Below are 71,468 nucleotides of genomic sequence, written 5' to 3'. Positions count from 1 at the left end.
CTCCCACATTTGTAAATGTTAGTAAGCTAGTTATTCACACGTGTGAATACAGTACCAGTCAAAAGTTTTGACATACCTACTCATTCCAGGGTTTTTATTTTTTATGATTTTCTACATTGTAGAATAATAGTGAAGACATCAAGCTATGAAATAACACATATGGAATCATGTAGTAACCAAAAAAGTGTTTAAAAAAATCTAAATATATTTTATATTTGAGATTCTTCAAAGTAGCCATCCTTTGCCTTGATGACAGCTTTGCACAATCTTGGCCTTCTCTCAACCAGCTTCATGTGGTAGTCACCTCGAATGTATTTAAATTAACATGTGTGCATTAAAGGTTGAATTTCTTAATGTGTTTGAGCAAATCAGTTGTGTTGTGACAAGGTAGGGGTGGTATACAGAAGATAGCCCAATTTGGTTAAAGACCACTTCCATATTATGGCAAGGACAGCTAAAATAAGGAAAAAGACAGCCCATCATTACTTTAAGACATGAAGGTCAGTCAATGCGGAACATTTCAAGAACTTTGAAAGTTTCTTCAAGTGCAGTCGCAAAAACCATCAAGTGCTATGATGAAACTGGCACATGAGGACCGCCAGAGGAAAGGAAGACACACAGTTACATCTGCTGCACAAAATCTAATTGTAAGGAAGTTTCAAGGTTTTGCCTGAGGTAGAGTATCTCATGATAAGCTCTAGATCACACTATATACCAAGAGAGTTTTCATCTATATTCTTCATAGCTGTCTATTTACCACCACAAACCGATGCTGGCACTAAGACCGCACTCAATGAGCTGTATACGGACATAAGTAAACAGGAAAATGCTCATCCAGAGGCGGCGCTCCTAGTGGCCAGGGACTTTAATGTAGGGAAACTTAAATCTGTTTTACCTAATTTCTACCAGCATGTTAAATGTTAAATGTGCAACCAGAGGTAAAAAAAACTCGAGACCACATTAACTCCACACACAGAGAGCTCAATACTAAGCTAAGGACCCTGGGACTAAACACCTTCCTCTGCAACTTGATCCTGGACTTCCTTACGAGCTGCCCCCAGGTGGTAAGGGTAGGTAACAACACACTGATCCTCAACACAGAGGCCCCTCAGTGGTGCGTGCTCAGTCCCCTACTGTACTACTCCCTGTTCACTCATGACTACATGGCCAGGCACGATTTCAACACCATCATTAAGTTTGCCAATAACTCAACAGTGATAGGCCTGATCACCAACATTGATGAGAGCCTACACGTGTGGTGCCAGGATAACAACCGCTCCCTCAACGTGATCAAGACAAAGGAGATGATTGTGGACTACAGGAAAAGGAGGACCGAGCACGCCCCCATTCTAATCGACGAGGCTGTAGTGGAGCAGGTTAAGAGCTTCAAGTTCCTTGGTGTCCACATCACCAACAAACTATCATGGTCCAAACACACCAAGACCCGGGGAGTACAACGAAACCTATTCTCCCTCAGGAGACTGCAAAGATTTGGCATGGGTCCTCAGATCCTCAAAAATCTCTACAGCTGCACGACCGAGAGCATCCTGACTGGTTGCATCACTACTTGGTATGGAAACTGCTTGGCCTCCGACCGCAAGGCACTACAGAGGGTAGTGCGTACGGCCCAGTACATCACTGGGGCCAAGTTTCTGCCATCCAGGACCTCTACACCAGGCGGTGTCAGAGGAACGCCCTAAAAGTTGTCAAAGACTCCAGCCACCCTAGCCATAGACTTTTCTCTCTGCTACCACACAGCAAGCAGTAATGGAGCGCCAAGTCTAGGTCAAAAAGGCTTCTTAACAGCTTCTACCCCCAAACCATAAGACTCCTGATCAGCTAATCAAATGGCTACCCAGACTATTTGCATTGTCGCCCCCTTCTTTTATGCTGCTGCTACTCTGTTTATTATCTATGCATAGTCACTTTAATAACTCTACCTAAATGTACATATTACCTCTGTTACCTTGACTAACCGGTGCCCCCGCAAATTGACTCTGTGCTGGTACCCCCAGTATATAGCCTTGTCACTTATTTTACTGCTGCTCTTTAATAATTTGTTATTCTATTTTATATTGATCTATTTTTCACTTAACACTTATTTTTCTTAACTGCATTGTTGATTAAGGGCTTGAAAGTAAGCATTTCACAGAAAGGTCTACACCTGTTGTATTCAGTGCATGTGACAAATCAAATTGGATTTAATTAGCAGAGGATGAATTCATAAGAGTTACCAGCCTCAGAAATTGCAGCCCAAATAAATGCTTCACAGAGTTCAAGTAACAGACACATCTCAACATCAACTGTTCAGAAGAGACGTGAATCAGGCCATCATTTTATATTTATTTTTTATTTAACCTTTATTTAACTAGGCAGTCCGTTAAGAACAAATTCTTATTTACATTGACGGCCTACCAAAATGCAAAAGGCCTCCTGCGGGGACGGGAGCCTGGGATAAAATAAATAAATAAAATACAATATAAATATAGGATAAAGCACACATCACAACAAGAGAGACACAACACAACATAAAGAGAGACCTAAGACAACAACATAACAGCAAAACATGACAACACAGCATGGTAGTAACACAACATCACAACAACATGGCAGCAACACAACATGGTTGCAGCACAAAAACATGGTACAAACATTATTGGGCAAAGTCAACAGCACAAAGGTCAAGAAGGTAGAGACAACAATACATCATGCAAAGCAGCCACAACTGTCAGTAAGAATGTCCATGATTGAGTCTTTGAATGAAGAGATTGATATAAAACTGTCCAGTTTGAGTGTTTGTTGCAGCTCGTTTCAGTTGCTAGCTGCAGTCAACCGAAAAGAGGAGCGACCCAGGGATGTGTGCGCTTTGGGGACCTTTAACAGAAGATGACTGGCAGAACGGGTGTTGTATGTGGAGAATACGGGCTGCAGTAGATATCTCAGATATTGGGGAGTGAGGCCTAAGTGGGTTTATTAAATAAGCATCAACCAGTGGGTCTTGCGACAGGTATACAGAGATGACAAGTTTACAGATGAGTATAGAGTGCAGTGATGTGTCCTATAAGGAACATTGGTAGCAAATCTGATGGCTCGAGAGCACCCTTACCTGCCGATCTATAAATTACGTCTCCGTAATCTAGCATGGGTAGGATGGTCATCTGAATCAGGGTTAGTTTGGCAGCTGGGGTGAAACAGGAGTGATTACGATAGAGGAAACCAAGTCTAGATTTAACTTTAGCCTGCAGCTTTTATATGTGCTGAGTCAAATAGGAATCCTGACTTAATGAAGTGGTGATTAAAGAGCTCAGACTCAGTGCTTCTTATCAGTAACAACCACATCATCAACATTAAGGGATATGGGCAGCTGTGAGGAGGAGGGTTTATTGTCCAGGTCTTTAACAGTTTTCCAGAACGTCTTGGGATTAGACCTACAGAGAGAGAACTGCTCCTTAAAGTAACTAACTTTGGCCTTCCGGATAGCCTGAATGCACTTATTTCTCATTTGCCTGAACAATAGCCAGTCAGTCTGAGTATGCATGTACCGAGCCTTTCGCCAAATGCAATTCTTGAGGTGGAGTAACTCTGTAAGATCATGGCCGAACCAGGGGCTGAACCTGTTTTTAATTCTCATTTTCTTTATGGGTGCGTTTGTTAACAATACCACTGAAAATATCAAAAAGGAAGATCCAAGAGTCTTCAACAGAGGGGATCAAGCTGATTCTATACCAATTTACAGAGGCCAGTCCATGAAGGAAGGCTTGCTCAATAAAGTTTTTTAGCAAGCGTCTATGACAAATCAGGACAGGTCGTTTCACTGAGCAGCCATTAAGAACACAGGCTGTAAAACAGTGGTCACTAAGGTCATTACAGAAAACACCAGACTGAAACCTATCAAGATTATTTGTGAGGATAACATCAAGGAGAGTAGCCTTTTCTGGGTGTTTGGAGTCATACCTTGTGGGATTGGTGATAAACTGAGAACGATTTAGGAATCACGTTTTTTTAGGACTTGGTCAGGTAGATTTAAGCATGTACCAGTTTAGGTCACCTAGTAGGACCAATTCAGAGCTAGTGTAAGGGGCCAGGAGAGAGCTTAGGGCAGGTAGGGTACAGGCCGGTGCTGATGGAGGACGATAGCACCCAGAAACAGTCAACAAAGAGCTATTTGAAAGTTTAATGCTTAAAACTAGCAAATCAAATTGTTTGGGGACAGACTTGGTAGAGACAATCGAACACTGAAGGTGATCCTTGGAAAAGATTGCCACTCCCCCACCTTTGGAAAATCTGTCTTGCCGAAAAAGGTTATAACCGGGAATGTTAACATTATTATTCAAAACACTCTTCCTTAACCACATCTCAGTAATGACCAACACATCTGGATTGGAGCTGTGAACCCACACTTTCAATTGATCCATTTTAGGTAATAAGCTTCTAGTGTTAACATGCAGAAAACCCAGGCTTTTACGAGAGCAGAAATCAGTGAAGCAGAAATCAGAGCACAAGTCAGAATTGGGGCAAGCAACATTAGTTGGGCCAGGGTGTACATGCACATTTCCAGATATCATCAACAGTAATACCATCAAGGCACAGCATAGGACAGGGAGAGCTCTGCAGTGTTGATTTATGACATCTGAATGTGCATCGATGGCAACAAGATCATATTGTACAGCAATTTCATCAGGTAACACGAATACAAAGCCGGCGAGAGGTGGTTAGAATAGGATGGGAGGCCAAAAGTCTGTGTAACCAATAGAGAGTCAGAGTTCCGAGTGTGGGAACAAACATAGTCTGTCCTACGGTTGGGTAAAGAAAGTTTGTAGTCAACAAAGTATGTAGGAGTCATGAGGCAAATAGCAAAATGCACAAGAAAAAAATTATATATTTAATGACTTGGGGCTAGCCATTGTAAGTTCAGAGTCACTCGCCCCAGCAGTGCGTGTGTGCTCGAAGGCGAGCAAAAGCTCGGGAGTGAGGGGTGAGTGTGGTGGAGGTACCTGATTCATGATGGAATTGCTGCAAAGAAACCACTACTAAAGGACACCGATAAGAAGAGACTTGCATGGGCCAAGAAACATGAGCAATGGACATTAGGCCGGTGGAAATCTGTCCTTTGGTCTGATGAGTACAAATTTTAGATTTTTGGTTCCAACCGCCGTGTCTTTGTGAATTTTTTATGTTGTCCACATTAAGGTCCAGCCTACTGTTTTGCAATGTATTGCATTCATCAATGTACATGTTATCTTCAGCTAATGCCAACTTCCTTGGCCCATTGATGACACTGGTTATGTCCCAAAGTGTGCACTTGGTTCACTTCCCTTCTCTATTTTGAAAGGAAATTGCTGATAAAACAAATGTGGTGGAAACCCATGTATCCAGCAGTCCAATGTGTTTAGATTTGTGGGAGATGGTGTACGAGTGCACATTTCAGGTCACAGGAGATTTTCACATCTCAAAATGTGAAAATGTATTTGGTAAAAAAGCTCATGTACGTTCATACCTTAATATCAATAATATAATATGCTAAGCCTTCTCTAAGCTGCAGGAGGGTCTACTACAATTTTTATGACAATTTTCTTCATTTTATGCTCAAAAGAAGCCCGTCGTCCTCTTACATTTTGTCAACTTTATAGTCTGCTGTGTTTTGTATTTCATACCCATAATGCTCATTGACTTGACATTCCAAATTACATAAAGCCCTGAGTGATTATTTCTACCATGGTTCACGCTATATTGTGTCATGTCAATGCCATTATGATGTAATTTTGCTCCCAAGGCAAAGCCTATAAAAGCATGGGTCCCAGATGCTGAGTGGGTATAACTATAATCATGCCCAGACACAGACTATCCACTTCTCGCCCAGTCCGCAGGAGGCTTTAGAGCCACTCGGACCGTGAGACGCAGCAAGAGAGTTGGCAGGAGGAGACATTAGGTCCCTTACTAGCCATTGGTAAATGCCACTGGCATTTATATTCCTCTGTGTTTTGTATTTCTTTTTTTTCCTGGGTTTTTGTGTTTTGGAATGGCACGGTTACTACAGAAGATTCACCTGTCATAATGCAAATTATGTAAGTGTTTGTAGGCCAATTTGTTTAAACTGTGAAATGACTACATTACCCATAATGCTATTCGACTGGACATTCCAAATTTCCATGGCGATTATGGATCACAATAGTAATATGAATTTATGCAACACTGTATCCAGGGTATCCTGTCAACTGCACTTATACCGGATGGGCCCTGCGTAAAATCTTCAACTGCATATCTCATGAGTGATGCCTGATGCCGTTTTCCAACTCTTAAACTAACCATACATCCTTTTAAATAATGTGGTCAAACAAGGCCAGGTACATAATGAGTCAAATAAGCACTAGGTCTAAAACATACGCTTCCCTATTGCCTTTCACCTTGACCAATCAACTTACTGCGATGGGATCAGAATACATGGTAAAATTCATAGATCCATCAAATCCTTTGTTTAAGACACAATGTTGTCGTGTCCTTGGCTAGACAATGTTCTCTTAACATGTCTGAGGGAGGGACACGCTATGGGGCCTACAAGCTATGCCAGTTCCACCTCAGAATTAACTGTAGCTGTTTAAATTAGATGAGAACATGAGAGATTGCCCCCCTTGTATTGCAATCAACAGGAGCGAACATAAAACAATATGTGAAGCATCAATACTGCCCAGATGAATAGTGTAATAACACCATCTAGTGTTGAATTATTGTGTAAGAATCAATAGTACATGTTAATGATTTTATATGATGATCATAGGCTGTGCTGCCTCAGGTTTCTGCACGAGAAAGAAACAGCTCAACGAAACGAAAAACAGATCATATCATCACGTCCATCTATTAACTTTAGTGGTCATTTCCCAATAGACATTTCATCAAACTAAACAGCTGTCTATCACCAAACACAGATGAAGGTATTGTTACATTAAACCTGATCATTGTGAGCTGGTTTCCTGGACCTAGATTAAACCTACCGCTGGACTAAAAAGCTTGCTAAATGGATCTCCACTGAAAATGCATCTTACACAGGAATTTTTCACTTTATTTTTCTTAATGCCTACAATGTGACCGATGGAATAACTCAAATAGACAGATACATTCCTTGCTACGGCTTTATTTGCACAATGTACACAGGACAAATTAATTTTCTAGAAAATGTGAGATTCTGTTGGACAGTGAAAAGGCTGTGTTAAGTGTGTGTTAGCGGTTGTGACTGATATCGCTTGGCCTCTGCCATTTACACCCAAAAAGATATTTGTTATTCCATGATGGACGATGACCTAAAACAGCTTTCATACAAACACACTATTACTGTACTGCACACATACAACACAGTTTGCATACAGGGTATAAAACCGTGATAAGGCAAGTAAATCACTCTGGATAAGAGAATCTGTTAAATTGTCTGTCTGGGTGTCATTCAGGGCTAATTCCTCATTTAAGGTCGACATGTAAAAGTCTGATTTTCACAATAATCTCCAGTTTAGATTACTTAAATCTCATCTAAGCCAACATCAGTCATGAGTCAAGATATCAAGTCAGGACACAGCCTTCAGGAACCCTTGGATCGGAGATTCACATCCTGGTCTGTTGGGTTTTGTGTTTGCTCCTCTTACTGGTCCTTGAAATTGGCCTTTCTCTTTTCCACAAATGCGGTCATGCCCTCCTTACGATCCTCCTGTTGTAGGAAACACAATGTCAGTGAGTACACACAGAACACACCTGAGAAATCGTGGCATGTATGCCAAAAGGCGCTTCCTAAGAAAACAGTTGATCTGAATAAGAGAACATCAGTAGATTGACTGACCGTGGCAAAGGTAGAGTGAAATAATCTCTTTTCCAGACGATTCCCTTCAGCCAGCGTCAGCTCGTAGGCTACACACCAACACACATGTTAGATCTTGCATTAATTAATACAACTGAAGCAATAAAAGACTAGGGAAGGAGAAAAATAAAAAAAAGAACAAACATGTAAATGTATGAATTAAATCAAGTTCACAAAACATGAAATATCTAAACATCTCACATCATTGTAGGGTCAGAGAAGGGTTTATTAAATATGTAAAAATCAGACCAGCTCTCTAACCTGCGTTGACGGCCTCTTTAGCCATGGCAGACACGATCTTGGAGTTGGCAGCGATCTTCTCCCCACATTTAATAGCTTCTGACACCAATTGGTCTACTGGACAGATCTTACTCACCAGACCTAAGAGAGCATGGTAATTGTGTGTATAATGTGAGGATTGTGTGTGTTATCTGACTGTTTAGCCTCCTGTGTGTGTGTGTGTCTGCGAGTTACCTGACTGTGTACTCTCCTTTGCATGTATAATGTGAGGTTTGTGTGTGTGATACCTGACTGCTTAGCCTCCTGTGCTGTGATCCTTTCTCCAGTCAGTACCATCTCCATGGCGAGAGATTTCCCCACTGCCCTTGTCAGTCTCTGAGTACCACCAGCACCTACACACAGAGTACAGTTAATCTACAGACCAACAGACAGACTTAACTATTTTCAATCCACATAGATCAGGGATTAGTGGTACCTGGGATTGTTCCCAAAAGGATCTCAGGCTGTCCAAACTGAGCCTTCTCTCCAGCAAAGATGATGTCACACATCATAGCAAGCTCACAGCCTCCCCCCAACTAGAGAAAAATACATAGAGCGAGAGAGAGGCACACACAGAAATAATGTTAACCCACACACCGTTAACACACACACACACACACACACAAAACCAAACTTTTCCTTGTGGTCTCGCTATACAGACTACCTCCACAATGTGCCAATGTTTCAGCATACATGTCTGCCTGTATAAAGTAAGTTTGGCAAAGAGGAAAGGGCGGAGTTGGGACGTGCGCCGAAAATCCGTCCAGAGCTCTATCCATTGAAGTCCTGCCGTAAATATTTCTGGTAGCTACTGTAGCTAGATGGAGCTCGCAGGGGATATTTTCAATTAGTGTATTTTGCAAAGTAAGTAGTTTGTTCGCACCATTGACGTTTGCGTTTCAAGCTTACGCTTGTGTCTACCTCCGTCATGTTTCCGAGGGGATTATTTTTAACCCCCTCCTACCCAAAATTGTGATTGTTTCGGAGTTCTCTGTCTGAAGAGCAACCACCCCCCCATAAAATATCCCCATTAGAAGTGGCCAAGAAATTCCGACAGTGGTGTTGCCCTAGGTCTGAGATTTCTGAGACGATTGTGGTACTGACAGTAAAAGCAAGGACAGGGTAACCGAAGGCTGGGACTAAAAACAAAAAAAATGATTATGAAATGTAAAATATACTGTCCGTGAAATGTATGCAGTATGTGAAACCTGGAAATGGAAGTATTGTTTGTTGTCCATTAGTTTATTCCAATTAGGGGAGGGGTGGTAGGGTTAGGGGAAAATGATAAAGAAGTTAAATATGTTATATAATGTCATTGTATGTCGTAGTGTTAAGATTTCCCTTCGCTGGATCTAAGGGGCCTAGCTTGACCTATGAAAAACAGCCCCAGACCATTATTCCTCCTCCACCAAACTTTACAGTTGGCACTATGCTTTGGGACAGGGAGCATTCTCCCAGCATCCGCCAAACCCAGCTTCGCCCGTCGGGCTGCCAGTTGGTGAAACATCACTCCAGAGAACGTGTTTCCACAGATCCAGTCCAATAGCGGCGAGCTTAACACCACTCCAGCCGATGCTTGGCATTGCGCTGGAATTTTTATTTATTTATCAATGAATCCACCAATAAGAACATTGCTGAAAGACATCCAATGGCTCTATCAAACAAGGAGAACCATATCTACATGCACAATAACGTATAGTGTGATCAGTATAACATGGAGCCTTCGGGAAATGCCACAAAGCAGGGCTAAATGCATATTTAGATCTCACCCCCATCAATACACTGGAAGCAGTCATAGGGTGTATCATTCAGCGCACGAAGCCCAGACCTGCCTTCCTCCTGGGCAATTATGTGCGCAACATCTTACAGTCTTAGAAATGCCTTGGACATGATGAAAACAAGCCCAGATTCCCCCAGGGTGAAGTTCCCCTTTAAGTTCCAACTGTAATGAGTTTGCCACAATATAATAAATGGGCATCGAATATTTTCCTTAAACAATGGCTTTACTTACTTTTGATATTAGAAGAATATGCTTCGTCACATACATCGAATAGGTGCAGTGAAATGTCTAGTTTTACAGGGTCACCCATAGCAGTAAGAGCATAGACAGATTTTTCACCTCGTTGACTCGGGCATTCGAATTACTGACCATTCGGATACTAGCCCAAAGAACCGCTGGGTTAGTTTAGAAACTTTTATGAAGGTTTGGTGTGGTGTGGAGAAGGGAGTCCGTCTCCCTCGGACCCCTGACAGTTGAACTTGAGGAGAGGAAGAATGTTTTAGGCCTACCAGTACTTCTATAATCTAACAATATGTTTGTTTATCTTTCAAAAGAGATTATCTGATCGAAAATGTACGAATTAGCCTCCTGTAAGCCTACAGTATATCTAAACAGCAGTAGTAGCCTATCTGGCAAAGATAAAGAAATGCATGACAGTATGGGGAACATGCCGCTGGAATCCCTCTTTCGCTTCTCTTCCTTTATATTCATTTTTTAAAAATAGGCCAATTAATATCATGCAATGCCCTGATTCATTCTGCTCTCAAATCTCTGACAGCTGAACCTGGAAGTGGACAATCACTGTTTAGGAATGTAAAAACCAATAAAACAATAAAACAATAGGCTATAACGTTTTGAATATGCAACACATCAAATGTTTTTTTATAGGCTGTTTTTAAGGACACTTAGGCCTTACTGTGGCTAATTTGGTCAATATCGCTCGTTTATTAATAATAATAATAATAATAAATGCCATTTAGCAGACGCTTTTATCCAAAGCGACTTACAGTCATGTGTGCATACATTCTACGTATGGGTGGTCCCGGGGATCGAACCCACTACCCTGGCGTTACAAGCGCCATGCTCTACCAACTGAGCTACAGAAGGACCATTATTGATGGTGCCAGGTCAGAGGTTTCTTTTTCACTTTCATCTCTCGGATCTGAACTTGTCTCTTGGATCCGAACGGCCACAGGCCTGTTTGGGTCCGTTTTTCCACTGGACTTTTTGAAATGGGTATGAATGCCCTCTAGTCCATTCTGAACGGGACTCCACTTCAAATTAATGTATTTATGCATATCGGGTCCGGGTGGCGAAGCCACCGGTCCATTCCAAATGTCTGGACCCGTGAAGACCTCTAGTGTATACTATTATAACAGACTACCTGTTGACTGAGGTGTGTGTACTCACAGCGAACCCGTTGACAGCAGCGATGACTGGTTTCCTAGTGGTAGAGACTCTGTTCCAGTGAGCTAGGAAGTTCCCGGCATAACACTCCTGGAAGGTACGATTCTGCATCTCCTTAATGTCAGCCCCAGCTGAGACACACACAGTTTTCAGGTGTAAGACACAAGATGCGTGTGCACACACTTATCTCCCGCTCTCTCTCGTTCACACACACATCCCTCACCTGCGAAGGCCCTGTCGCTGCCAGTAAGGACGATGGCGCCCACTGTTCCATCAGCCTCGAATGCATCCAGCGCTTTTCCCAACTCCAGCATCAGACCGTCACACAGAGCGTTCAGAGCCTTGGGGCGGTTCAACTGGATGTAGCCTACATCCTGATTCTCTCCACGCTTCTCCACCAGGATGTACTCATACTGACCACCTAACACACACACACACACAATAAAATAAGAGGATTATTCATTCAACGTGACCAAGGTGGTGTTCCAGGCTGACTACAATCAAGTATGTCTGAAATTATCAGTACATCTGGGACCGGATGGGTAGCCCTCAGATTGAGTCTCTAAAGGGCTCACATTAAACGAGCATTAGTGACGGCTGGGGCTCCATCACTCATTTAGTCTTTGATCTAAAAAAAAACTTGTCTGGGACAGCTAAATCAATGCCAAAATTGTGTAGTGTAGACAGTTCAAGGGCATGCAAAGACTGGAAGTAGTTACGACATATCCATAACCAAGACTACCGAATAGATCGAGATGAACTAAAACTGGGGGTAAACAAACAGTGACGGAAATATAATGCGGCAGCTTTACAGACAGTGTTAGCTGATCGTGAAACAAATTAGTGGCAGAATAAGTATCATGCAAATCATTTGTTGTTGTGACAGCGAAGTATGCTTACAGCGACACGTGAGGCTGCCGAAAACGTTTAATGAAACGACAAAATGTATCAGTAGTTTGTTTAGGACGACGCCACAATTAGGCTAATTACATGGGAATAACTGGAGTACCCGACTTGGGGTGTGCTTACATTAAGCCACTCCTCGACGTGTGCATCTATCCGCAAGACTCTCAGTCAGATTTGGTAGGCAGTTAGATCGGAGACAGGAAAGCCAAGTGCATCCACTTAGATCAGTACATTACGACATTTCTATTCGATCAAATGAACATCACCTAATTCGACACTCTCTCGTAGACACCTATATATAAAAGAGGATTTATCTCACGCTGGCAGATTTTAGGGCGCCTCTTCCTCTGCCAATATGCAAAGGGATGTCCCTACCCTAAACCGTAAACTCAAAAAGGTATACATCGGGATTTTGGCAAGGATGCCCTTTATCTACTTCCCCGAAGGCAGAAGAACCCGTGGATGCCATTTGTATGTCTCTGTGTGCAGTATGAAGGAAGTTAGAGGTCGTTTTGCAAGACAATGCTAACGACCATTTGCGTAGTCATTGAGCTAACGCTATTTAGCAGTAGTGCTTGCACTAAATAGCAACTTCCTTCAAATTGCACGCAGAGGCATAAACCAGGTATCCACGAGTGCATATGACTCGGGGAAGTATATCGTGAAATATCCCTTTAACCTCAACCAGGGACGTCTCTCGGATCCATCGGCAAAACATCAAGCGTCGCACATGTAATGACGTAACGTTAACTAGCTCCATGACATTGTCCATGACATCCATGACAAAAAAAGCACTGCTTTTCTAAAAATGACATTAACAGTAACCTTTTACCTGCACTGTACTGACGAGCGATAGAGAGAGTTGAGGAGAGAGCTCCTGGCTTCAATAGCAGTGCTGCGGTTCTGCAGAACAGGGCCATTTCAAACACGAAGTTGCTGTCACAACACGAGCACTCACTGCAATCAACCTCACTCGTGACCCGGAAACGGATAAGTGGCCGAGGATTGTCAACACAGATTAGCCATTAATAACGGCTCTAAAAATGAAAATAAATGTCTTAACAAATGGAAGGCAACATCAGACGGGACCATTCTAGCCAATGCGGGCAGATACGTGTGTAAACAGGCACAACAGTTTTCACTAGTTACCGCAGCCACAAATTCTAAATTGCCTATTGAATTTTCATGCATTTTTATTGAGCTTTTTGGACTCAATTTAAGGTTAGGGGTAGGCATAAAGTTAGCAGTGTGGTTAAGGTTAGATTTAAAATAACATATTAAGAAAATAAATTGTAGAAATGAGCGGGGTTTAAACTTTGTGGCTGTGGTAACTATAGACGACCAGGCACAATTCCGCTATAGTGTTTTTAATAAAGGTTGCCGGCATGTCACGTGTCCTACTAATATCAGAACACATGTAACAGCCGAATCATTACGAAACTTATATTCGATCAAATAAGCTACACGTAGCAAATAAGCCATTATATTTTTTGTTAACCAAATTCGACACTCATTGACCTCCATACAAAAACGTTTCGCTTGGTGAGCAGAAAAAATGGCACCTGCTGGAGAAATGTAATTCCCCCCCAGATTTATTTAACAAGGTAGGCCAGTTGAGAACAAGTTCTCATTTACAACTGCGACCTGGTCAAGATAAAGCAAAGTAGTGTGACAAAAACAACACAGTTACACATAAACAAACTTAGTCAATAACACAATAGTATATATATCATCTATGTACAGTGTGTGCAAATGTAGAAGAGTAGGGAGGTAAAGGCAATAAATAGTCCATAGAGGCGAAATAATTCCAATTTAACATTAAAACTAGAGTGATAGATGTGCAGATGATGATGTGCAAGTAGAGACACCAGGGTGCAAAAGAGCCAGAGGATACATAACAATATGGGTATGAGGTAGTAGGGTGTGCCATTTACAGATTGGCTGTGTACAGGTACAGTGATCAGTAAGCTGCTCTGACAGCTGATGCTTAAAGTTAGAGAGGTAGATATAAGACTTCAGCTTCCGTGATTTTTGCAATTCGTTCCAGTCATTGGCAGCAGAGAACTGTAAGGAAAGATGGGCAAATTAAGTGTTGGCTTTAGGGATGACCAGTAAAATATACCTGCTGGAGCGCGTGCTACGGGTGGGTGCTGCTATGGTGACCAGTGAGCTGAGATAAGATGGGGCTTTACCTATCAAAGACTTATAGATGACCTGGAGCCAGTGGGTTTGGCAACGAATATGTAGTGAGTGCCAGCCAACGAGAGCATACAGGTCGCAGTGGTGGGTAGTATATGGGGCTTTGGTGACAAAACAGATGGCACTGTGATAGACTACATCCAGTTTTCTGAGTAGAGTGTTGGAGGCTATTTTGTAAATGACATCGCAGAAGTCAAGGATCGGTAGGATAGTCAGTTTTACGAGGGTAAGTTTGGCAGCATAAGTGAAGGATGCTTTGTTGCAAAATAGGAAGCCGATTCTAGATTTCATTTTGGATTGGAGATGCTTAATGTGAGTCTGGAAGGAGAGTTTACAGTCTAACCAGACACCTAGGTATTTGTAATTGTCCACATATTCTAAGTCATAACCGTCCAGAATAGTGATGCTAGTTGGGTGGGAGGATGCGGGCAGCAATTGGTTGAAGAGCATGCATTTAGTTTTTACTAGCATTTAAAACCAGTTGTAGGCCACGGAAGGAGTGTTGTATGGCATTGAAGCTTGTTTGGAGGTTTTAACATAGTGTCCAAGAAGGGCCAGATGTATACAGAATGGTGTCGTCTGCGTAGAGGTGGATCAGAGAATCACCGGCAGCAAGAGCGACATCATTGATATATACAGAGAAAAGAGTCGGCCCGAAAATTAAACCCTGTGGCACCCCCATAGAGACTGCCAGAGGTCCGGACAACAGGCCCTCCGATTTGACACACTGAACTCTATCTGAGAAGTAGTTGGGTTCTCAAATGTCTGCCTCGCCTGGTTCATCAAGGCCATTGAGTCTGCCGATAAAAATGCGATGATTGACAGAGTCGAAAGCCTTGGCCAGGTCGATGAAGACGGCTGCGCAGTACTGTCTTTTATCGATGGTGGTTATGATATCATTTAGGACCTTGAGCATGGCTGAGGTGCACCCATGACCAGCTCAGAAACCAGATTGCATAGTGGAGAAGGTACGGTGGGATTCAAAATGGTCAGTGATCTGTTTGTTAACTTGGCTTTAGAAGATTTTAGAAAGGCAGGGCAGGATGGATATAGGTCAATAACAGGTTGGGTCTAGAGTGTCTCCCCCTTTGAAGATGGGGATGAATGCGGCAGATTTCCAATCTTTGGGGATCTCAGCTGATATTGAGATTGAGGGCATCTAGCTTAGATTGTAGGACGTCAGGGGTGTTAAGCATGTCCCAGGTTAGGTCACCTAACAGTACGAACTCTGAAGATAGATGGGGGCAATCAATACACATATGGTGTCCAGGGCACAGCTGGGGGCTTAAGGGTCTATAACAAGTGGCAATGGTGAGAGACTTGTTCCTGGAAAGGTGGATTTTGGGCCCAGTTATGCATATATGGAGGTTCAGGACAACCGTGTGCTTTGAAGTGGTCCATGGGTGGTAGTCAAGGCTGACTAGAGGAAGAGAAGATAGAAATGTCGAATGATCTCCATAGGGTCACAATAGTGTCTCATGCAATAACACTATACTCTGAGGACACATATGGACACACATACAAATCAAATTTAATTGTATTTGTCACAGGCAGTGACGACCCTTCATTCATTTTTTGAGACCCACCTCAACTTGCCTACCTGGTTAAATATAGGTGAAATATATTTTTTTAAGAGTGTAGAGCTCAAATGTACATAGTGTGTACAGCTCATAGTGTGTACAGCTACTATTGACATTTGACATTTTGATGGCATCGGACCGAGGCTCTGCATCTGTCCTCGTGCTCCTAGACCTTAGTGCTGCTTTTGATACCATCGATCACCACATTCTTTTGGAGAGATTGGAAACCCAAATTGGTCTACACGGACATGTTCTGGCCTGGTTTAGGTCTTATCTGTCGGAAAGATATCAGTTTGTCTCTGTGACTGGTTTGTCCTCTGACAAATCAACTGTACATTTCGGTGTTCCTCAAGGTTCTGTTTTAGGACCACTATTGTTTTCACTATATATTTTACCTCTTGGGGATGTTATTCGAAAACATAATGTAAACTTTCACTGCTATGCGGATGACACACAGCTGTACATTTCAATGAAACATGGTGAAGCACCAAAATTGCCCTCGCTAGAAGCATGTGTTTCAGACATAAGGAAGTGGATGGCTGCAAACTTTCTACTATTAAACTCGGACAAAACAGAGATGCTTGTTCTAGGTCCCAAGAAACAAAGAGATCTTCTGTTGAATCTGACAATTAATCTTAATGGTTGTACAGTCGTCTCAAATAAAACTGTGAAGGACCTCGGCGTTACTCTGGACCCTGATCTCTCTTTTGAAGAACATATCAAGACCATTTCGAGGACAGCTTTTTTCCATCTACGTAACATTGCAAAAATCAGAAACTTTCTGTCCAAAAATGATGCAGAAAAATTAATCCATGCTTTTGTCACTTCTAGGTTAGACTACTGCAATGCTCTATTTTCCGGCTACCCGGATAAAGCACTAAATAAACTTCAGTTAGTGCTAAATACGGCTGCTAGAATCCTGACTAGAACCAAAAAATTTGATCATATTACTCCAGTGCTAGCCTCTCTACACTGGCTTCCTGTCAAAGCAAGGGCTGATTTCAAGGTTTTACTGCTAACCTACAAAGCATTACATGGGCTTGCTCCTACCTACCTCTCTGATTTGGTCCTGCCGTACATACCTATACGTACGCTACGGTCACAAGACGCAGGCCTCCTAATTGTCCCTAGAATTTCTAAGCAAACAGCTGGAGGCAGGGCTTTCTCCTATAGAGCTCCATTTTTATGGAACGGTCTGCCTACCCATGTCAGAGACGCAAACTCGGTCTCAACCTTTAAGTCTTTACTGAAGACTCATCTCTTCAGTGGGTCATATGATTGAGTGTAGTCTGGCCCAGGAGTGGGAAGGTGAACGGAAAGGCTCTGGAGCAACGAACCGCCCTTGCTGTCTCTGCCTGGCCGGTTCCCCTTTTTCCACTGGGATTCTCTGCCTCTAACCCTGTTACGGGGCTGAGTCACTGGCTTGCTGGGGCTCTCTCGTGCCGTCCCTGGGGGATGCGTCACCTGGGGGGGTTGATTCACTGTTGTGGTCGGCCTGTCTGGGTTCCCCCCTTGGGTTGTACCGTGTCGGAGATCTTTGTGGGCTATACTCGGCCTTGTCTCAGGATGGTAAGTTGGTGGTTGAAGATTTCCCTCTAGTGGTGTGGGGGCTGTGCTTTGGCAAAGTGGGTGGGGTTATATCCTTCCTGTTTGGCCCTGTCCGGGGGTGTCCTCGGATGGGGCCACAGTGTCTCCTGACCCCTCCTGTCTCAGCCTCCAGTATTTATGCTGCAGTAGTTTATGTGTCGGGGGCTAGGGTCAGTTTGTTTATCTGGAGTACTTCTCCTGTCCTATTCGGTGTCCTGTGTAAATCTAAGTGTGCGTTCTCTAATTCTCTCCTTCTCTCTTTCTTTCTCTCTCTCGGAGGACCTGAGCCCTAGAACCATGCCCCAGGACTACCTGACATGATGACTCCTTGCTGTCCCCAGTCCACCTGGCCATGCTGCTGCTCCAGTTTCAACTGGCCTGGGCCCTAGGACCATGTCCCAGGACTACCTGACATGAGGACTCCTTGCTGTCCCCAGTCCACCTGGCCATGCTCCTGCTCCAGTTTCAACTGTTCTGCCTTACTATTATTCAACCATGCTGGTCATTTATGAACATTTGAACATCTTGGCCACGTTCTGTTATAATCTCCACCCGGCACAGCCAGAAGAGGACTGGCCACCCCACATATGCTCTCTCTAATTCTCTCTTTCTTTCTCTCTCTCGGAGGACCTGAGCCCTAGGACCGTGCCCCAGGACTACCTGACATGATGGCTCCTTGCTGTCCCCAGTCCACCTGACTGTGCTGCTGCTCCAGTTTCAACTGTTCTGCCTTATTATTATTTGACCATGCTGGTCATTTATGAACATTTGAACATCTTGGTCATGTTCTGTTATAATCTCTACCCGGCACAGCCAGAAGAGGACTGGCCACCCCACATAGCCCGGTTCCTCTCTAGGTTTCTTCCTAGGTTTTGGCCTTTCTAGGGAGTTTTTCCTAGCCACCGTGCTTTTACACCTGCATTGTTTGCTGTTTGGGGTTTTAGGCTGGGTTTCTGTACAGCACTTTGAGATATCAGCTGATGTACGAAGGGCTATATAAATAAATTTGATTTGATTTGATTTGATTTGATTTGATTTGAAGTAGAATGCAGTTCTTATCGAGTTCTTGTCAGTAGAAACCATAATTATTTAAACAAGTCAGCCGTACCAGCTATGGGTTTTTTAAAAGGCTGAATGTTTTTTAATGAGGCTGAATGAACTGTTTCACTGCCAGATGAGGCCCTGTTGATAGCCAGGTGTAGCGGTGGTAAGGATTCACTCCATGGCGCTGAAAGGAAAGCTCCGATGTCTGGACAGCTTTATGTAGGCCCTAACAGTTCAGCTCCGCTGTCAAGACAGCTTTACGTAGGCCCTAACAGTTCAGCTCCGCTGTCAAGACAGCTTTACGTAGGCCCTAACAGTTCAGCTCCGCTGTCAAGACAGCTTTATGTAGGCCCTAACAGTTCAGCTCCGCTGTCAAGACAGCTTTATGTAGGCCCTAACAGTTCAGCTCCGCTGTCAAGACAGCTTTACGTAGGCCCTAACAGTTCAGCTCCGCTGTCAAGACAGCTTTATTACGTAGGCCCTAACAGTTCAGCTCCGCTGTCAAGACAGCTTTACGTAGGCCCTAACAGTTCAGCTCCGCTGTCAAGACAGCTTTATTACGTAGGCCCTAACAGTTCAGCTCCGCTGTCAAGACAGCTTTACGTAGGCCCTAACAGTTCAGCTCCGCTGTCAAGACAGCTTTACGTAGGCCCTAACAGTTCAGCTCCGCTGTCAAGACAGCTTTACGTAGGCCCTAACAGTTCAGCTCCGCTGTCAAGACAGCTTTACGTAGGCCCTAACAGTTCAGCTCCGCTGTCAAGACAGCTTTACGTAGGCCCTAACAGTTCAGCTCCGCTGTCAAGACAGCTTTACGTAGGCCCTAACAGGCCCTAACAGTTCAGCTCCGCTGTCAAGACAGCTTTACGTAGGCCCTAACAGTTCAGCTCCGCTGTCAAGACAGCTTTACGTAGGCCCTAACAGTTCAGCTCCGCTGTCAAGACAGCTTTACGTAGGCCCTAACAGTTCAGCTCCGCTGTCAAGACAGCTTTACGTAGGCCCTAACAGTTCAGCTCCGCTGTCAAGACAGCTTTACGTAGGCCCTAACAGTTCAGCTCCGCTGTCAAGACAGCTTTACGTAGGCCCTAACAGTTCAGCTCCGCTGTCAAGACAGCTTTACGTAGGCCCTAACAGTTCAGCTCCGCTGTCAAGACAGCTTTACGTAGGCCCTAACAGTTCAGCTCCGCTGTCAAGACAGCTTTACGTAGGCCCTAACAGTTCAGCTCCGCTGTAAAGACAGCTTTACGTAGGCCCTAACAGTTCAGCTCCGCTGTCAAGACAGCTTTACGTAGGCCCTAACAGTTCAGCTCCGCTGTCAAGACAGCTTTACGTAGGCCCTAACAGTTCAGCTCCGCTGTCAAGACAGCTTTACGTAGGCCCTAACAGTTCAGCTCCGCTGTCAAGACAGCTTTACGTAGGCCCTAACAGTTCAGCTCCGCTGTCAAGACAGCTTTACGTAGGCCCTAACAGTTCAGCTCCGCTGTCAAGACAGCTTTATGTAGGCCCTAACAGTTCAGCTCCGCTGTCAAGACAGCTTTATGTAGGCCCTAACAGTTCAGCTCCGCTGTCAAGACAGCTTTATGTAGGCCCTAACAGCGTGTGGGCACTGTTTGTCACCGTTATAGTGCAGTTAATGTATGGTTTAGTGTTTTGTGGCTTTTCTGCCATGCATCTAAAAAAATGGTTGAGTTTGCCCCCCACCAAGATTTACATGCTAAAATCGCCACTGATCACAGCCATACAACATGTTTAGACGTTACAGTCAAATGCTTACTTTTACAAGCCCTTTGCCATGTTCTCAGAACATATTAATGGAACATATCTGTGTATCAGTTGTCAGGACGTCTCCTGAAAAATTCTCCATTAAAAAAATCATTACACATCATGCCTTATAACCAAGACAAAGGAACAAAAATTCTAGATCACCTTCAGCTCCGCTGTCAAGACAGCTTTACGTAGGCCCTAACAGTTCAGCTCCGCTGTCAAGACAGCTTTACGTAGGCCCTAACAGTTCAGCTCCGCTGTCAAGACAGCTTTATTAGGCCCTAACAGGCCCTGTCAAACAGTTCAGCTCCGCTGTCAAGACAGCTTTACGCCCTAACAGGCCCTAACAGTTCAGCAGTTCCGCTGTCAAGACAGCTTTACGCCCTAACAGTTCAGCCCTAACAGTAGGACCTAACAGTTCAGCTCCGCTGTCAAGACAGCTTTACGTAGGCCCTAACAGTTCAGCTCCGCTGTCAAGACAGCTTTACGTAGGCCCTAACAGTTCAGCCCTCAAACAGTTCAGCAGTTCCGCTGTCAAGACAGCTTTATGTAGGCCCTAACAGTTCAGCTCCGCTGTCAAGACAGCTTTATGTAGGCCCTAACAGCGTGTGGGCACTGTTTGTCACCGTTATAGTGCAGTTAATGTATGGTTTAGTGTTTTGTGGCTTTTCTGCCATGCATCTAAAAAAATGGTTGAGTTTGCCCCCCACCAAGATTTACATGCTAAAATCGCCACTGATCACAGCCATACAACATGTTTAGACGTTACAGTCAAATGCTTACTTTTACAAGCCCTTTGCCATGTTCTCAGAAAATATTAATGGAACATATCTGTGTATCAGTTGTCAGGACGTCTCCTGAAAAATTCTCCATTAAAAAAATCATTACACATCATGCCTTCTAACCAAGACAAAGGAACAAAAATTCTAGATCACCTGTACTCCACACACAGAGATGCATAATAAGCTCTCCCTCCATTTGGTAAATCTGACCACAACTCCATCCTCCTGATTCCTGCTTACAAGAAAAAATGAAAGCAGGAAGTACTCTAGTGACTCGGTCTACAAAAAAGGGGTCAGATGAAGCAGATGCTAAACTCCAGGACTGTTTTACTATCAGACTGGAACATGTTCCGGGATTCTTCCGATGACATTTAGTACACCACATCAGTCACTGGAGTTATCAATAAGTGCATAGAGGACGTCGTCCCCACAGTGACTGTACGTACATACCCCAACCAGAAGCCATGGATTACAAGCAACATTCGCACTGAACTGAAGGGTAGAGCTGCTGCTTTCAAGGTGCGGGACTCTAACCCGGAAGCTTACAAGAAATCAATCAAACAGTCAAAGCGTCAATACGGGGCTAAGATTTAATCATACGACACCGGCTCCGATGCTCGTCTTATGTGGCAGGGCTTGCAAACTATTACAGACTACAAAGGGAAGCACAGCCGCGAGCTGCCCAGTGATACGAGCCTACCAGACGAGCTAAATCACTTCTATGCTTGCTTCGAGGCAAGCAACACTGAGGCATGCATGAGACCATCAGCTGTTCTAGATGACTGTGTGATCATGCGTAGCCAACATGAGTAAGACCTTTAAACAGGTCAACATACACAAGGCTGCGGGGCCAGACGGATTACCAGGATGTTTGCTCCGGGCATGTGCTGACCAACTGGCAGGTGTCTTCACTGACATTTTCAACATGTCCCCGAGTCTGTAATACTAACATGTTTCAAGCAGACCACCATAGTCCCTGTGCCCGAGAACACAAAGGCAACCTGCCAAAATGACTACAGACCCGTAGCACTCACATCTGTAGCCATGAAGTGCTTTGAAAGGCTGGTAATGGCTCACATTAACACCATCATCCCAGAAACCCACTCCAATTTGCATACCGCCTAAACAGATCCACAGATGATGCAATCTCTATTGCACTCCACACTGCCCTTTCCCACCTGGACAAAAGGAACACTTAAAGTGGGGAGAACAAGTATTTGATACCCTGCCGATTTTGCAGGTTTTCCTACTCTGTAATTTTTATCATAGGTACACTTCAACTGTGAGAGACGGAATCTAAAACAAAAATCCAGAAAAACACATTGTATGATTTTTAAGTAATCATTTTATTGCATGACATACAGTGGGGCAAAAAAGTGGTGGAAAATATGGTGGAAAATAAGTATTTGGTCAATAACAAAAGTTTATTTCAAAACTTAATATAATAATCTTCTCCTTTCCCCCTTCTGATGACCAGGTGGCGAATCGCATCTCTGCATGTCTGGCAGACATATCAGTGTGGATGACGGATCACCACCTCAAGCTGAACTTCGGCAAGACGGAGCTGCTCTTCCTCCCGGGGAAGGACTGCCCGTTCCATGATCTCGGCATCACGGTTGACAACTCCATTGTGTCCTCCTCCCAGAGCGCTAAGAACCTTGGCGTGATCCTGGACAACACCCTGTCGTTCTCAACTAACATCAAGGCGGTGGCCCGTTCCTGTAGGTTCATGCTCTACAACATCCGCAGAGTACGACCCTGCCTCACACAGGAAGCGGCGCAGGTCCTAATCCAGGCACTTGTCATCTCCCGTCTGGATTACTGCAACTCGCTGTTGGCTGGACTCCCTGCCTGTGCCATTAAACCCCTACAACTCATCCAGAACGCTGCAGCCCGTCTAGTGTTCAACCTTCCCAAGTTCTCTCACGTCACCCCGCTCCTCCGCTCTCTCCACTGGCTTCCAGTTGAAGCTCGCATCCGCTACAAGACCATGGTGCTTGCCTACGGAGCTGTGAGGGGAACGGCACCTCAGTACCTCCAGGCTCTGATCAGGCCCTACACCCAAATAAGGGCACTGCGTTCATCCACCTCTGGCCTGCTCGCCTCCCTACCACTGAGGAAGTACAGTTCCCGCTCAGCCCAGTCAAAACTGTTCGCTGCTCTGGCTCCCCAATGGTGGAACAAACTCCCTCACGACGCCAGGACAGCGGAGTCAATCACCACCTTCCGGAGACACCTGAAACCCCACCTCTTTAAGGAATACTTAGGATAGGATAAAGTAATCCTTCTCACCCCCCCCCCTTAAAATATTTAGATGCACTATTGTAAAGTGGCTGTTCCACTGGATGTCATAAGGTGAATGCACCAATTTGTAAGTCGCTCTGGATAAGAGCGTCTGCTAAATGACTTAAATGTAAATGTACCCGTTGTTGGCAATGACAGAGGTCAAACGTTTTCTGTAAGTCTTCACAAGGTTTTCACACATGGTTGCTGGTATTTTGGCCCATTCCTCCATGCAGATCTCCTCTAGCGCAGTGATATTTTGGGGCTGTTGCTGGGCAACACGGACTTTCAACTCCCTCCAAAGATTTTCTATGGGGTTGAGATCTGGAGACTGGCTAGGCCATTCCAGGACCTTGAAATGCTTCTTACGAAGCCACTCCTTTGTTGCCCGGGCGGTGTGTTTGGGATCATTGTCATGCTGAAAGACCCAGCCACGTTTCATCTTCAATGCCCTTGCTGATGGAAGGTTTTCACTCAAAATCTCACGATACATGGCCCCATTCATTTTTTCCTTTACACGGATCAGTCGTCCTGGTCCCTTTGCAGAAAAACAGCCCCAAAGCATGATGCTTCCACCCCCATGCTTCACAGTAGGTATGGTGTTCCTTGGATGCAACTCAGCATTCTTTGTCCTCCAAACACGACGAGTTGAGTTTTTACCACAAAGTTATATTTTGGTTTCATCTTACCATATGACATTCTCCCAATCTTCTTCTGGATCATCCAAATGCTCTCTAGCAAACTTCAGATGGGCCTGGACATGTACTGGCTTAAGCAGGGGGACACGTCTGGCACTGCAGGATTTGAGTCCCTGGCGGCGTAGTGTGTTACTGATGGTAGGCTTTGTTACTTTGGTCCCAGCTCTCTGCAGGTCATTCACTAGGTCCCCCCGTGTGGTTCTGGGATTTTTGCTCACCGGTCTTATCATTTTGACCCCACGGGGTGAGATCTTGCATGGAGCCCCAGAGCGAGGGAGATTATCAGTGGTCTTGTATGTCTTCCATTTCCTAATAATTGCTCCCACAGTTGATTTCTTCAAACCAAGCTGCTTACCTATTGCAGATTCAGTCCTCCCAGCCTGGCGCAGGTCTACAATTTTGTTTCTGGTGTCCTTTGACAGCTCTTTGGTCTTGGCCATAGTAGAGTTTGAAGTGTGACTGTTTGAGGTTGTGGACAGGTGTCTTTTATACTGATAACAAGTTCAAACAGGTGCCATTAATACAGGTAACGAGTGGAGGACAGAGGAGCCTCTTAAAGAAGAAGTAACAGGTCTGTGAGAGCCAGAAATCTTGCTTGTTTGTAGGTGACCAAATACTTAATTTCCACCATGATTTGCAAATAAATTAGTTAAAAATCCTACAATATTTTCTAATTTTGTCTGTCATAGTTGAAGTGTACCTATGATGAAAATTACAGGCCTCTCTCATCTTTTTAAGTGGGAGAACTTGCACAATTGGTGGCTGACTAAATACTTTTTTGCCCCACTGTATTTGATCACCAACCAACCAGTAAGAATGCCAGGTCTCACAGACCTGTTAGTTTTTCTTTAAGAAGCCCTCCTGTTCTCCACTCATTACCTTCATTAACTGTTTGAACTTGTTACCTGAAAAAGACACCTGTCCACACACTCAATCAAACAGACTCCAACCTCTCCACAATGGCCAAGACCAGAGAGCAGTGTAAGGACATCAGGGATAAATTGTAGACTTGCACAAGGCTGGGATGGGCTAAAGGACAATAGGCAAGCAGCTTGGTGAGAAGGCAACAACTGTTGGAGCAAATATTAGAAAATGTAAGAAGTTCAAGATGACCCTCGATCTGGGGATCACCCTCGATCTGGGGCTCCATGCAAGATCTCACCTCGTGGGGCATCAATGATCATGAGGAAGGTGAGGGATCAGCCCAGAACTACACGGCAGGACCTGGTCAATGAACTGAAGAGAGCTGGGACCACAGTCTCAAAGAAAACCTTTAGTAACACACTACACCGTCATGGATTAAAATCCTGCAGCGCACGCAAGGTCCCCCTGCTCAAGCCAGCGCATGTCCAGGCCCGTCTGAAGTCTGCCAATGACCATCTGGATGATCCAGAGGAGGAATGGGTGAAGGTCATGTGGTCTGATGAGACAAAAATAGAGCTTTTTGGTCTAAACTCCACTCGCCGTGTTTGGAGTACAACCCCAAGAACACCATCCCAAACGTGAGGCATGGAGGTGGAAACATAATTCTTTGGGGATGCTTTTCTGCAAAGGGGACAGGACGACTGCACCTTATTGAGGGGAAAATGGATGGGGGAATGTATATCGAGATCTTGGCCAACAACCTCCTTCCTTCAGTAAGAGCATTGAAGATGGTTCGTGGCTGGGTCATCCAGCATGACAACGACCCGACCCGAAACACAAGGCCAGGGCAACTAAGGAGTGGCTCCGTAAGAAGCATCTCAAGGTCCTGGAGTGGCCTAGCCAGTCTCCAGACCTGAACCCAATAGAACATCTTTGGAGGGAGCTGAAAGTCCGTATTGCCCGGCGACAGCCCCAAAACCTGAAGGATCTGGAGAAGGTCTGTATGGAGGAGTGGGCCAAAATCCCTGCTGCAGTGTGTGCAAACCTTGTCAAGAACTACAGGAAACGTATGATCTCTGTAATTGCAAACAAAGGTTTCTGTACCAAATATTAAGTTCTGCTTTTCTGGTGTATCAAATACTTATGTCATGAAATAAAATGCAAATTAATTACTTAAAAATCATACAATGTGATTTTCTGGATTTTTGTTTTCGATTCCATCTCTCACAGTTGAAGTGTACCTATTATAAAAATGACAGACCTCTACATGCTTTGTAAGTAGGAAAACCTGCAAAATCAGCAGTGAATCAAATACTTGTTCTCCCCACTGTATGTGAGAATGCTAATCATTGACTACAGCTCAGCGTTCAACACCATAGTACCCTCAAAGCTCATCACTAAGCCAAGGATCTTGGGACTAAACACCTCCCTCTGCAACCTGATCCTGTACTTACTGATGGGCCACCCCCAGGTAGCACCACGTCTGCCACGTTGATCCTCAACACTGGAGCTCCCCAGGGGTGCGTGCTCAGTTCCCTCCTGTACTCCCTGTTCACCCACGATTGAATGGTCAGGCACGACTCCAACACCATCATTAAGTTTGCAGACGACACAAGTGGTAGGCCTGATCACCGACAACGAGACAGCCTATAGGGAGGAGGTCAGAGACCTGGCCGGGCGGTGCCAGAATAACAACCTATCCCTCAAAGTAACCAAGTCTAAGGAGATGATTGTGGACTACAGGAAAAGGAGAACCGAGCACGCCCCCATTCTCATCGACGGGGCTGTAGTGGAGCAGGTTGAGAGCTTTATGTTCCTTGGTGTCCACAACAACAACAAACTAGAATGGTCCAAACACATCAAGACAGTCGTAAAGAGGGCACGACAAAGCCTATTCTCCCTCAGGAAACTAAAAAGACTGGTAAGGCAATTGCTCAGCCTCTGACCGCAAGGGACTACAGAGAGTAGTGCGTACAGCCCAGTACATCACTGGGGCTAAGCTTCCTGCTATCCAGGACCTCTACACCAGGTGGTGTCAGAGGAAGACCCTAAAAATTGTCAAAGAACCCAGCCACAGACTGTTCTCTCTACTACCGCATGGGAAGCGGTACCGGAGTGCCAAGTCGAAGACAAAAAGGCTTCTCAATAGTTTTCACCTCCAAGCCATAAGACTCCTGAACAGGTAATCAAATGGCTACCTGGACTACGGTATTTGCATTGTGTGCCCACCCCTGTTTTTACACTGCTGCTACTCTCTGTTTATCATATATGCATAGTCACTTGAACGATACATTCATGTACATACCTCAATTGGGCCGACCAACCAGTGCTCCAGCACATTGGCTAACCGGGCTATCTGCATTGTGTCCCATCCGCCAACCCCCCTCTTTTACACTACTGCTACTCTCTGTTCATCATATATGCATAGTTACTTTAACCATATCTACGTGTACATACTACCTCAATCAGCCTGACTAACCGGTGTCTGTATGTAGCCTCGCTACTTTTATAGCCTCGCTATGGTATTAAGCCTGTCTTTTTACTGTTTTATTAACCTACCTTTTGTTCACCTAATACAGGCTCTTATCAAAAGTGCAAAAAATGTAAGTAAGCATTTCACTGTAAGGTCTACACCGGTTGTATTCGGCGCACGTGACAAATAAACTTCGATTTGATCCAATCAGAACCAACATTTACTCTGTCATCATCTTCGACACGATATTCCTCAGATATGTTTACATCTTAGACAATATATTGTAGATGAGTAAATTATTTATACTATTTATGGATTAATAAGGCTAAATAACCAGCATACATGTAGAGGTGTAACGAAGACGCTGTGTGTCGAGAAGCAGGTGCAGGTGAAACGTTTAATAAAACAAACATGGAATGAGACAACATAACAGTAGGGTCTATGCATAAACAGAGGATAAATACTGACTGGGGGAGGAACCTAAGGGAGTACCAGATATAGGGGAGGTAATGGAGTCCAGGTGTGCCTCATGATGATGTGCAGGTTTGCGTAATGATGGATCCTAGGACCGGTGGTTAGTATACCGGCTACATCGAACGACGGAGGGGAGGAGCGGGAGTAGACATGACAGTACTGCCCCTCTGATGCGTGGCTCCAGCCGCAGGACGACGCCAACCAGACGGAAGACCCGAGGACGAGGAGCGGGACGGTCCAGGCTGTGAAGGTGGAAATCACGGATGATGTTGGGATCCAGAATGTCCTCCACCGGGAACCCAACACCGCTCCTCTGGGCAATACACCTCCCAGTCCACCAGGTACTGGAGCCGACCCACACGACGTCAGTAGTCCAGTCGGGATTTGATGGCATAGGCCGGACTCCCGTTGATGTCCAGGGGGGGTGGAGGGGTGTCGTTGGGGACAGCATCAGCTAGGGGATCAGGAACCACCGGCCTGAGAAGGGAGACATGAAAAGAAGGTGAGATATGGTAGTCACTGGGAAGCTGTAATCTATACGTCACCTCGTTGACCCTCCGGAGGACCTTGAACGGCCCCGGGAGCTCGGTTTCTTGCAGAGTGGGATGTTCCTGTTGGGCTCCACACCAACCTACGGGGACCACCCTTAATGAAAGAGATGAGAGTACCAACGCTCCCAAAGTAGGTTATCCTGACAGATGGCCATTGCAATGAGTGCGTGCAAGGAGAGGTTGTCGTCTCGACAGGCCAGTTCCATCTGGACCTCTTCGCACAGTCCTCTTCTGAATAGTGTAAGAAGCGCCGACTCGTTTCAGCCGCTGGATGCTGCTACTGTCTGGAAGGTGAGCGTGTACCCTGCAGCAGTCTGGACCCCCTGCCGTAATTGGAGTAAACGCTCACCAACCTCTCTGCCATCTGGTGGATGATCGAATATACATTTAAACAGAGCCATGAACCCTTCATATGAATCTAGCTCCTCCTCCTGTCTTCCAGATGGCCGTGGCCCATTCCAGATAAAGGGGAGGTAATAAGTGAGGTAATGGAGTCCAGGTGTGCCTCATGATGACGTGCAGGTGCGCGGAATGATTGATGCCAGGTGTGCGTACTGATAGACCCCGGGACCGGTGGTTAGTATACCGGCAACGTGGAACGCCAGAGGGGAGGAGCTGGAGTAGATGTGACAAGAGGGGCCTTGTGGCTCGTTCTACAGGTCTGCTATCCTGCCCTGGGGAGGCAAAGCTATTTTAGAGTCGGGGACAGAAGTCAGGATGGCCAGACATTGGTGGGAACTAAAAGGTATTGTTAAAAAGGAGCATTGACAAGTCAGCATCACATGATTTGTGAGACAAATCTCTCACTTAGTCTCAGTAGCTGTCCAGTGTTCCAGATTTGAATGAAATTTGACCTAATAATGAATTACAATACGAGTGAAAGAGGTATTAAAGTATGTTAAAAAGCAGCTTTTCTGTGTCCCCCTGCTTGTCCTGTTCACAAACAACAGAATGGTGCGGGCATATACTGTTTATTATAAATATAAATTACAAGTAAACATCTGATTCCAGCTCAGCCAATGAGCCAACGTCTTGCCAAAGTATGTGAGGTCACATAATATCAGGAAATAGCAAGCATTTTTGAAACCGTATGTTTCAGATACAAGTTTGAAGTGGGGTTTTTGGTGAGTCAACATTATTTAGAGTGTACAGAATGAGCTGTTAAAAATGGGATCTTCATTGAAGTTACTTTCACTAACAACGAATCTCTCTCATACACCTAAGAAGCTATATTTATATATCAAATGGATCGCTAGCATACATTGTGAACTGTATACACTTAAATATGTGGTTTTTATAGGTAAACATTTATGCCCCTGCAGGCTAATTAACACGACTAAGTTCTTAGACACGGACTTTCCATGACTGTGTCAGCAATAGTTGTACTGTTCCTATGAATGAGTGACGACTGACAGCTACATAATTATTTCTAAAACGTTCATGACAAAAGCAATGAGTAAACTGAATTGAAATGTAATCGACCCCATCCATGAATCGAATGCCACACCCAATCCCAAATCAACCCCCTATCCCTAACCCACTACTCCCTTCCCAAAGCACTTTCCCCTCGCCGGTTACTGTACAATCCCATTTAAAAAACTGTTGTGCAATCAAGACACTGTACATAAAATACATTTTATTATGATTGTGTGCATTTACACTAACAAGTACATTATGTACAAACAACAGTGTCGGCATTCTTACTGATCAGCTGCTCTGTGTTGGGTGAGACTGGAGAGCAGAGATGATAAACCAGTCTACTGTAGAGAGGATACCTGCACTCTTGAGTTTCCTACAAGGTCTCTGGTGAGAGCGTGATCAGTCTGTGTTGTAGTCAGTCTGTGGTGTGGTAGTGGTCAGTCCAGCATGACCCGTCCCAGCTCTCCCTTCCTGAACGCTCTGATGAAATCATAGGCTGCTGCTGTGTAGTTAGGCACTGTGAGGGTGATGTTACCTAGGGAACACAGAGATTAGGTACATACACCATTAGCTTACAAAAGCCTTTAATAAGGCAAGTATAAAGATTTGTCTCGATGCCAAAACTTGACCCTGTAATAGTTGTAAGAACTGTACTATTACTCTGCGATTACTATGTAAATTGTTAAATGTGAATACAATTTACTATGTAAATACACAGTTTGACTATATATTTAGTATGATGTTTTACTCTTACCCACTCCAGTGATGGCTTTAACCCGTTGAGTCTTTCCCAGTTTGACAGCGATACGTTTCAACACCTGCTGGATGTCATCACTAGGCTCACTGAGATCATACCTCTCCACGTAACTACACACACACACACACACACACACACACACACACACACACACACACACACACACACACACACACACACACACACACACACACACACACACACACACACACACACACACACACTTCATGTAACTAGACACAGAGAAACACTCAACTCCCAAGGTTACTAAACACAGCGACAGTCAAATCACTTTTGAGTATCTCAATGGATTCAATGTCGCTGCAAAATACAATATTGAAATCAATGCTTTGCCTGTACCTGTACTTCTCCAGTCTATTGAGAGAGAACAGTAGGTAGTCTGCCATGATGTCTTCTCCTACTAGATGGTCCAGGATGGTTCCTGACAGTAACAGCAGAGGAGGGAGTCATCATTACAACGGCCATACTGCATGTCCTGCTGATAATCACATGGCTTGATGTGGAGTCACTGTGTCAAAGGGCTGCCATATAATTCACACATGCTTTGATTGTTATATGATTGAGAACATTGGAAAATTCACATTTATCCATACAGTGTGAGAGGCCCATCAGAGCTTTGCTGTTGTTATATTAGATTCCACTGGCGTCCCGAGTGGCACAGTGGTCTAGGGCATTGCATCGCAGTGCTAGCTGTGCCAGCTAGAGATTCTGGGTTTGAGTCCAGGCTCTGTCGCAGCCGGCCGCGACCCGGAGACCCATGGCGCGGCGCACAATTGGCCCAGCATCGTCCGGGTTAGGGGAGGGTTTAGCCGGCAGGGATGTCCTTGTCCCATCGCGCACTAGCGACTCCTGTGGCGGGCCGGGCGCATTGCACACTGACACCATCGCCAGGTGTTTCCTCCAACACATTGGTGCGGCTGGCTTCCTGGTTAAGTGGGCATTGTGTCAAGAAGCAGTGTGGCTTGGTTGGGTTGTGTTTCGGAGGACGCATGGCCCTCAACCTTCGCCTCTCCTGAGTCCGTACAGGAGTTGCAGCGATGAGACAATTGGATACCACGAAATTGGGGACAAAATAAATAAATAATATATTAGCTTCCACTAGGTGGCACTGTAGCACTATGGAATACAGAGACCAGGTGGGTCCAGAACCATATATGTAATAGAACACCTTCCTAATATTGAGTTGCACCCCCTTTTGCCCTCAGAACAGCCTCAATTTGTCGGGACATGGACTCTACAAGGTGTTCCACAGGGATGCTGGCCCAAGTTGACTCCATTGCCTCCCACAGTTGTGTCAAGTTGGCTAGATGTCCTTTGGGTGGTGGACCAGCAGCATTCTTGATACACACAGGAAAATGTTGGGCATGAAAACCCAGCAGCATTGCAGTTCTTGACACACTCAAATATTGGTGCGCCTGGCAACTACTACCATACTCCGTTCAAAGGCACTTAAATCTTTTGTCTTGCCCATTCACCTTCTGAATGTCACACATACACAATGTCTCAAATATCTCAAGCATTAAAAGTAATTATTTTACCCGCCTCTTCCCTTTCATCTACACTGATTGAAGTGTATTTAACAACTGACCTCAATAAGGGATCATGCTTTCACCTGGATTCACCCGGTCAGTCTATGTCATGGAAAGAGGCTACACATCATTTGCCAGACCTAGTCTGTACTCACCACATAGGGCTAGCTTCATGCCTGTCTCCAGACTCTGTATCTTCGGAGGAAGGACACCAGGCGTATCTAGAAGATGGATGATGGGTCTCTCACACACCTCACAAGAGGAACACACAAACATTGAGTAAGTACTGCATATACACAAAAACAGACAAATGACAGGAGAGCAGACAGGTGAAACCATCACTCACCTGTATTCTAGTCAACACTGCTTTGGTAATGCCTGGTTCCCCTCCTACTTTTGACCCCCGACCTAAAGGTAGAAAAAGATGGATCATCATTACTTCAACAAGGGTTCAATGAAATGCACATGACAAAACTATGCAAGGATTTATCCTAATCCCTATATCTCATTGTAACGTTAAGTTGTACCTTTCTTGAGGTTGGTTCTCCTCAGAGCATTGATGAGTGATGACTTTCCAACGTTGGGCACCCCAATCACCATCAGACAGAAGTTGGTGTTCTGAACATTGAATAAACACATGCATAACATGGCCACATAATATGACTGTAACCACATTCAGACTAGAGGTCGACCGATTAATCGGAATGGCCGATTCATTAGGGGCGATTTCAAGTTTTCATAACAATCGGAAATCTGTATTTTTGGATACCGATTTTGCTTATTTTTTTTTGACACCTTTATTTAATCTTTATTTAACTCGGCAAGTCAGTTAAGAACACATTTTTATTTTCAATGACGGCCTAGGAACGGTGGGTTTACTGCCTACGACAGATTTTCACCTTGTCAGCTCGGGGGATCCAATCTTGCAACCTTACAGTTAACTAGTCCAACGCAATAACGACCTGCCTCTTGTTGCACCCCACAAGGATTCTGCCTGTTACGTGAATAGTAAGCAAAGGTAAAATGCTAGCTAGCATTAAACTTATCTTTATAAAAAAACAATCAATCATAATCACTAGCCAACTACACATGGTTGATGATATTACTAGATATTATCTAGCGTGTCATGCGTTGCGTATAATCTGACTGAGCATACGTGCATACAAGTATCTAAGTATGCATACAAGTATCTAAGTATCTGACTGAGCAGTGATAGGCAGAAGCAGGCGCGTAAACATTCATTCAAACAGCACTTTCGTGCGTTTTGCCAGCAGCTCTTCGTTGTGTGTCAAGCATTGCGCTGTTTATGACTTCAAGCATATCAACTCCCGAGATGAGGCTGGTAGCGTTTCAAATGTCACTCGCTCACTCTGAGTCTTCTAGTAGTTGTTCCCTTGCTCTGCATGGGTAAAGCTGCTTCGAGGGTGGCTGTTGTCGTTGTGTTCCTGGTTCGAGCCCAGGGAGGAGCGAGGAGAGGGACGGAAGCTATACTGTTACACTGGCAATACTAAAGTGCCTATAAGAACATCAAATAGTCAAAGGTTAATGAAATACAAATGGTATAGAGATAAATAGTCCTATAATTCCTATAATAACTACAACCTAAAATGTCTTACCTGGGAATATTGAAGACTCATGTTAAAAGGAACCACCAGCTTTCATATATTCTCATGTTCTGAGCAAGGAACTGAAACGTTAGCTTTCTTACATGGCAAATATTGCACTTTTACTTTCTTCTCCAACACTTTGTTTTTGCATTATTTAAACAAAATGGAACGTTTCATTATTTATTTGAGGCTAAATTGATTTTATTTATGTATTATATTAAAGTTAAAATAAGTGTTCATTCAGGATTGTTGTAATTGTCATTATTACAAATAAAATGATATCGTCCGATTAATCGGTATCGGCTTTTTTGGTCTCCAATAATCGGCATCGGTGTTGAAAAATCATAATCGGCCACCTCTAATTCAGACCACTCAAAAGACCGTTGTTTACCACCTCTATTCACCATACAATCCTCATGACAGCAACTAAAACACCAAAATAAAATGAATCACAACCAGATCAAAAGGACAACTTAATTATGTGGAACACAACCAACTTCATGGTTTGTTGTTAACATTATGATTATACCATCCTCAGCCATGACACACAGGGTGCTGTAACAGCCTAACTTCCAATCACTGATTGAAGTGAATTTGTAAATCATGGTAATAAATTGAATTTATTGAAAAACAATCTCAAAGTGCTACAGGGAAATGCAGAAAAAGATAGAAAAACAAGACAGACAATATAAGGACACAATTAGACAGGGCAACTGACAAAGAACACAGCTGACGCTACAAGGACAAAGACACCAAGGAGCACAGCTATAACTAAGAGAAGGCTTTTCTAAAGAGGGTGGTTTTTAGGCCAGTTTTAAAGGAGCCCAGAGTCTGTAGTGTCGTGAGTGCATTCCAGAGGCGGGAGGGCGGTCGAGCCAGTGTTAATTTCGTCAAGAAACATGGGTGACAAAAATATTCGTCAAACACCTATTTTTCAGTGGCAAATTAACGAGACTATAACTGACTAAATAGACCCAGAGAAAACTAACACTAAACAAAAAATAGTTTTCCATTTCACTTAACTAAAACGAGACTGAATTATCTATGTGACGAAACTCTGACAACTAAGTGGACTGGACAAGAGTTGGAGAGATTGAAAGCTTTTCAGTTATGAGGACAAGTAAATTACCAGCACAGATGCAAAGCATTTTCTTCTTTGCTTATGGCCTTATAGAGTTGGTTGAGAGCGGTCTTAGTGCCAGCTTCGTTTTGTGGTGGTAAATAGACGGCTGCGAATAATACAGATGATAACTCTCTTTGTAGATAGCGTGGTCTGCAGCTTAATATAAGGTACTCTACCTCAGGTGAGAAATACCTCAAGACTTCTTTAATATTAGACATCGAGCACCAGCTGTTATTGACAAAGACACACACCCCCACCCATCATCTTACCAGAGGTAGCGTCTCTGTTCTGTCAGTGCATGGAAAATCCCGCTAGCTCTATATTGTCTGTATCTTCGTTCAGCCACGTCTCAGTGAAACACAAGATGTTACAGTTTTTAATGTCCCGTTGGTAGGATAATCTTAATAGTAGGTCATCAATTTTATTTTCCAATGATTGACGTTAGCGAGTAGAATGTAAGGCATTGGGAGTTCTCGCTCGCTTCCGGATTCTCAGAAGGATCCCGATCTGCGTCCCCTTTTCCGGCATCTTTTCTTCGCACAAAAGGTGTGGATCTGGGCCTGTCCAGTGAATGCTGGATATCCGACAAAATAATAAACCAAAAAATTTACAAAATAGCACAATTGGTTGGGAGAATGTAAAATGTCAGCCATGTTCTTCGGTGCCATCTTTACATGATTCCATGTGTTATTGCATAGTTTTGATGTCTTCGCTATTATTCTACATTGTAGAAAATAGTAAAAATAAAGAAAAAGCCTTGAATGAGTAGGTGGTCTAAAACTTAAGACCGGTAGTGTAGCTATTCAGCAGCCTGACGGTCTAGATGTAGAAGCTATTGGCCAGTCTTCGTTTTAGCCATAACGCTCCTGTACTGCCCATGTCTGAGTGATGGAAGCTGGGAGAACAGGCAGTGGTATTGTAGGTGTCCTGGACGGCAGGCAGTATGCACCCAATGGGTGCGTTCAGCTGACCCTCTGTAGTGCCTTGCGGTCAGTGACAGTGGAGTTGCCGTACCAAGCTGTGATGCAGCCCAATCGTATGCTCTCCATGGTGCTCCTTTAGAACACTGAGGGAACTTTGGGATAGGCCACACTTTTTCAACCTCCTGAGGTTAAAGAGTCCCTGTTGTGCCTTCTTCACCACAGTGTCCGTGAAGAGTGCAGAGTGCATTGCAGTTGTCCAGCCTTGAGGTGACAAAGGCATGGAAGAGCCTCTCTGCATCAGGGTGGGACGGAGTTTGGCAATGTTCTTGGTGATAAGAGTGATGCTTGATGTGATTGTCGAAGGTTAGAGAGGAGTCAAGCTTAATGCCCAGATTGTAAACATTGGATGAGAGGGGGATGTTCTTGCCTGTGAGGTGGGTTATCGGTGAGTGATTTTGCTGCTGTTGAAGGAAGTTTTGCTTCATCCAAGCCCTTATATCCTCAAGACAGGTGTTAATATGAGCAGAGGGACTTGGTGAAGTTTTAAGATACAGCTGTGTCATCAGCATAGCAGTGGAATGAGATTTAATTACAGCTGATGACACGACCGAGAGTAAACAGAATGTGTCCCAAGAACGGATCCTCGTGGGACAACAACTGAAAAACGAGCTCAGGGCTGGTCCCGTAAGCATTCCAGGAGGATGGAAAGGAGACTGGACACACTAACATAGCTTCAAATTGACAACCAAATGAACTGGAATTTAGGGTAGTAAACCTCTCATTTGTTATCGTCTAAGACTGAACGTAGCCCTATACTACACATTTGTTTTTTTCTAAACACAAAATCTAAACCAATCAGCCAATCAATCATTCTTCAATCAGTTGTAGGCCGTGACCTCACCTCCTCTCGGTGGAAGCGTGGCTGGCTCTCGATTAATTCTGTGACCATGGGAACCAGCTGCAACAACAGAAAGGAAGATTAACAGAGTAGGAGAGAGCTGTCACAATGTTACTAACTCTGTCTTCTGTGGAATTGTTATAACCAAACTGCAAAGTCACCCTTTCTTTAAAGGAAAGATTCAACCATTTTGAATGTTATATTATTTTGTGCATCTCTGAGTGATCTATCGATTCCCGGGGTCATTTCTTGTGTATCTGAGCTACTGCCGTTAAAGCAGACAGAAACTCATCTGATATGACGTAGCATTGCACCTCAGCCACGCTCAAGGTTCTAAACGACATCATAACCACCATCGATAAGAGGCATTACTGTGCAGCCGTAATCATCGACATGGCCAAGGCTTTCGACTCTGTTAATCATCACATTCTTATTGGCAGCCTCGCCTGGTTTACCAACTACTTCTCTGATAGAGTTCAGTGTGCCAAATCGGAGGGCCTGTTGTCCGGACCTCTGGCAGTCTCTATGGGGGTGCCACAGGGTTCAATTCTCGGGCCGACTCTCTTTTCTGTATACATCAATGATGTTGCTCTACCTGCTGGTGTTTCTCTGATCCACCTCTACGCAGACGACACCATTCTGTATACTTCTGGCCCCTCCTTGGACACTATGTTAACTAACCTCCAGACGAGCTTCAATGCCATACAAATCTCCTTCCGTGGCCTCCAACTGCTCTTAAACGCAAGTAAAACTAAATGCATGCTTTTCAATCGATCGCTGCCCGCACCTGCTCGCCCGTCCAGCATCACTACTCTGGACGGCTCTGACATAGAATACATGGACAACTACAAATACCTGGGTGTCTGGTTAGACTGTAAACTCTCCTTCCAGACTCACATTAAGCATCTCCAATCCAAAATTAAATCTAGAATCGGCTTCCTATATCGCAACAAAGCATCCTTCACTCATGCTGCCAAACATACCCTCATAAAACTGACCATCCTACCGATCCTCGACTTCGGTGATGTCATCTATAAAATAGCCTCCAACACTCTACTCAACAAACTGGATGCAGTCTATCACAGTGCCATCCGTTTCTTCACCAAAGCCCCATATACTACCCACCACTGTGACCTGTACGCTCTCATTGGTTGGCCCTCGCTTCATACTCTTTGCCAAACCCATTGGCTACAGGTTATCTACAAGTCTCTGCTAGGTAAAGCTATGCCTTATCTCAGCTCACTGGTCACCATAGCAGCACCCACTTGTAGCATGCGCTCCAGCAGGTATATCTCACAGGTCACCCCCAAATCCAATTCCTCCTTTGGTCATCTTTCCTTCCAGTTCTCTGCTGCCCATGACTGGAACAAATTGCAAAAATCTTTGAAGCTGGAGACTCACATCTCCCTCATTAGCTTTAAGCAGCAGCTGTCAGAGCAGTTTACAGATCACTGCACCTGTACTTAGCCTATCTGTAAACAGCCCATCTACCTACCTCATCCTCATACTGGTATTTATTTTGCTCCTTTGTACCCCAGTATCTCTACCTGCACATTCATCTTCTGCCGATCTACCATTCCAGTGTTTAATTGCTATATTGTAATTACTTCGCCACCATGGCCTATTTATTTTCTTAACTTACCTCATTTTTACTCACTGTATATACACTTTTTGTTTTCTTTTGTTCTACTGTATTATTGACTGTATGTTTTGTTTATTCCATGTGTAACTCTGTGTTGTTGTATGTGTCGAATTGCTACGCTTCATCTTGGCCAGGTCGCAGTTGCAAATGAGAACTTGTTCTCAAATAGCCTACCTGGTTAAATAAAGGTAAAATAAATTGCGGTAAAACTGCTCTCACTACACTGGAAGTTAATAGGAATACAACTTTTAGATCGCAAAAATGTCTATTATACACGTCAGATTTAAATTCTGGCCGATGTCACAACGCGAGAGTTTGTCTTCTCTGCTATGAGCTATTTGATCATATTTTTGCGATATTCCTACCTATAGAAATTTGTAATTTGATAGAGGGTCCACCACATTTCTTCTATTAGTGTGCCTCCGCAGTCCAGGGTGAATTTGCATGGCAGTTGCGAATGTCGTACTCCACTCTGCGAGGCACATCAAACTGAAAACGACTCCTAAATTGATAGCTGTAAAATCGCCTAAACAAACAAACTAAGTCACTGATATCTTTGGTATTAAATGTGTGTAGTTAAATTAGCTAGCTAGCTGCCTTGCCAGCCAGCCCATAGAGAGCATTGTGAGTTTTGTAGTCGACTTGAGCTGCAAAAGATTTCTACAATTTTCACGTTGCTACCAATCTTATTATAACAAAATAAAACATTTGTTCACCAAAGAAATATTGTTCTCACACATTAGTGTTATATTTACCACCATTTATATTTATAAGAATTTTTGGTTTTGGGTGGGTATTTCCTTTAAGGATCTCCCTCTCCTTTGTTGATGTTGTTCTCCATCTCTCTCGGTCTCTCTTACCTTTTTGACGTTGTCATCTCTCTGTCTGAGGCAGTCTGTGAACAGGACCTTCTTCACTCCATGTCTTTCAAGCTGTTTCAAAATCATCTGGAGAGCAAAACATTCAGACCAGGACACACAAGTCTGCATCAGGACTACATACAGCGCTGCACTGGACGCTCGGTCTCAATTCATTATACAGAGGCCATTCCAATTCATCTACTGCACGACTGGCCATATACAGTGGGGCAAAAAAGTATTTAGTCAGCCACCAATTGTGAAAGTTCTCCCACTTAAAAAGATGAGAGAGGCCTGTGATTTTCATCATAGGTACACTTCAACTATGACAGACAAAATGAGATTTTTTTCTCTCCAGAAAATCACATTATAGGATTTTTAATTAATTGTTTTGCAAATTATGGTGGAAAATAAGTATTTGGTCAATAACAAAAGTTTATCTCAATACTTTGTTATATACCCTTGTTTGGTAATGACAGAGGTCAAACATTTTCTGTAAGTCTTCACAAGGTTCACAAAATGTTATATTTTGGTTTCATCTGACCATATGACATTCTCCCAATCTTCTTCTGGATCATCCAAAAGCTCTCTAGCAAACTTCAGACTGGCCTGGACATGTACTGGCTTAAGCAGGGGGACACGTCTGGCACTGCAGGATTTGAGTCCCTGGCAGCGTAGTGTGTTACTGATGGTAGACTTTGTTACTTTGGTCCCAGGTCATTCACTAGGTCCCCCCCATGTGGTTCTGGGATTTTTGCTCACCATTCTGTAGCTCAGTTGGTAGAGCATGGCGCTTGTAACGCCAGGGTAGTGGGTTCGATCCCCGGGACCACCCATACGTAGAATGTATGCACACATGACTGTAAGTCGCTTTGGATAAAAGCGTCTGCTAAATGGCATATATTATTATTATTATTATATATTATTCTTGTGATCATTTTGACCCCACAGGTGAGATCTTGCGTGGAGCCCCAGATCGAGGGAGATTATCAGTGGTCTTGTATGTCTTCCATGTCCTAATAATTGCTCCCACAGTTGATTTCTTCAAACCAAGCTGATTACCTATTGCAGATTCAGCTGACTAAATACTTTTTTTGCCCCACTGTACACTCACACAGGTTTGTCTGGATAAAAACACAAAACAACCTGTCTGGATGTCAGACATTGTCATGCATCAACAGAAACAGACAAGCTTCCAGGTTACAGAAACAAAACAATGATCTGCTACAGTAGCCTACATGCTTGGCAGACAGGTCAGCCAGGTCCATCTTGTTCAGCACCAGGAGATGAGGTCTGACGTCCAGACTATCCTGGAAAAGAGGGTTTCTACCCGAGAACGGGATGTTCTACTGTTAAAGAAACTTGTTTGTCATTCGTTTGGGAGCTAATGCAATTCTTCAGGTCTCAAGACAAGGCGACTCATCCTGCAACCGTGGTTGGTGATGTGAGTCCATCAGAGGGTATTGAGCAAGGTAGAGAAAGTGATGTATGCCACAACTGCCCCTTAGAACAAACTTCTCTGGTTTTAAACTGCTTATGTGGCATCAATATGAGCCATAAACATTTGTTATAGTGCCAAAATTGACTACAAGGTGTAAATAGGATCATTTGGTCATAAAGTCAGCCTTAGGTGAGTTCGTCATGTCTTACTGGGAGGATGGGTATGGATTACTTACATGGCCACTTTTGCCAATGATGTCCAATTGCCCAGAGACAACACGTTAAGGTCTGTCCCCAGCTGCTACATGGACATGTGTTGTCAAGTCTGCATATGGGTGGAAAGCACAAGCATTTAGCTCGGCAAATAGGAGTGAAAATGGGTTTACATAAATTTAGTTCAAACTTCCAATGCATTTCAACAATATTGCCAGATGGCCAGGAATGGATTACAACCGACATGGTCACTTCTGCTGCCTGTCAACTACTGGTGTTGGTCATGTTATCTAAGTAGATAGCTAGTACTAGCTAGCTAGTAGCTACTTCTGGTTATACAACCTAATTTGATAATGCTAGCGAGCCAGGCTATCTATGATTCCACAGATGAAAGGGGAATGATTCTGTAGCTAGCTAAATACATCAAGCTAACGTGTTATGTGATGTAGCAATTCAGAGGAAGATGTGTGGGATGTTCACATTGAATACCCCACAAGCTGCTTTCAGCTTGGCTAAAGACAAGGTCAGCTCAGACTTAAGCCTACATTTTCTGAATTTGCTGACCATTATGAGAAGGGAGAAGTCCTCTCCTTCAAAACTTTGTTCTCTTCATAGCAAAGCTAGCTTAGCTTATCTCGCTGTACTCACTACTGGCCTTGTTTGTTGTGATTGAATGGCAAAGACACACCCACATCAAACCCCACACTCAAAACTCTTTTGCCTTCAGTCAAGGCCGCTAGCATTTCTTAATGAGCATTGATGAAAAACACTAAATCAGGAAGAGCAATCGCCGTTTAAAGGATATTCTGGCATCGTGGATTTCTAGGATGCAGTCAACATTCTTCACACTGGCCTTCATCTGTTTCAGACCTGAAGAGAGACCAGAGGAGAGGAGGATGGGTTACTGTAACCTTCACTTACTATGAAAAGAGAGTTACACAGGTATCAAGGTTAACGAAGGTTACGTGAGTAACCACAGTTATGTGAGCTATTGGAGCACTACAATATGGTATCCTTTCGCTCAGCAAGATACATTCCGCCCCCCCAACCCACGAGCGAGGCATCGATGCACACTATCTCCCTGCGGTGGACTGTTCTGTATCACTCCAACAGGAAGGAGTGAGAGTGCCATTTCAACATATTCCACACACATGCATTTGTCACCAATAGCTGATGATGTCTGCGTCGTCTCTTGTGTAGATGGTGAGAGAAACCGCCTGGAGTGGCCTGAGGTGAAGGCCCAGCGGAATCAGAGAAGCCGACGTGAGTAGGCCAAGTAACTTCCAGGCACTTTAATATGGACATGGCTCGTCTAAGCCAGAAACGGTCTAGGTAGGCCTGTATCTTCTCCAATCTCACCTGAGGGACACGTGTTGTCATAAGAATTGAGTCTATCAACATCCCCAGGAAGACCACCATCTGTGAGGGAGTCAGGTTTCTCTTCTCCCTGTTTATGTTGAGGTCCAGGTCTTGAATGTGCTTCAAGATTATCCTTGTCGGCTGTAGCTTGCTCTCTTGATCGAGCACACACCAGCCAGTCATCCAGGTAGTTCAGCACTAGAATGCCCTGGAACATGATAGGAACTAGTTCTGCGTCCATGCACTTTGTGAATGTACGCGGCACCAATGAGAGGCAGAACGGGAGGACTTTCGTAAGCCACTCCTTCGAAGGCAAACCGGTGGTACTTCTAGTGATCTCAATGAACAGGAACATGGAAGTATTCAAGGCAACCACCATGTCATCCATCTCTGGATAGTGCTCTAGCCCCAAGGACTCTGCATCCATTAGAAGATTCCACGGCATGGTCTGGTTGTCACATTGGAAGCGCCCTCCCATTAAGGAAATTAGAGGGGGGGGGGGGGGGTCGGCAAGGCCATTTTCTTGCCTGCCGAAATACTCCCCCCCTTCTAATGTCCTTCATTTTGTGGCTAGAGTCAAATACTTTATGTGGCACACACTACTGGTCAACATGAGCTACCAAAATGATTCTGAAGTGTGCCAGGCCTTGCAGTCCCAAGATAGAAGGGCGGGGAGAAAATAAAATGGCCTTGCTGAAATCACCTCCCCTTCTAATTTCCTTAATTTTGGCACTAGAGTCAAATACTTTCTGTGGCACGCAGAGTCAAATACTTTCTATAGAACAAACTTCTCGTAACCGAAAACCGAAATGAACAATTAATGTATGTGTTATATTAAACAGAGGAGGGAGTAAAAATGTAGGCAAGCGATAAGCATTTCAGAACAACTTCTAATCGAATAAGAAATGGGAGAAATGACGAATTTTGGCAAAGGGATTTATTTAGACTAATACACTTGAAACAAATAGCCAAACCGAAAACTGCAGACATTACTGGTGCCTCCCCCGCGATCAAAGGACACAAGCTTTCTGCTACTACGATCAGTGAAACGTAGGCTAAACTGTCAACGGAGTGAAGAGCAGAAATCTCAACTAGCAAGCAAGAATCGAGTGCGTGCGCGTTCACGCGAAGGGGGTGGGGGGGCTGCCCAGGCTACTAGGTTTATGTTAGAAACCTGGGCTAGCTAACTATGTTAGTTAGTTTACTTTTTGCTTTCTTGGATTCTGTATAAATTTTGTAACCTCTAATAAGTCATGTCACATAGTAAGTTAATTACAAGCGTTTAGCTAGATATAGCCAACAACTGACATAAAGATGCCTCGCTAGCTAACACGTTGACCAGAACGCTCACGCGCGTAACGTTAGCTAAGAGTGCTCACCAACCTTTTGCCATATGTCTGGGGAACCAGTGGGCAACCTCTCTGTCGCCGAAGTCAAAGACCGTCCTGAGGTTTGCTGCATTGCGGAGTATCTGATGAAGCCGCATATTCTGATGAAGCCGAAATATTAGTTTCTTTCACGTGTCTGAAGCAATCATGTGTATATGTAAATCGTTGGTCTGAAGTCCTCTGTCATCAACAGCATTTTACTGAAGCCATGTTCACATTAGTGTTACACTGTTTACATCCTGACTTTCCCTATTGTCACGGCGATTGAGTTCCGCTATTACAATTATTCTTTAGGCACTAAATGTCAGAATTATACTGTATAATAATCATCATAAAATACCAATAATCATAAAAAATAATACTCATAGCTAATAATACAACTTATATACAGTATATTAGGGTGTCCAATCAAAAACGCATATTTTGATCAATGGGTAAACAAATATCTTAATTCTGTAGAATATATACTCCTCTAAGAAAACAAACGGTCCAAACCTCATGTCTCTATCATAATCCATTCAAAAGGGATTGGAGTTCCCCACAGGGATAGAGAACAGGTGGAGGTGGGGGGAATCAGAAATAATTGTTAGCAGGTACCCTAGAATCCAGTAGTTGTCGAGGGTGCAGCAAGTCAGCACCTCAGGAGTAAATGTCAGTTGGCTTTTCATAGCCGATCATTAAGAGTATCTCCACCACTCCTGCTGTCTCTAGAGAATTGAAAACCGCAGGCCTGGGACAGGTAAGCATGTCTGGTGAATTCATCTTTCTTCTCAAATCCAATGGACATAAAACGATATAGAGGTATGATAGGTATCGATTTTGAGACATGACATGTAGTATTTTAATATTTTAGTATACACTTTTCATACCAATGCTAAATTCCTGTTGTTCAAAGATTTCTCACAAAAACAAGTGTATCTGTGAAATATCAACGGAGCACTGAGCATACCGCAAGCCTTTTATTTTCAATGTCCTTTTACATTTAATTCAGCTTGTGTCATTTTAATTTGTTTTTTTTTGCGACCAGTGGAAACACCTTTGTAGACGACCACAACAACATATAAAATCCTCAAAAGTCACTGCGAGAAAGCAGCACCGCTCTGTCAACAGAGCTTCCTGCTTATTATGGGATGTGCATAGGATTATGAAATACATTTTTGGGGGATATAATGTTAATAACATGTTAGAGAAAGAGCCCACTGAATGATTCAGAACATTGAAGAATCATATTTGTTTTAGTAAACACGGCCTAGCACGGCCAGGTGGACTGGGGACAGCAAGGATTCATCAGGACAGGTAGTCCTGGGCCATGGTCCTAGGGCTCAGGTCCTCCGAGAGAGAGAAAGAAAGAGAATTAGAGAGGGCATACTTAAATTCACACAGGAAACCAGATAAGACAGGAGAAACACTCCAGATATAACAGACTGACCCTAGCCCCCCGACACATAAACTACTGCAGCATAAATACTGGAGGCTGAGACAGGAGGGGTCGGGAGACACTGTGGCCCCGTCCAATGACACCCCCGGACAGGGCCAAACAATAGTTCCAACCGCCGTGTAAGTGAATGGAGAGTAGTTGAACGGATGATCTCCTTATGTGTGGTTCCCACCGTGAAGCATGGAGGTGTGATGGTGCTTTGCTGGTGACACTGTCTGTGATTTATGTAGAATTTAAGGCACACTTAATCAGCATGGCTACCACAGCATTCTGCAGTGATACGCCATCCCATCTGGTTTGTGCATAGTGGGACTATCATTTGTTTTCAACACGACAATGACCCAACACACCTCCAGGCTGTGTAAGGGCTATTTCACCAAGGAGAGTGATGGAGTGCTGCATCAGAGGACCTGGCCTCCACAATCACCCGACCTTAACCCAATTGAGATGGTTTGGGATAAGTTGGACCGCAGAGTGGAGGAAAAACAGCCAACAAGTACTCAGCATATGTGGGAACTGTTGGAAAAGCATTCCAGGTGAAGCTGGTTGAGAGAATGCCAAGCTGTCAAGGCAAAGGGTGGCTACTTTGAAGAATCGCAAATATAAAATATTTTGATTTGTTTTACACTTGTTTGGTTGCTACATGTGTTATTTCATAGCTTATGTTTTCACTATTACTCTACGATGTCGAAAATAGTAAAACCATTGAATGAGTAGGTGTGTCCAAACATTTGACTGGTACTGACTGTATACAGTGCCTTGCGAAAGTATTCGGCCCCCTTGAACTTTGCGACCTTTTGCCACATTTCAGGCTTCAAACATAAAGATATAAAACTGTATTTTTTTGTGAAGAATCAACAAGTGGGACACAATCATGAAGTGGAACGACATTTATTGTAAGTCGCTCTGGATAAGAGCGTCTGCTAAATGACTTAAATGTAAATGTAAATGTATTGGATATTTCAAACTTTTTTAACAAATCAAAAACGGAAAAATTGGGCGTGCAAAATTATTCAGCCCCCTTAAGTTAATACTTTGTAGCGCCACCTTTTGCTGCGATTACAGCTGTAAGTCGCTTGGGGTATGTATCAGTTTTGCACATCGAGAGACTGAATTTTTCCCCCCATTCTTCCTTGCAAAACAGCTCAAGCTCAGTAAGGTTGGATGGAGAGCATTTGTGAACAGCAGTTTTCAGTTCTTTCCACAGATTCTCGATTGGATTCAGGTCTGGACTTTGACTTGGCCAGGGATCTCCTCCCAGACCTGGACTAAAGCAACCGCCAACTCCTGGACAGTCTGTGGTGGATGGAGCGAGTCATGATGTCCCAGATGTGCTCAATTGGATTCAGGTCTGGGGAACGGGTGGGCCAGTCCATAGCATCAATGCCTTCCTCTTGCAGGAACTGATGACAAACTCCAGTCACATGAGGTCTAGCATTGTCTTGCATTAGGAGGAACCCAGGGCCAACCGCACCAGCATATGGTCTCACAAGGGGTCTGAGGATCTCAGTCAGGCTACCTCTGGCGAGCACATGGAGGCCTGTGTGGCCCCCCAAAGAAATGCCACCCCACACCATGACTGACCCACCGCCAAACTGGTCATGCAGAACGTTCTCCACGGCGTCTCCAGACTCTGTCACGTCTGTCACATATGCTCAGTGTGAACCTGCTTTCATCTGTGAAGAGCACAGGGCGCCAGTGGTGAATTTGCCAATCTTGGTGTTCTCTGGCAAATGCCAAACGTCCTGCACTGTGTTGGGCTGTAAGCACAACCCCCACCTGTGGAGGTTGGGCCCTCATACAGTCTGTTTCTGACCGTTTGAGCAGACGCATGCACATTTGTGGCCTGCTGGAGGTCATTTTGCAGGGCTCTGGCAGTGCTCCTTGCAAAGGCGGAGGTAGCGGTCCTGCTGCTGGGTTGTTGCCCTCCTCCACATCTCCTGATGTACTGGCCTGTCTCCTGGTAGCTCCTCCATGCTCTGGACACTACGCTGACAGACACAGCAAACCTTCTTGCCACAGCTCGCATTGATGTGCCATCCTGGATGAGCTGCACTACCTGAGCCACTTGTGTGGGTTAATACTCCGTCTCATGCTACCGCTAGAGTGAAAGCACCGCCAGCATTCAAAAGTAACCAAAGCATCAGCCAGAAAGCATAGGAACTGAGAAGTAGTCTGTGGTTATCACCTGCAGAACCACTCCTTTATTGGGGGTCTTGCTAATTGCCTATAATTTCCACCTGTTGTCTATTCCATTTGCACAACAGCATGTGAACTTTGTCAATCAGTGTTGCTTCCTAAGTGGACAGTTTGATTTCACAGAAGTGTGATTGACTTAGAGTTACATTGTGTTGTTTAAGTGTTCCCTTTATTTTTTTTGAGCAGTGAATAGATAAGAGAGTACAAAAGTTTGTGCAATACATCGTTTTTTAAATTGATATGAACAGTACATTTAAGAGGACAGATTTAAGGCGTGATATTAAACATTACATTAAAAAATAACAAGACACTGAAAGTAATGGTGAGCATTTTGAAATCTAAAATCATTACATTTAAACACCAATTGTTAACAGTAAAATCAGACACCATGAGACTGAGTGGCTTGCAATTAATTTGATTTAAGTAATAATCAAAACAATTTCAAATTGTGAATAATCTCCGAAAACAAATCTTTGGTGAAGATCATAATATTCAACAAATGGTTCAGTAGCAATAGGTTCTGGGAACATTAACCCACGTTGGACAGTCAAAGATATGGAGCCCTTTTGTGTAAAGATCAAGTTGTCCCTACACACTGTTTTAAGTTCTGTTTTTTGCTTCTCCCCTAATGGTTAATATTAGGATTTGTGGAGGGTAAGCAGATCCTAGAACTAAACATAAGGGTAACTTATACCCAGAGATATACTGAACAAAAATATAAAACGCAACATGCAAAGTGTTGGTCCTATGTTTCTTGAGCCAAAATTTAAAATAAAAACATTTTTTCACAGAAATCTTCCATACACAAAAAGCGTATTTCTCTCAAATTTGTTTACAAATTTGTTTACATCCCTGTTAGTGAGCATTTCTCCTTTGCCAAGATAATTCATCCACCTGAAGGTGTGGCATATAAAGAAGCTGATTAAACAGGAAGATGATCACACAGGTGAACCTTGTGCTGGGGACAATAAAAGGTAACTGAGGAATATTTATGTCCGTTATAAAGCCCTTTTTGTGTGTGTGTGTGTGTGTGTGGGAGGGAGGCACTCATTCTAATGCCTGGCTCCTCAGTGGGTGGCGGTGCCCCTGTCCAGTCATGTGAAATGAATAGATTAGGGCCTAATTGTTCTATTTCAATTGACTGACTTCCTTCTACAAACTGTAACTCAGTAAAATCTTGTTGCATGTTGCATTTACATTTTTGTTCAGTATATAACACTTTTACAACGGGTGAGTTCTTGTCCTTAGAGCTTTGATCTGGTTGGCTGAAATGTGCTGGGGGCGGAGTAGTGAGATATGAGTCTACCAGCTTCCCTCCAGCCAGAAAGCAGCGCTCCATGGACAGTGGAGAAGAAGGAAGGATGGGTGGCTTCTCCAGCAAACAACACCTGGAGAGGCTGAGAGAGAATATATAAGAGAGAGAATATGAGAGAGAGAATGTGGGTCAAAAGATGACAGAATACACTACATGAACTGTGTATGTGTGTATACCTGTTCCCCTTGTTGTGGTAGTGGTTCAGCCAGGTTGTGTATATCCTGCAGTGAGGTTCCAATAGCGGTGTAGGTGTAGGAGCCACAGGTCCATGGGTCATGGAACCACTGAGACCTCAGGACACGCCGTGGGGTGATGGTTGGGTTCCCTACACACACAAACATACAGAAACGTAACGTTATGACTATAACTACTGTTCCCTGAAGGAGGGAAAAGGAGATACAATACAACTATGTGGAGTAAACCAGTCGCAACGTATATTGAAGAACTAAAGTCACTCATGACGAGGCCAATGAAATCCACGACTCGCTGGAACCAGATATAACAGACTGACCCTAGCCCCCCGACACAAACTACTGCAGCATACTACTGGAGGCTGAGGCAGTCTGTTATATCTGGAGAATTTATCATGTCAGGCAGAGACAGCAAGGGTGGTTCGTCGCTCCAGTGCCTTTCTGTTCACCTTCACACTCTTGGGCCAGACTACACTCAATCATAGAACCTACTGAAGAGATGAGTCTTCAATAAAGACTTCAATAAAGATCCCAACCAGGCAAAATCTGCATCGAGCTGCCACTTTCAAGGAGCTGGACACAAATCCAGATGCTTATAAGAAATCCCTCTATGCCCTCAGACGAACCCTCAAACAAGCAAAGCGTCAATACACAATTAAGATTGAATCCTACTTCACCGACTTGGACGCTCGTCGAATGTGGCAGGGCTTGAAAACTATTACAGACTACAAAAAGGGAAACCCAGACACGAGCTGCCCAGTGACGAGCCTATCCAATGAGCAAAATGCCTTTTATGCTCGCTTCGAGGCAAGCAACACTGAAGCATGTACGAGAGCACCAGATGTTCTGAACAACTGTGTGATAATGCTCGGTAGCCGATGTGAGCAAGACCCTTAAAACAGGTCAACATTCACAAAGCCAGACGGATTACCATGACGTATACTCAAAGAATGCGCGAACCAACTGTCAAGTGTCTTCACTGACATTTTCAACCTCTTCTTGAGGTTGTAATACAGAGTCTGTAATACCAACATGTTTCAAGCAGACCACCATAGGAAGTGCCCAAGGAAGCGAAGGTAATCTGCCAAAATAATTACCACCCTGTAGCACTTACGTTAGTAGCCATGAAGTGCTTTGAAAGGCTGGTCATGACTCACATCAACAGCCTTCTCGCGGACACACTAGACCCACTCCAATTCGCATACCACCCCAACAGATCCACAGATGACGCAATCTCAATCGCACTCCACACTGCCCTTTCACACCAATGTGAGATTGCTGCTCATTGACTACAGCTCAGGGTTCAACACCACAGTGCCCACGAAGCTCATCACTAAGCTAAGGACCCTGGGACTAATCACCTCCCTCTGCAATTGGATCCTGGACTTCCTGACGGGCTGCCCCCAGGTGGTAAGGGTAGGAAACAACACATCTGCCATGCTGATCCTCAACATAGGGGCCCCTCAGGGGTGAGTCCTCCTGCACTCCCCGTTCACCCATGACTGCATGGCAAACACGACTCCAACACCATCATGATGTTTACTGACGACACAACAGTGGTAGGCCTGATCACAGACAATGATGTGACAGCCTATAGGGAGGAGGTCAGAGACCTGGCATTGGGGTGCCAGAACAACAACCTCTCCCTCAATGTGAGCAAGACAAAGGATCTGATCATGGACTACAGGAAAGGCAGGCCGAACAGACCACCATTAACATCGACAGGGCTGTAGTGGAGTGGGTCAAGAGTTTCAAGTTCTTTGCGTCCACATCAAACTATCATGGTCCAAACACACCAAGACAGTTGTGAAGAGGGCACGTAAATGTAAGTCTCTGATTGTGACATCTTGTGTCCTTCTCCTTAGTTGTCTGTGTTTACTTTCACTTGTTCTGGAAGAGTGGTCTTCTGAGGACAGCTAATCAGCCGTGTCGATGATCCCAAGAGTTGTGATGAGAGCTGTTGTGGTAGATGATGATCGAAGAGAATAACCAGATGACCCTACTTACATTAACTTTCTTAGACACAGAACAGCTACTCAACGTAACATTGATTGTTAGAGGCTACTTTGTCTTCAACTCGTGTTGATTTTCAGGGTAGTGACCAATGGAGACCAAGCTTGTGCAGCTTGTAGTCCTTCTAGTCTGACATGTTAATAATTAACTCAGTCTTTTATACACTTGGGTAAAAAGGGGCATTTCCATCATACTGATACGCTCTCTGAGCTCCCTCAGGCGTGGCTAGTTACAGGGCAAAAGATAAAAAACGATGATCTCGTTAGAAAACTAAATTCACATTCCTATCTTTACAAAAATATTATCTTCATCCTTGTTATTTCCTACACAGCGTAAAGGATGTAAACCTGATATACACAGTGTGAAAGCTCTTCAAGATTTTTTATATCACTTTTATACCATTTTTAATGACATCACAAAATAGACATTCATTTCCCATATTCCGTCTCTCATCATTCCCCACATTCAGATGTTGAAGTATTGTCCCAGTGTTCACTGTTGGACATTAGAGTTTTTGAGCGGCAAAACATTCTAAAACAAAGGTATTCCATTCACCAATAATAGAGGCCAAATGGAGTTGTCTGCTGCCTACAATTTACGATCGACGTGAGGCGTCATAAAACTCCCACACCAATTCCTCCTCCCCTCTGCGGGTGAGAGGGCTCAGTAGACACTAATCCATTGTAACCTGATCTTTGGATCCTATCAGGAGAGTCATGACAAATGAAAGATTTTTTCCCATCCTAAAGTGCTTACGAAAGTTCAGACCCCTTCACTTTTCCACATTTTGTTACGTTACAGCCTGATTCTAAAATGGATAAAATTACAAAATGTTCCTCATTCTACACACAATACCGCATAATGACAAAATGAAAACAGGTTTTTAGATTTAAAAAAAATATATTAAATAGTATTCAGACCCTTTGCTATGAGACTTGAAATTGAGCTCAGGTGCATCCTGTTTCCATTGATCATCCTTGAGATGTTTCTACAACTTGGAGTCCACCCGTGGTACATTCAATTGATTGGACATGACTTGGAAAGACACATACCTGTCTATATAAAGGTCCCAGAGTTGACAGTGCATGTCAGAGCAAGAACACAAGCCATGAGGTCGAAGGATTTGTCCGTAGAGCTCCGAGAGAGGATGGTCCCCAAGAACACAGTGGCCTCCATCATCCTTAAATGGAAGAAGTTAGTAACCACCAAGAGTCTTCCTAGGGCTGGCAGCCCAGCCAAACTGAGCAATCGGGGGAGAAGGGCCTTGGTCAAGAACCCGATGGTCACTCTGACAGAGCTCCAGAGTTCCTCTGTGGAGATGGCAGAAACTTCCAGAAGGGCAACCATTTCAGCAGCACTCTGCCAATCAGGCCTTTATGGTAGAGTGGCCAGACGGAAGCCACTCCTCAGTAAAATGCACATGACAGCCTGCTTGGTTTGCCAAAAGTCACCTAAAGGACTCCCAGACGATGATAAATAAGATTCTCTGGCCTGAACACCATGTGTCACGTCTGGACGAAACCTGGCACCATCCCTACAGTGAAGCATGGTAGTGGCAGCATCCTGCTGTGGGGATGTTTTTCAGTAGTCAGGCTCGAGGGAAAGATGAACGAAGAAAATCTGCTTCAGAGCGCAGACTGGGGCGAAGCACACAGCCAAGACAACGCGGGAGTGGCTTCGTAACAAATCTCTGAATGTCCTCGAGTGGCCCAGCCAGAGCCCAGACTTTAACCCCATCAAACATCTCTGAAGAGACCAGAAAATAAAGGTGCAGCAACGCTCACCATCCAACCTGACAGAGCTCGAGAGGATCTGCAGATTACAATGAGAGAAACTCCCCAAATACAGGTATGCCATGCTTGTAGCATCATACCCATGAAGACTTGAGGCTGTAATCGCTGCCAAAAGTGCTTCAACAAAGTACTGAGTAAAGGATCTGAATACTTATGTAAATATGATATGTTTTTAATTTTAAATACATTTGCAGATTTCTAAAAACAAGTTTTTTCTTTGTCAATATGGGGTATTGTGTGTGTAGGGTGATGAGAAAAAATAAATGATTTAATCAATTTTAGAATAAGTAACGAAATGTGGGAAAAATGAAAGGGTCTTTCCGAATGCACTGTACATCCTGAGATTATCAGGTTCTGATGACTAGATGGTTCTGTTCATGCTTTTAGGTGATTTTTTATTTATTTTTATGTAAGAATCACCCCTCCCCTCAATGTTAAAGGAATAGTTCACCCAAATTACATATTAGTTATGTTATTATTATTTATTATTTCCTTACCCTGTAAGCAGTCTATGGTCAAGGTATGACAGAAACCCACGCTTTGGTTTTGTTTACCTAGCCAACTTTTTTTAGCGTTTGTGGCACAGATCCAGTGCAAGTCAATGGAACCTATATTAGCATTTTCACACTTCATATCCAAGGATGAAGAATCAATACTCCGAGCCGCAGCTCCATACTAATTATCAGACATACTGATACTATATACTCGTTGTTGGGGTGGGACTGGCGTGGCGTGTTCATGGGTGGCTTTTTACAATTTTTTAATGTCCAAATACGTTTGATCCAAATCGGATATTAGGTACTAAAATATATGAATCCTATAAATTAAAAAATGCCAATTTGGGTGCAATCAATTAGCTTAATTTCCCAGAGATCAAAATTCTATTTCAACAAAATAATGTTGCAGGAATGCGAATTTTATCCGTTTTTCTACATAATAAACTATTTCTGAAGATAGGGATAGGGTGGGTGTCATAACCCCCTTTTCTTGTGCTTTTTGAGGTGGAATGACCCAGGGGCGATTCATAATAAAAGAGAATTCCCAGGAATGAAAAGTGTCGAGCTCGAGAAAGACTGCTCCTTTCGGGATCCAACCCTGCTTGTTCCCTCGACTCCGTTACCAACAACCAATCGCCTACAAAGCCCATAACCTGTACCACTAGACACCTCAAAAGGGACTAGTGAGCTACAGGCAGGAATCATCAATGAATCCCAGTAATGAGACACCAAGGGGGGAGGGGTGCATTGGTCGCTCAGACCTGTGTTAAGGCCCCTCGCTCCGGCGGTTAGCCTAGCCAAGTTTAAAGGGGCTGCTTCCTCATCGGAGGTGCACGCAAGACCCAATTCCTCGAAATCCTCCAACTCCAGGAATTGGAAATAGGAATGGGGTTGCCATTAAGCTGGGGGAAAGCGTCATTCACAGGAAGTCAAGGCTACTAGCTGATGTTAGCCAGGAGTCTTTTCAGTCCAAGCTAGGCTAGATGGCCTTATTGACCAAAGCAAGGTCCGTTTAGAATAAGTGACTTAACACTATACTAAACAGTAGAGCTACCCAAGCAACTCCACTATGGGGAAGCAGGAATACCTAGTAGTAGCTAGTTCGCCTCTACGAACAAAAAGGGAACAAAATATTAACACACTACTGACTGAAGTGTAGATTACAGACATGAAAGTACAATGGGTTAACCTGCCTATGAGGCATGTGATGGAGGGGTTAGATGTTAGAAGGTTTACCTGTGAACCTGCGTATCAGGTGTGTTACGGAGTGTGTGATGTCCTGTTCTGGCAGAGTCTCCATCAACTCAGACTCATGACCAGCGATCCAGCCACACAACACATGGCCATACCTGGAGAGACAGGGGTAGAGAGGGGGAAAGAGGGTGAGAGGCAAGAGGCGTGGGGAGTTCAAGACATTGAGTTAGAGATTTTTAGTTTGTGTGTAAGTCTAGTTACCGCTCAGTGGGTTTGAGGACAGTGAAACCAAACATTTTCTTGATCCAGAGTCTCTCCACATCTGATACCTGGTCCACCAAGTCTGACTAGAGGGCAACAGTAAAACTACTGTTAGTGTCTGTGTGTTTGCAATGATAGATAGATATATATTGTGTTCCTCAAGGATCCGTTTTGGGCCCAATACTCTTTTCACCGCATGCTTTGTGTTTCATACCTCGTCTTCCCAGACCAGGTATATGACCTCACAGTCGTCGTCCCACCAGGGTTGGTCAAACTCCACAAAGATCTTGTTGTTGGTTCCAAAGCCCATCCTCTGAACAGAGTGCAGCTTGTGGAGGGGTAGAGGAGGCGAGAGGAGGGTACCATGATGCTTCTTCAGATAACCTGATAGAATAATAGTAGATATTATTAGGTACACTGAACAAAAATGTAAACACTTCATGTAAAAAAAGTATTGGTCCCATGTTTCATGAGCTGAAATAAAAGATCCCAGAAATGTTCCATATGCAAATTACTCTCAAATTTCGTGCACAAATTTGTTTACATCCCTGTTAGTGAGCTTTTTTCCTTTGCCAAGATAATCCATCCACCTGACAGGTGTGGCATATCAGGAAGCTGATTAAACAGAATGATCATTACACAGGTGCACCCTGTGCTGCGGACAATAAAAGGCCACTAAAATGTGAAGTTGTCAAACACAATGCCACAGATGTCTCAGTTCTGAGGGAGCGTGTAATTGGCATGCTGACTGCAGGAATGTCCATCAGAGCTGTTGACAGATAATTTAAATGTTAATTTTTCTACCATAAGCAGCCTCCAATGTCATTTTAGAGAACTTGCTAGTATGTCCAACAGACCACGTGTAACCATGCTAGCCCAGGACCTCCACATCCAGCTTCTTCACCTACGGGATCGTCTGAGACCAGTCACCCCTGACAGCTGATGAAACTGGGGGTTTGCGGAACCAAAAAATGTCCATACAAACTGTCAGAAACCGTCTCAGGGAAGCTCATCTGCGTGTTCGTCGTCCTCACCAGGGTCTTGACCTGACTGCAGTTCAGCGTCGTATCTGCCTTCAGTGGGCAACTGCTCACCTTCGATGGACACTGGCACGCTGGAGAGGTGTACTCTTCACGGATTAATCCTGGTTTCAACTGTACTGGCTTGCTGATGTCAACATTGTGAACAGCATGCCCAATGGTGGCGGTGAGATTGTGGTATGGGCAGGCATAAGCTATGGACAACGAACGCAATTGCATTTTAGCGATGGCAATTTGAATGCGCAGAGATACCATGACGAGATCCCGAGGCCCATTGTCGTGCCATTCTTCCGCCTCCATCACCTCATGTTCTAGCATGTTCATGTACGGCCCCATGTCGCAAGGATCTGTACACAATTCCTGGAAACTGAAAATGTCCCAGTTCTTCCATGGCCTGCATATTCACCAGACATGTCACCCAGTGAGCATGTTCGGGATGTTCTGGATCGGCGTGTACGACAGCGTGTTCCCGCCAATATCCAGCAACTTCGCACAGTCATTGAAGAGCAATGGGACGACATCCCACAAAAATAGTTATCTGTGACCAACAGATGCAAAATCTGGACTGATTTCCTTATATGAACTGTAACTCAGTAAAATCTTTAAAATTGCTGCATTTATATTTTTGTCCAGTGTAGTTTTGGAGGTTGTTCTAAAAAAAAAATTGTAAATGAGAGGAGAAGAGAGACATGGCATGTTGCCTATTTTAGGTAGCCTGTCAGCACAGAAAACTCAGACTTCCAGTTCTTTGAGAAGGTACGGTCACAATGTTTGTTACTGGTTATAAAAGGTTAATGTTTAGAAACTTAGAAGAGATGTCATAAAATGTAATATAAGATAACATTTTAACAGTAGTCATTTGACATCTGTGTGTGTGTGTGTGTGTGTGTGTGTGAGACCTACCGAGAGGGACAGTGAGGATGACGTGGTCTGCTGGGATTCTCTCTCCATCTTCACACTCCACCACTACAGGGTACTCTCTCCCTCCTTTCCTCACCACCTTCTGCCAGTGGACACAGCGGACTGGTCGATGGTAGGAGACTATCCCAGTAGGAAGCTCTTTCATCAAGTTGTCGATTAACCCTTCATAACCTCTGAAAGAGACAGAACAACAGTCTAGTCTAGTCACTCACACAGCGATGGCACTCAGCGGTAAACTGAGAAAGGTGCAATCGATGTCTATACACACACACACACACACACAAAGGATTTTTTGACAGCCTAATTTAGATATTTTATGCTTAGAATTTACGACATTTGGTAGGCTATTTGTTACTCAACTTGTTTAGAATTAGACACGCAGCTTCTCTTCGGTCATTACTTGTTGCCCTAGAATACTTGATAAAGCATTGCTCACCACAATAATGTCATAAAATCAATAGAATAAATGTATCAATAATCTAGCTGACATCTGTAAAGTTCTTCTTTAACGTTTAGAGACCGGGGAGAAACTGCAATAACCCGGAAAGATGTTCTGTAAAACTTCCAAATGACATCAGTTTGACCGGTTTTATGAAAAGCTGTGAAAACAATCCAACAAGATTCGGATAAGAATATTTCAGTTTGTCTTTGATGCATATTTTATGTGGTTAAAATAGCCTACTGTCAGCTTTATTTCTCCAAAAAAGATAGCAAACATGCTAAGTACTTAATGGTCCATTCGCAGTCTCTCAAGACGCTGAAATAAATACATAATTTCTCTCCACTTCTGTTCCAGAGACAAAATTGTTGCTTGCCGTAAAACGATACACCAAATGTTAATTTTGTAGCCTACTAATATTATATTAGGCTACATTGTGAGAGGTTATAGGAGTACAGTCATTGTGCAGATTTCAGTTACTATTCCATTTAACCCAGCCGCACCCCTGCTTTCCCCATCCCCTGCGAGCCCACACAAACTGACCGGGGGAAGGTGCAGTCCAATCCAGGCAAGGTCTTGTACAGTCCAAAGGCTCCCAGGCCCAGCGTGTCCAGAGTGTGTGTTCCATTCACACAACACTCCGCCTTCAACAGAGTACTGATCAAAGACAGACGGACAGACTGACAGGACAGACTGTCACCTTGCCACCGCTCTGCTGCACGCTGACACACCTACACACACACACATTTAACAGGCAGACAAGAAATACAGGTATACGGTGTGTGTATGTGTGGGCGCATGTGACATACCTCTGTCCTTATGAACTCTCCAACACTGCTATACGGTTCTCCTTCCTGTTCGCTGAACTCGCCTCCCTCCTCCAACACCTCAGCAAACAGCTCTACGGCAGGACCCGTCAGCTCTGGAGTCAGCTTATGACCTGGTAGAAACATAACACAATGCTAACAAACTACTGACTAGCTAAGACTTTGTATGAGCCAATGATTTTTCTATGGGGTTCATACATTGGACCGACAAAAAGAAAAAAAGGGAACGGAGAGCGCATCCACAGTTTGGTCTGTCGCTTGTACATAAACAACTCATGTTAGTTCAACTAATTTTAACTTTAACTTCTGACAGACAAAAAAAAGGAAAAAAAAAACTGACTTGGTGACATAATATTACATTTTCATCCATTAAAATCAGTCTCTGTCTGGCCCAACTTTTTACCAGAGCTGGAGAACCAGTTTGGTACCCATGGTGGGTGACCTCCTATAGCCAGGTCCTGGTTCTCCGGAGTCAGGCTCTCTGGGTCCAGCAGGCTGTACTGTCTGGACAGACAGAACACTGGGTTAGCCTCCGACGGACCATGGATCCAGTTAGCACCAATCTCTATGATGTTATTACCTAGAGGAGAGAGTGGGAAGGGAGAGAGAGAGAGTGTAATACATTCAAACAAGTTTAGCGGCACACAGCATGTGTAGGTTACACAATTACACAGCAATAAAAACAAGTGCTATGGTTTTATGATACAGACTGCAGTTAAGACTCATCATGGTTTGATATATTACCGCATATTGATAAAGCTACAGCCTACTGTATCACATGCTTTTTTGACAATGTTTATTGACAGCGGTCATATTCAATGAGTGTTGACCATTTATAAATTCATCAGTTATTCTGCACTCTGGCACAATCAGACGAGAGTGCCCTGAAATCGAAGTAGATGGCCAGACTGCAGGAATGTCCACCAGAGCTGTTGCCAGAGAATTGAATGTTAATTTATCTACCATAAGCCACCTCCAACGTTGTTTTCGAGAATTTGGCAGTACGTCCAACTGGCCTCACAATCGCAGACCGCGTGAAGCCCACGCCACCCAGGACCTCCACATTTGGCTTCTACAGGATTATTTAGGGTGGGGGTGGGGGGTTATTTCTGTCTGTAATAAAGCCCTTTGTGGGGGAAAACTAATTCTGATTGGCTGGGCCTAGCTCCCAACACGACTGCGACATTGCACAGTCAGATTATGGCTTAATACATTTATTTAAATTGATTTCCTGATATGAACTGTAACACAGTAAAATCTTTGAAATTGTTGCATGCTACATTTTTGTTCAGCATATATTGGATCTTTGTCCAGCTACTGTGAAATGTTTGGATGTGGGTAAAACCATCCATAGTCTGCGTTGTTTTAACATTATATGCCCACAGGGAGAAAGGATGGTACCTGTAAGTGTGACATAGCCTATTTAGAATTTTAATTTTATTATTCATTCTCTTTTTAGGCCGTATCAATAATTAATTAATGTAATCTTGTTTATTGACAATGTTTGGCATGTCCATGCACAGCCATAATGCAATTTACAATAGGCCTAGATCCTATTTCAGTGTGAATGCTATTGCAGCCATGCAATTACTTAGAACAATGTGGACTGCAAACAGATGCAAGTTAACATATTTATCAAAGATAGGTCTACATTGTTATTTTATTTCTGTAAGCCAGTAGCCGATGTGAGTAAGATCTTTAAACAGGTCAACATTCACAAAGCTGCAGGGCCAGACGGACTACCGGGGCATGTACTCCGAGCATGCGCTGACCAACTGGCAAGTGTCTTCACTGACATTTTCAACCTGTCCCTAGCCGAGTCCGTAATACCTACATGTTTCAAGCAGACCACCATAGTCCCTGTGTCCAAGAACACCAAGGTAACCTGCCTAAATGACTAGCGACCCGTAGCACTCACATATGTAGCCATGAAGTGCTTTGAAAGGCTGGTCATGGCTCACAACACCATTATCCCAGACCCATCCCAATTTGCATACTGCCGCAACAGGTCCACAGATGACATAATCTCTATTGCACTAAACACTGCCCTTTCCCACCTGGACAAAAGGAACACCTATGTGAGAATGCTAAAAAAATTGACAAAGACTCCAACCACCCAGCCATAAGACTGCTGAACAGCTAACCAAATGGCTACCGGGACTACATGCATTTTTACGCTGCTGCTTCTCGCTGTTTGTTAACTATTATCTGTGCAAAGTCACTTTACCCCTACCTACATGTACATATTACCTCAATATAGCCCCGTTATTGTCATTTTATTGTTGCGCTTTAATTTGAGTTCATTTAGTAAAATGTTTGTTTTTTCTTAAACTCTTATTTATCTTAAAACGGCACTGTTAAGGGCTTGTAAGTAAGCATTTCACAGTAAGGTCTACTGCACCTGCTGTATTTCGGCGCATGTGACAAATAAAATGGTATTTGATTTGATTTCGAAATTAGCCCTGCTGTCACCATTCAGACATTGATACCACATATGCATTTGCTCGTCGTGGAGTTTGTCTTACACAGTGTTGTGCATTTTAGAGTTGAAGAATGTAGAATCAGTTTAACAGGTGACAAAGAGATTATTTTACTATTGTAACACGCAGTGGGGAGAATTATATTGTCCCTGTCAGGAGTCCAGGCTTTTGACATAGATGGTAGAGCTCTCATCTCTGGACCACACAAGCCTGAGATTGCATACTGCTAAGGCTCTCTACATCGGCCAGCAACATTGGTGACCAGGGTGGGATCCTGTCGATCAGTGGAGGCTGTTGGGAGGAGCTATAGGGGGACAGGGTTATTGTAATGGCTGGAATGCAATGGTATCAAACTCATTAAACTTACGGAAACCACGTTTGACTCTGTTCTATTAATTCAATTCCAGCCATTACAATTAGGCCGCCTCCTATAGCCCCTCCCACCAACTGCCACGGCTTTCCACATCCCTATGGGGCCTAGGCACACAAATTCTCCTAGAGAGAAGGGGGAACACTGAAGTATGTGTTGATGACAGTTCTACAGTCAACAGAGGCCCAGGCTTTTGGCATAGATGGTAAAGCTCTCCTTTCTGGACTGCAACATGGTAAGATTGTGCCCTCCACAGCACTTGATATACATTGATTGGTAGTTTAACCTATAATTAGATACTTCAAATACTGCCTGAGACACCTTTGTGATTTGTCTCCATACTCAATAAATGGTGAAACACGGTCATGGTGTTCTTTGTTTTCGAATGTATATGCATGAAACACACATCATGAAAACCATGTCTCACACTCAGTCATAGTTTGTAGAATAACATATGGATTGGTAAGATTTAGGCACAGTCACCTTTTATGAGGTTAGTGGGAAAGTTATCATTTAAACCACCTAAATATACTCATACTCACTTAACATTTAGTATTCATCCTTCTCCATACCTTATGTTCGAATGCATCAAACTCTATGCATGCCCACCATGGAATTGGTCAGCTGCTATTTGAGAACTAATCTGGTTTAGAAAGCAAAGTGGTTATCTTATTACACAGATTGTATCGCAAGGTGCCACAGTGCTTTCAGAAATAATTCGTACCCCTTGATTTATTCCACATTTTGTTGTGTTACAGCCTGAACTCAATGGATTAAATATATTTTTCTCAACCATTTACACGTAATACCCAAAAAGTGAAAACAATTTTAGAAAAATTAAATACAGAAATCGTATCTATATAAGAATGCACACCCGAGTCAATACACGTTAGAATAACCTTTGGCAGCGATTAAGACTCTAAGCTTAATCGCTGTTTAAGACTAAGCGCTTTGTACACCTGGATCGTACAATTTTTTTATAAAATTCTGTCAAGTTGGTTTCTAGACAGCCATTTTCAAGTCTTGCCATAGATTTCCAAGCAGATTTAAGTAAAACTGTAACTAAGTCACTCAGGAACATTCTTGGTAAGCAACTGCAGTGCATTTTCAGCCTTGGGTATTAGGTTATTTGTCCTGCTGAAAGGTGAATGTCTCCCAGTGTCTGTTGGAAAGCAGACTGAACCAGATTTTCCCCTCTAAGATTTACCTCTATTCCGTTTCTTTTTAATGTAAAAAACGCATTAGTCCTTGCCGATGACAAGCATACCCATAACATGATGCAGCCACCACCATGGTTGAAAATATGAAGAGTAGTACTCAGTGATGTGTTGGATCTGCCCCAAACATAAGGCTTTGTATTCAAGACAAAGTTCATTTTTTTGCCACATTTTTAGCAGTTTTACTTTAGTGCCTTGTTGCAAACAGAAGGCATATTTTGGAATATTTTTAATCTGTACAAGGTTCCTTCTTTTCATTCTGTCAATTAGGTTAGCCATGATATATCAGACCTATACCACAGGTATGACAAAACATGTTTTTTTTTCTGCTCGAATTACAATAGTAACAAGATTATTATAGCAATAAGGCTCCTCAGGGTATTGTGGCAACGCATTGCATCGTGCCTAAGAACAGCCTCTAGCAGTGGTATATTGGCCATATACCACACCCCCTTGGGCCTTATTGCTTAAATATGTTTTGGCAAATATGCATATTGCAGTGGTATCCAACACGGAACCCAAACTGGCTGTGCGCGCACCATCGTGCATACATTTACACCAACACCAAATGTTACACCCCACACCAAATGCTATCACGACACGCAGGTTAAAATATCAAAACAAACTCCGAACCAATTACATTAATTTAGGAACAGGTTGAAAAGCATTAAACATTTATGGCAATTTAGCTAGCTAGTTTTCACTTGCTAGCTAATTTGTCCTATTTAGCTAGCTTGCTGTTGCTAGCTAATTTGTCATCTCTCCTCCTTCCAGGCCTTTTCATCTTTGAACTTATATGGCGATTGGAATCTACACTTTCATAGTATATAACCAATGAGGAGATGGGAGAGGCAGGACTTGCAGCGCAATCTGCATCAGAAATAGAAAGGGGTTCTGTTTTAGCCCATGGCATCGAAGACGCTCGTTGGCGCGCAATGATTGAATAACATAGATTTCGAAATGTATTTTGCGACGCGAGCGGTGTAGTCAGCCTCCATTCTAGCATATATGATTACACACACCTTTCCACCTTTTTGCTTTTATATGGGATTCTATGCAAAGTATATTATTGAGTGTTTCGTTAAGCTTGCAGCTAGTTCCTTGAAAGGAGACAATCATGCCAAAACATTTTAATTCACTGACAGAGATATGGATCATTAAACACAAATTGACGTTTATAGTAGCTGGCTAGGCTAGTCAAACTGTAATATTGCCTAGCTTTCAATAAATTGGCTAAATGGTCAACGATGTTACCTCTTCACAGGATCAAAACAAATCGTATTGCATGCTGCATATTTCAAGTGCACTCGAAAACAGATATTTATCTATAGCTATTGTTGGATCCTGTGTTTTACATTATAGCCATTACCATATATATGATTGAATATTATCTGCTGTTGGCTTGTGTGGATGTATGTATGTGTTATGCAACATAGCTGACTTGAAACATTGTTAAACGCTTCAGGGCCATGGGCCTTTCTCATGATGGAAAAAAGACAGGAACTGTGCAATGAGGTAGGGGTGGCACATTCAGAGCTTGGTGTTGCGAGAACAAGCGGTCTTTTGTTAGATAACAGGAGCCAGGTGCAAGATAACGGTATGGAGCATGAGAGCCTGAATGTTCTTCACATATATCAACAGAAGCGCCAAGAGGCGGGGACCCGCCTGAGCGCCTGCAATAGGCTGAGCAAGTTTAAACCACGCCCAGTCTCTACTGTGATAGGCCAACAGACGTGTTGGAACTGTCTATCACAGTATAAAGAATACTGTAGCGACCCGCACAGACAGCTGTGTGTTATGTGTTAGGCTAGGAGGTGGTTGTGTTGTACTGACCAGTACCCGGTGTTCGCGGGGTCCGACATGTCAATCAACCTGCTATCTGCCAATCACGGGAATGTCTGGAATGTTCTGATGCCGGGCATCCTGGTGGTTGGCGGAGTGGCGTGGAGGGGGGTTGGGCAGGGGGGTGGAGCATTGGAAGTTAAGACCAGGTTCAGCCTTTGTTCTCTCTCTCTTACGTCTGGGCTTCACAAGAGAAGGTCACGATTGGCTTGTGGGTTATCTGTCATCTATTTGGCGTGTGCTACGGCCCAAACAGTAGCCTGTGTAAAGTTGGTTTAATAAACCGTCAATTCGCAAACTCAAGCCTCTGTCGGGACAATTGTTAATTTATGATCTAGTCAGGTCATTACATTGGTGTCAGAAGTAAAAACGTTGATACAAGTTAGCCAGCTAGCTAGCTGACTTATGTGGCTAGCTACCGTAGGTGAGAACGGGGATTGAAAATGCTTCGAGGGAATCCGAAAGTGAAGGTGGAGGTAGGGGACGATTATGGCCAAGGAGGTGCGTGTGAATGGACGTCGGGGGTTCTGTCTGAGGAGAGAGGGCGTCGGAGCGCAGGGCCGCTTGAGGGAGGACGTTAGAGCGATGGCGGCTGAACCGGGCATGAGTGCTTTCGACTGTATTTCGCGCGGATTCTGGTGGGCGGACCGAAGTGGTGACGTCGACGCGGCGTGACGAGGAATCTGGGGCTCAGGATGTAAACAAACATGGCGGCGCCCAGTTCCCGGCTGCGTCCGTATCTGTTAAGACCCCGAAGTATTCCGGTAAGGCGGATTGGGAAGCTTTTCATGCTCAGTTTGAACTGTTAGCTCATTTTAGGGGGTGGTCGGATGAAGAAAGGGCACTGCAGTTGGCTTTATGCCTCACTGATGAAGCTCTGGCCTGTTTGATATTGATTAGCCCCGAGGACAGGCATGATTATAGTGCTTTAGTGGGAGCACTGAGGAGGCGCTATGGACAGTGTGTACAGCCCGGGCTACTGCGCTCCGAACTTAGTAATAGACGCAGGCAGCCTGGAGAGCCTCTACGGGTGCTAGCTAATGACATTGAGAGCCTCTCTCGGCGGGCATATGCTCACATGCCCCCCTCCGTGCAGAGCGAGCTAGCACGGGACCAGTTCATACAGGCGCTCTCTCCTACGGAGCTGCGCATACAGACCCAGCTGGCTCATCCTGAGTCATTGCAGACAGCCTTGGAGATGGCTTTGGAGAGGGAGCTGGTGTGGGCTGGGGCTTCAGCTGGGGCTTTGGTGGGGGTGCAGGGAGACACACCCTCTGTGCAAGCTGGGGGGCAGAGCAGCCCGGAGCCGGAAAAGCCTGCTTGGGTGGCCGAAATGACAAAACTCATTCGTGCTGTGTCGCTACAGGCGGAACGAAACACACGCCCTGGTCCCAGGGTCTGCTGGGGTTGTGGCCAGCCAGGCCATCTGCGCCGAGTTTGCCCCATGTCCCCCAGAGCTCAGGGAAACGGCTCGGGGTCCGCATAGACCGGGTAGTGCGGACCCCTGGCTTTCTATCCCAACCACCATCATCTTCAGGAGGAGCCCACCGGCACAGACGGGGAAGCAAGGCTCCACTTCCCCCAGAAGCAGACGAGGGCAAGCGGATGGAGCCTGTTGTTGTGGTGGGCCGGACCTGTGTTGGGGACTTTTGTCATGTCCCTGTCACTGTGGAGGGGGTGCCCTGCTCCGCCCTGGTGGACACTGGGTCCACAGTAACCCTGGTGAGGCCAGATATTGTGCCAGGTTGGACTCAGTGTGAGCCTACAACTGTGCAGCTCCGCACCCATGAAAGGGAAGGGAATAAGGGAATAATGACTCTGACAGTAGGGGGCAGGACTGTGCGTCATCCTGTGTGGGTGGCGGCTGTGCAGGACCCTTGTATCCTGGGGTTGGACTTTCTTAGGAGCACAGGCTGCCAGTTAGACCTAAATAGGGGCACACTGAGCTTCCAGGGAGGGACGGAAGTCACCATGGCCCCCCCTAATGTCACATTCACTCAACCCAACAAACCCTTTACTCCAACAGTTAAAGCAGCAGAGACTCATGGCTGCGCCCCCTCCCCCACAGCTGTGTGTGACTTTTCCCCAGTCCCCCTGTCACCTACGGCGGTGTGTTACATTCCCCCAGCTACCTCCATGACACAGCCCTCTGTGAGCCCGGGTCGCACCCCCCAGCCCAGCTACCCCAGATGGGAGAGGAGAGGACACTGTCTGCAGTGAGGGAGATATGGGGGAGGAACTGTGTTGGTCTTGACCCTGAGCAGCAGGAACGGTTGTGGCAGTTGCTGTTTGAATTCAGAGACAGCTTTGCGTTGAGTGAGGAAGAGGTGGGTCAGACTCATCTGGTGCAGCATGAGATCGACACAGGTGATGCTCGACCCATCAAGATGCGTCCCCGCCGTATCCCGCTGGCACGCCAGGAGGCGGCAGACAAGGCTGTGTTGGAGATGCAGCGGGCAGACTTCATTGAGCCCTCAGAGACAGCCCCTGGGCGGCGCCAGTCGTCATGGTTCCGAAGAAGGGGGGCAAGCTGAGGTTCTGTGCGGACTACAGGCGGCTGAATGAGGTAACCAGGAAGGACTCATACCCCATACCACGTATCGATGAGTCGCTGGACCTGGTTAGGGGGTCCTCCTGGTTCTCCTCACTAGACCTCCGCAGTGGCTACTGGCAGGTGCCCCTCTCCCCAGAGGCCAGAGCCAAAACTGCGTTCTCCACTAACAGAGGACACTGGCAGTTCAAGGTCCTGTGCTTTGGCCTGTGCAACGCTCCAGCCACTTTTGAGCGTTTGATGGACAGGGGGCTGGATGGCATCCCCCGACAGCAGTGTCTGGTATACCTCGATGACATCCTGGCCCATGGCAGCTCCTTCCAGTCAGCCCTGGGGGCGCTACGGCGTGTGCTGGAGAGGGTGGCTGCCGCAGGTCTGAAGCTCCACCCCGAGAAGTGCCACTTCATGAGGAGAGAGGTGTCCTTCTTGGGCCACCGAGTGGGGAAGGAGGGGATCAGCACCATGGAGGACAAGGTAGGGGCTGTCAGAGACTGGCCCACCCCCACCAACCAGTGTCAGCTGAAGAGCTTCCTGGGCCTGGCCTCGTACTACAGGAGGTTTGTACAGGGCTTCTCAAGCGTTGCTGCTCCACTGAACCGCCTGCTGCCGAATGACAAGGCTTTCACTTGGACAGTGGAGTGTGAGGAGGCGTTCAACACCCTCAAACGTGCACTGATCGAGGCCCCCGTGCTCGCCCCCCCTGACCTCACCTTGCCCTTTATCCTGGAGACAGACGCGAGCAATGTGGGCATGGGTGGGGTGCTGGCCCAGGTGGGGCCAGAGGGGGAGAGAGTGGTGGCGTACTTCAGCAAAACATTTGACAAACATGAGCGCCGCTACTGTGTCACCCGGCGGGAGCTCTTGGCTGTTGTGGCTTCCGTCAAACACTTCAAGTACTACCTGGGTGGTCTGCCCTTTACTGTAAGGACTGACCACTCTGCTCTCCAGTGGCTCATGTCTTTCAGAGAGCCAGAGGGGCAGGTGGCACGCTGGTTGGAGGAGCTTCAGCCGTATGACTTCACGGTGGTGCCCAGGGCAGGGGCACGCCACTCCAACGCCGACGCCATGTCCCGTCGGCCCTGTACTGCAGACGGCTGCCGCTACTGTGAACGGAGAGAGGGACGGGAGAGAGAGCTGCGGGCAGAGGAGGGTGTCTGTGCCACAGTGTGTCGGGCGAGCGGGCCTGTCTGCTGTGAGCTGCAGACTGTCGACGTGGCTGAATGGCGGCAGCAGCAGGGACGGGACACAGACCTACAGCCAGTGCTACAGTGGGTAGAGGCGCAGGTGAGGCCACCATGGGAAGAGGTGACAGCGCTCTCACTCGCAACCAAAGGGTTGTGGTCGAAGTTTGAGAGACTGCGGCTGGCTGATGGCGTGCTACAGCGGGCATGGAAGGAGTCAGCTACGGGAGAGGAGAGGTGGCAGGTGGTGGTCCCAAAAGCATTGCGGGAGGCTGTGCTCCAGAGTACTCATGGGGGGTGGGGACTGGACACTTTGGGGTCACAAAAACACTGCGCCGTCTCCGTCAGGGCTTCTACTGGGGGCAGCACAAGAGGGATGTGGAGGACTTTTGTCGCCGCTGTGACAACTGCACAGCGAGAAAGGGCCCCCCAGGCCGCTCTCATGCTCAGCTCCAACAGTTCCCAGTGGGGGCTCCCATGGAGAGGGTGGGAGTGGATGTAGTTGGGCCGTTCCCCACCACAGACAGTGGAAACCGCTGGGTGCTCACGGCCATGGACTATTTCACAAAATGGCCCGAGGCCTGACCAGGAGGCAGAGACCATCGTCGACACCCTGACAGCGGGGATGTTCAGCAGGTTTGAAGCTGCAGAGTCCATCCACAGCGACCAAGGCATAAACTTTGAGTCCCGTGTGTTCGCCACCATGTGTGAGAGGCTGGGTATGCACAAGACCCGCACTACTCCTCTCCATCCTCAAAGTGATGGCCTTGTGGAGCGCTTCAACAAAACGCTTGGACAGCAGCTGGCCATCGTCTCTTCCAAACACCAGCATGACTGGGACAAGCACCTGCCTATGGTCCTCATGGCATGCCGCTCCGCTGTCCAAGACTCCACCTCCTGCACGCCTGCCCTCCTCATGCTGGGGCCCCTGGATAGCCCTCATGTTCCTCCGGGGCCAGAGTATGCCCGGAGACTCCAGGACCGCCTGGAGACAGCCCACACCTTCGCCAGAGAGCAGCTGGTGAATGCAGGTGTGAGGCAGAAAAGGAACTATGACGTGCACACCCGGGGAAGGCACTTTGTGGCTGGGGAGCTGGTCTGGGTCTACAGCCCCCTAAGGAAAAAAGGCAGATGCCCCAAGTTGGACAGTCACTGGGTGGGACCCTGCAGTGTCCTGGAGAGGGTAGGGGAGGTTGTGTACCGGGTGCAGCTTCCTCCCAGGGGGAGAACGGTGGCACTGCACCGGGACAGGTTAGCCCCATACAGAGGGGCCTCTTCTCCCCAAACCCCAGGAACCCCCAAAATTCCCCTCTCTGGCAATGACATTCTCCAGGCACCCACCCTCAGGTGCCGCAGACAAGGCTCCAGACAGCCCACTCCCCCGGTCTCCCCCCCTGTGTCACCGCGTGGTTCCCCAGAGCCACGGACTGTATTACCCGTTCCAGCTTCCTTGTCCCCCATATCCCTGCCTTCATCCCCTGGTTCCCAGAGGGGCACTCTGCAACCATCACGGCCACGCAGGCAAAGGAGACCTCCGGGTCGCTTCAGAGACTTTGTTTGTTCCCTCGGGGACGAGGGACTTTGTGGTGGGGGGGCTGTGTAGCGACCCGCACAGACAGCTGTGTGTTATGTGTTAGGCTAGGAGGTGGTTGTGTTGTACTGACCAGTACCCGGTGTTCGCGGGGTCCGACATGTCAATCAACCTGCTATCTGCCAATCACGGGAATGCCTGGAATGTTCTGATGCCGGGCACCCTGGTGGTTGGCGGAGTGGCGTGGAGGGGGGTTGGGCAGGGGGGTGGAGCATTGGAAGTTAAGACCAGGTTCAGCCTTTGTTCTCTCTCTCTTACGTCTGGGCTTCACAAGAGAAGGTCACGATTGGCTTGTCTGTCATCTATTTGGCGTGTGCTACGGCCCAAACAGTAGCCTGTGTAAAGTTGGTTTAATAAACCGTCAATTCGCAAACTCAAGCCTCTGTCTGGACAATTGTTCATTTATGATCTAGTCAGGTCATTACAATACTGTTTTACATACGTCTTGTCAGTTCTCTGTTCTGCCCTGCGTGGTATTACAGTGAGCCCGTAAATACGAAAGTTGCATTTGCCATTTATTACTTAGCTAATAAAAAATACATAGTATAAAATCGGTGACTCATTGTTATATTTATCCTGATACCAGATTTGAATTTACGCAACCCTAACACTATTCCTCTTCATCAGACAGCAACTTGCGTTTCCACAACAGGCTGTGTTTACGACTAGAAACAGTAGATAGAAGATTGACTGTCTTCATCACGAGGTGTACGAGAGTTCAAATTCAGCCGTTCGCCACATTTTCCCGAGTAGACCGTGTTGAAGTATACTTTTTATGAGAAAATTCAAGGTGCCAACACCTGTTATAGTCATCATAAGAATGTTTTACTGTCATATGCAACAACAACCAAAAACAGCTCCTTCCTTAGACTGGGATCGATCAACTTCACGGTTTTCGCCTATCATCTTGATGGCTGCAGTTGGTGAAGTGAAGACATAACTTCATGACCTTTGATCACATGATTTTTGTAAAGTTCCTGCAGTCGAGATATAAGCGTAAATCGGACGATTTTATCCCCATAATGCAACACTTTGAAAAGCGGTGAGAATCGACTTAGCAAAATTTATCCGATCGAACGCACCCCTTTCTTTCCTCATGTTCCCTCTACACTCACCCATTTTGCCTGTCTTTATCCTTCCTCCACTCCGCCCCGTCGCTTCCAGGATTCTCACATTGCGGAAACCATGTTTGGTTAACTTCAAAGCTGCTCCAATACCAGATATTCCACAGCCAACTATTACTATCTGCGAGTCCAAACCGTGCCGCAAAGCCATAGCGGTATCCTGATGTCTATCAAATGGTCTCCGTCTCTCCCTCTATCTTCTTATTCTTCTTCTTCTATGGGGTTTATCGGCGGTTGGCATCCAATGTTAATGGTTCATTACCGCCACCAGCTGTACGGGGTATTGAATAAGAACAACAAAAAACATTCCGGGAAAGGTGGAAAACGACATCACACTAAATAAAACACGTAAAATAACAAGTAAAATAAAAACACCATACTTCTTCAATCACAGTCCACTCCAAAATGCATCCCTACACAGGCTCAGGGGCCTGTGTACATTCGCAGACATGATTTATTGCACTGCATCTGCTGTGGAATCGCGAAGACCCCAAAAAACGTCAGCAGCATTCACAATGACTCCAATTTTCTTAGACTTCTTCTCCACTTGTGCTGTACAGTTTTATAACTATTGCAATAAATAATACAAAGTCCACCTTTTTAACATGTAACATTTCACTATCTCTCGGTTGATGAGAAACCTTTGCTGGTTGTGGTGGCTCTACTTAACATTGCTTCTTCCCCACCACACACTCCTTTACATTTTCTCACCGCCTCCAGATGAGAGACACGTTGGACGCTCCTTAACCTTGCCACCTCATTCTCCTTCACCCTTCATAGGGCACTCCAAGAATTCAGGTGCATGTTCACCACCACAATTGCAGCATTTCTTCCACCCTGCACACTTGACACATGACCAAATATTTTACATTTATGACACTGAATGGGCTTGTGCACAAAAGATCTTACCGCGCATCTCATGAATCCTAAGTTTATATGAGAAGGGAGCAGTGGAGCCCCACATCTTTCTTTGGGGGGGCTTGCCTGTTTTGCATGTTATTTTAGCATTAATACGTGTCACATATCAGTTTGCAACAATGTAAAAAATATATACAGAATTTAGTTATTAAAGCTGCATACAAACTTTGTCTCTTTTTTGTTTTCTTGAGTAAGGCAGCTAAAATGCAGGTGTTTCGGGCAAGCTCAGTGCTTTCTGTGGTGGTGGGGCAAGCCAGCAGAAAATACGGAGCGTTGCACCATGATTGGCTCAGTGTTCTCTCACTCATGGGGACACTACTTCACCGTCAAGTCTAAGGGTAGACCTCAAAAATGTTTGCCCTTTGGATGCTGCCATAGAGTT

General features: G+C 44.9%; 3 protein-coding genes across 5 annotated transcripts; all 3 read right to left on the bottom strand.

Moving 5' to 3' along the window:
- Positions 1-7,113: 7,113 nt before the first annotated feature.
- Positions 7,114-13,213, bottom strand: echs1 (enoyl CoA hydratase, short chain, 1, mitochondrial). The gene is made up of 8 exons (XM_046359112.1): positions 13,045-13,213; positions 11,530-11,727; positions 11,310-11,437; positions 8,556-8,655; positions 8,368-8,472; positions 8,102-8,221; positions 7,823-7,890; positions 7,114-7,693 (listed from the first exon to the last, which is right to left on the bottom strand). The coding sequence occupies exons 1-8, from the start codon at positions 13,130-13,132 to the stop codon at positions 7,628-7,630; spliced, it is 873 nt and encodes a 290-aa protein (XP_046215068.1). The 5' UTR covers positions 13,133-13,213; the 3' UTR covers positions 7,114-7,627.
- Positions 13,214-27,861: 14,648 nt separating this feature from the next.
- mtg1 (mitochondrial ribosome-associated GTPase 1) lies at positions 27,862-43,925 on the bottom strand. Of its 3 annotated transcripts, XR_006839953.1 has the most exons (12): positions 43,680-43,923; positions 41,743-41,807; positions 40,523-40,627; positions 39,288-39,374; positions 36,789-36,845; positions 32,762-32,852; positions 32,581-32,642; positions 32,390-32,486; positions 31,045-31,126; positions 30,682-30,794; positions 30,284-30,462; positions 27,862-28,434 (listed from the first exon to the last, which is right to left on the bottom strand). XR_006839953.1 is itself a non-coding variant. In XM_046359110.1 (11 exons), the coding sequence occupies exons 1-11, from the start codon at positions 43,780-43,782 to the stop codon at positions 30,365-30,367; spliced, it is 960 nt and encodes a 319-aa protein (XP_046215066.1). In that variant the 5' UTR covers positions 43,783-43,923; the 3' UTR covers positions 27,862-30,364. The 3 variants fall into 3 exon arrangements, 2 of the variants coding, with proteins under 2 accessions (XP_046215066.1, XP_046215067.1); XM_046359110.1 differs by having other exon boundaries at positions 27,862-30,462; XM_046359111.1 differs by lacking the exons at positions 27,862-28,434; positions 30,284-30,462; positions 30,682-30,794; positions 31,045-31,126 and adding an exon at positions 31,133-32,042 and having other exon boundaries at positions 43,680-43,925.
- A 4,486-nt stretch (positions 43,926-48,411) lies between these two features.
- On the bottom strand, positions 48,412-70,397 carry paox (polyamine oxidase). The gene is made up of 10 exons (XM_046359109.1): positions 70,160-70,397; positions 58,216-58,392; positions 57,795-57,925; positions 57,529-57,716; positions 56,529-56,719; positions 54,800-54,969; positions 54,586-54,671; positions 54,367-54,479; positions 48,813-48,961; positions 48,412-48,718 (listed from the first exon to the last, which is right to left on the bottom strand). The coding sequence occupies exons 1-10, from the start codon at positions 70,317-70,319 to the stop codon at positions 48,566-48,568; spliced, it is 1,518 nt and encodes a 505-aa protein (XP_046215065.1). The 5' UTR covers positions 70,320-70,397; the 3' UTR covers positions 48,412-48,565.
- Positions 70,398-71,468: the final 1,071 nt, after the last annotated feature.

Source organism: Oncorhynchus gorbuscha, linkage group LG08, assembly GCF_021184085.1.
Source record: "Oncorhynchus gorbuscha isolate QuinsamMale2020 ecotype Even-year linkage group LG08, OgorEven_v1.0, whole genome shotgun sequence".
Classification (NCBI taxonomy): Eukaryota; Metazoa; Chordata; class Actinopteri; order Salmoniformes; family Salmonidae; genus Oncorhynchus; species Oncorhynchus gorbuscha.
The sequence above is the reverse complement of the archived record's forward strand: the minus strand, read 5'-3'. Positions and strand labels throughout refer to the sequence as shown.

Excerpts from the sequence above, each read along its gene's own strand:
- mtg1 (XM_046359110.1), bottom strand. The coding sequence starts at position 43,782 with ATGCGGCTTCATCAGATACTCCGCAATGCAGCAAACCTCAGGACGGTC. Across the intron at positions 39,375-40,522 it reads CTGACCTGTCTGCCAAGCAT|ATGATTTTGAAACAGCTTGA; the intron begins GTAGGCTACTGT and ends TTTGCTCTCCAG. Across the intron at positions 36,846-39,287 it reads GAGATGACAACGTCAAAAAG|CTGGTTCCCATGGTCACAGA; the intron begins GTAAGAGAGACC and ends CTGTTGTTGCAG.
- echs1 (XM_046359112.1), bottom strand. The coding sequence starts at position 13,132 with ATGGCCCTGTTCTGCAGAACCGCAGCACTGCTATTGAAGCCAGGAGCT. Across the intron at positions 8,656-11,309 it reads CTGCTGTCAACGGGTTCGCT|TTGGGGGGAGGCTGTGAGCT; the intron begins GTGAGTACACAC and ends ATTTTTCTCTAG. Across the intron at positions 8,473-8,555 it reads CCTTTTGGGAACAATCCCAG|GTGCTGGTGGTACTCAGAGA; the intron begins GTACCACTAATC and ends CTCTGTGTGTAG.
- paox (XM_046359109.1), bottom strand. The coding sequence starts at position 70,319 with ATGGCTTTGCGGCACGGTTTGGACTCGCAGATAGTAATAGTTGGCTGT. Across the intron at positions 57,926-58,215 it reads AAACTGGTTCTCCAGCTCTG|GTCATAAGCTGACTCCAGAG; the intron begins GTAAAAAGTTGG and ends TGTTTCTACCAG. Across the intron at positions 48,962-54,366 it reads CCTGATACGCAGGTTCACAG|GGAACCCAACCATCACCCCA; the intron begins GTAAACCTTCTA and ends TTGTGTGTGTAG.